The 72,089-nt window shown below is 35.9% G+C and overlaps 1 long non-coding RNA gene and 1 pseudogene across 1 annotated transcript; one reads left to right on the top strand and one right to left on the bottom strand.

The window, feature by feature from the left end:
- The first annotated feature begins 31,516 nt into the window (after window positions 1–31,516).
- Window positions 31,517–58,219, top strand: LOC105378959 (uncharacterized). The gene is made up of 3 exons (XR_948315.2): window positions 31,517–31,581; window positions 32,835–32,909; window positions 58,139–58,219. It is a non-coding gene; the product is annotated as an uncharacterized LOC105378959 (long non-coding RNA).
- A 5,456-nt stretch (window positions 58,220–63,675) lies between these two features.
- On the bottom strand, window positions 63,676–65,217 carry KATNBL1P4 (katanin regulatory subunit B1 like 1 pseudogene 4; annotated as a pseudogene).

Raw genomic sequence — 72,089 nt, 5'->3', positions numbered from 1 at the left:
TCACTCTCAGATTCTACCACAAAATTAACCTTTCTAGAATGTAAATATAATCCCGTTATTCCCCAGCTCTACAGCGTTCACTGGCCCCTCATTGCCTGTGGAACGAAATCTGAAGTTCATATTATCTTCAGCATCTTCCTTCATCTTCTTCCTCTCCAGTAGTTCCTCGGTACTGGGATGCTTGGATCTAATGTCACCAAATTTTTCAACATGACTCAGAATACTCCCTAATTTTGGTTTCCTCATGGCTGCAAACACTGCTATGTTGCCTTTTAAATGTTTTTTTTGTTTGTTTTTTTTTTTTTTTAATTTCTGGCATGGTGAGCTCCTATTTTTTTTTTTTTTTTTTTTTTTTTGAAACGGAGTCTCGCTCTGTCGCCCAGGCTGGAGTGCAGTGGCGCGATCTCCGCTCACTGCAAACTCCGCCTCCCAGATTCACACCATTCTCCTGCCTCAGCCTCCTGAGTAGCTGGGACTACAGCCGCCCGCCACGAAGCCCGACTAATTTTTTGTATTCTTTAGTAGAGACGGGGTTTCACCGTGTTAGCCAGGATGTTCTTGATCTCCTGACCTTATGATCCATCCGCCTCGGCGTCCCAAAGTGCTTTGATTACAGGCGTGAGCCACTGCGCCCGGCCTCCTATTAATTTTTAAATCCCATCTCGAATAGACCCTTTTCAGTGACAATTTCTCTGATTTTTACTTCACCAACTTTGTCTTACTCACAGCTTTGTGCTTATAATATTGTATTTGCAATTGTTTACAAGGACAGATAAGCTCTCAGAGACCCTGAACAGCGGAGATTATATTGTTTCCATCACTGTACTCTTGATGCTTGGCTAACTGCACAAGGTAAAGAAGAATATCTGAAAGTGTTTGATGAATCAATGGATAAATTATATCAGTGTCTCCTTTCTAAAGTTTTCTTTCTTTGTTAATATTGCCACCCTGTTATTAATCAGCCTAGCAGAGAATCATGCAGTTGTTTTGTGGACGAACATTTTCTTCATGGCCCACATCTTTGCTGTCTCTCTTTATCATCTTAAATATTCTTTCTGACATCCAAGGCTGTCCACACTTCTGAATCAGCCACATTTAATGATTTCCTCAAACTTCCACTTAAATTCAACTTTCCTCTCCATTTTTACTGCCCCTGAGTTGATAAAAGGGCACTATTGCCTCTTGCTGGAATCACTCAATGTTCTGCCATATCAAATCATCTGCTGCAGATGCTGGAATTTCACTGGTACTTAGGCAGGGTCCTCACCATTCGTGTTCATCCAATAACACACTGAGTTCTTTCCTTGACGTGTTAGATGTTTTTAAACTTATTTTTTTCTATAACATTTTTCTCCTAAAATATAGTCATTGCCTTCTTCTGCCTGTCATGGAATCTACTTACCAAAAATACTTTCTGTTTCTATTTGCCTATCTATATTTTAATACAAACTTAGCTTTCTTGGGCAAACATTCTCAGGAAAGGCTCCATTCCTTGTCCTTTTTCTTTTCTGAAGTATATGTGCAAAAAATTTATAACTTAATTGTCCATTGTTCTATATGCAAATTCTTATAAATGATAATATATTCAGGACCATCAAAATTCTGCAATATGTCGTGGACAACCTTGGATATCAGAGGACAATTTGCTGTGCCAGCTGGCCATTGATCCCAGCAAGAGACAATGGTGCCCTATGATCAGTTATCTTTGGTTGTGCTCTGTCTATATCCTCTAAAGTCTTCCACAGATAAAATGAACTTACTTCCTTTCATCATTAAGGGGAAATTGCCCACCCAGCACATGAATTGAAATAGTCCTGTCCATGGATGCTTTCCACTTACTCTCAGATTTTTTTTTTTTTTTTGAGACAGAGTCTTGCTCTATCGCCCAGGCTGGAGTGCAGTGGCATGATCTCAGCTCACTGTAACCTCCGTCTGTGTTCAAGTGATTCTCCTGCCTCAGCTGCCTGAGTAGCTGGGACTACAGACGTGCGCCACCACACCTGGCCAATTTTTGTATTTTTAGTAGAGATGGGGTTTCACCATGCTGGCCAGGATGGTCTTGATCTCCTGACCTCGTGATCCACCTGCCTCGGCCTCCCAAAGTGCTGGGATTACAGGCATGAGCCACCGTGCCCAGCCTACTCTAAGATTTATTGTAGCCTCTAGTTCCTTAGTTCCTTTAAAAATTTAACAAAATTCCTAACTCTTAGTAAGACTAAACTTCCTCACGGTTCATTAGTTTGTTTTTCTGTTAAAAAAAAATTTAAAGGCTTTGTTAAAATTATTAGCAAAACCTCAAGAAGAATCGTAATCGACATCTAATAACATTTCTGGAGTAAAGGATAAAATTCCTCTTTTTATACTTTTAAAAAGATATAGACTTCGTTTTATTTGGTATCCATGATAGAGACCAGGAGACATTTTCTTCTGGTCAGAGGGAAGTTCTTGGCTCAGGGAAGCTGTTTCTCTGAGTCATTTCTGACTCCTTAGCCCACTCCCTTGACCCTCTCCCCACATTACCTCACCCACGAGGTGTGACACTTTATCTTTCAGAGCAACTGATATTTATTGTGAATAGATGATTTGCTCCTTCCAGCTTTTTCTCCTTGCAACTTAGATTAAAATAGCCCTACTACCAAATTAATTTGACTGCTTAATATCAACAAATAAATGCCAAACTCTTTAGCCTGTCCTGTGGAAGCACTCCCTGATCTTTCCTTTATTTGACATTTTAGCATTACCATTTTATCTCTATCTGTCTGTCTATCTATCTGCATATCCATCCAAGACTACAATCAACAAGATTACTTACCCTGTTCCAAATATATCTTAGTTCTCTTCACAGTTTCCCACCTTTGTTTATACTATCCACTCACTTTACCCGTGTGCCCTCTTGTATCCTATTTTTTAAATTGCTATATAATTCACACACCATAAAATTAAACCTTTTAAATGTACACGTGGTTATTAGCATATTCGTAAAGTTGTGCAACCATCACCACTATCTAATTCCACAATATATTTATCACCTCAAAAAGAAACCCTGTAACCATTACAGTCACGCCCCACTTTTCCTTCCTCCTAGTCTCTGGAAACTACACATCTACTTTCTGTCTCTTTTTTTTTTTTTTTTTTTTCTCATTTCTTGAGACAGGGTCTCACTGTCTCCCAGGCTGGAGTACAATGGTATGATCTGGGCTCACTGAAAACCCCGCCTCCCAGGTTCAAGTGATCCTCCCACCTCAGCCTCCCATGTAGCTGGGACCACAGGTGCACACCACACCTTGCTAATTTTTGTATTTTTTGGTGAGACAGATTCTCCCTGTTGCCTAGACTGGTCTTGAACTCCTGGGCTCAAGTGATCTGCCCACCTTGGCCTCCCAAAGCACTGGGATTACAGGTGCAAGCCACCACACCCGGCCCTTTCTGTTTCTATGGATTTCTCAACTCTAGACCATTCAAATAAATGAGATCTTACAACATAGGGCCTTTGTGTCTGGCTTCTTTCATTTAGCATAACGTTTTTAAGGATCTTGCTTGTTATAGCACGTATCAGTACTTCATTTCTATTTATGGCTGAATAATATTTCACTGTGTGGATATTGCACATTTTGTTTATCCATTCATCACTTCATGGACATTGGAGTTATTTCTACTTTGGGGATATTTTAAATAATGCTAATATAAACATTTATGTGCAAGTTTTTGTGTGGGCAAATGTTTTCAATTCTCTTGCGCATATGCTTAGGAGTGAAATGCTGGGTCCTATGTTACTCTATTTTTAACTTCTCGAGGAATTGAAAAGCTGTTTTCCAAAGTGGCTACACCATTTGGTATTCCAGAAGCAATTTCCTCATATCCACACCAATGCTTTTCATTGTCTGCATTTTTTATTTTAGCCATCCGGGTAGGTGTGATGTGGTACCTCATTGTGGTTTTGATTTGCATTTACCAAATTACTAAGATGATAAGCATCTTTGTATGTGTTTGCTGGTCATTTGTATATATTCTTTTAGAGATACCAAGCCTTATTAGAGAGAGATTTTGTAAATATTTTTCCCTATTCTTTGGGTTGTCTTTTTATATTCCTTATAGAGTCCTTTGAAGAACAAAACCTCCCAAATACCATATCAATTAAAATTCTGCTTATCCTTCAAGACTATTTCTAAACACCACATATTTCTTGATAGACTTTTTAGTTCTCACCAATTAATGCTATCTCTATATTTTTGAGTGGGCAGAATACTTGATTAGTACCTGCTATTATATTTATAAAATATTAACTTCTAGATGTGTTCATTTTCTTTATATTTGGATGCTCAAGATCAGTGACTATATTTTATAGACTTTGCATTCTTCATGGTATCTTTGCTTATAACAAGAGCCTCACAACAAATTTTGTTTATTTATTAGAGAAGCAAGAGCCAGTAGAGCTAAGACAGGTAGTCTACATATGGTGATATAAAGTTCATATAGGTCTGGGGAGCATGTTTAAACAGATGTCTCCACATGAATGAACTTTTATGAAAACTGCTTCTAGGGTGGGGACGTTAAGGGGAGAAAATTACATTTACATACTCTAAACGAAAATACCACCAGGAATTCTATTAACTGACATTATTTAGTTTATTTCTCAGCTGGACTTTTTTTTTTAAGTAAACACAGTTAAGAATGTTCTATTTATCAGCACACAACACAAACTGCTCTTGGCATGTTTCTAATCACATGTTCCTATAATTGAATTTTCTTTTACTGTTCACAACTAGAAATTTGCCTTCTTTAAACGTGTGTTTTTAAAACCACAAGTTCTTGATTGCTCACTTCTCAGGGCTAAATTAGCATTGGTCTTCTTTCCCTTATGACTAGGTATTACTGTACTAATGAAAAACAGGGCCTCTTTATTTGTAATGGCCTTGGGGTCAATTATCAATTTATCATCATGTCCTGCAGATTTAAAATAAAATATGCTGTGCAGTACAACCATTGTACAAAATTGACATTAAGTAGATTCTCTGGGTTTGGACTTAATAAAAAATACAAAGAGTGCTGCCTAAAAGGTTTCTCCAACTATAAATTCTATTAGGTAGCTTTTAATACAAGACAGTAGGAAACTGAACAACTAAATTAGAGGGATTTTTTTCACTGCTGTTTTGTGTCTCATGCATTTGAACAATCATAGGATAGTTGGCTAATTCACAGAAACAATATTTCATATCTCCATAACAGTAATTCAAAAGCTGCCTACATTTTTACTTATGTCAATTCTGTATGTCTTAAAATATTTATATCCAGTGTCAACTTATTTGCAGAAGACATTTGGTTAACCATAAGGAATATGTGCATGAAATATGAGGAACATTTTTTTGTGTGTCAAAAATAACCTAATTCCTGTACATTTACGAGTTAATCCATGAACACTAGCCTCAGACCACTTTGAGACTAGCCACCTGGAAGGTGGTAAGATAACATAAAAGTTTCTATTTTAACTCCTGTTGCAGATAACACTAATTTCCACATGGCTATGTTACTACCCATGCTGAGACAAAGGTCTTTTTTATGGGTCATGAAGATCAGTGTATCCTCTCCGTGCATGTGTCACTGTCCACACAACTTAAAGCCACAGACTCAATGAGAATGTAAAGAAAGGCAGACACAGACTTTAAGGTTAATTGTACATTTGAGAGTCTAAGACATTTTTCCAATTTCAAGGAAAGAATCAACCTGCTAAGTCCTACCTAGTGAAGACTGAGGGTATTCTAGGTACCCTGTGTCCATCCCTCAGTAGCATTCATCCATTTCAAGTGCTCAGTAGGCACATATGGGTGTATTGGTTCCAGCATTAGACAGCAGAGTTATATAACACTTTCATCTTCACAGAAAGTTCTACTGGACAGTGCTGATCTGGAAAGCAAGGGATCAATTCCTTATAACTTAGGATCCATGATATCTTTAGTGGTCTTACTTAGAAGAGTGACTTAGTCTGGAAGTGGAATTGTTCATTCTACCAATTTTACATCCCTGCTTGTGCCTTGCAGTTAATACTCTTTGGGGGTAAGAGAAGAAGTGGAATGTAAAAAAGAAGCAGAAGGAAAATGAAGGGCAAGATATATTCAATATGTTAGCGATGCTGATGGACTTTGAACCTTGGTAATTTTTTGTTTTTTTATGAAAAAAAATAAACTCACTGAGCCCCAAAAGATCCAACTTAGAAGTAAAAAAAAATACATTGAGTTATTGTGTTTGTTAGTTTTAAACGTCTGACAAGGCAGACATATATTCTCCCAATAACTGGTTTCTTGTTAATTCTTCTTAATTTTCACATTAATTTAAATGATAAAATATAAAGCATAAGTAGATACCTGTGTATATAGCCCTGCCATAGGAATATAAATAAAATATCAGGTTTCCACACTCATATCTTATTTAATTGGAAACACTGAAAATATGTTAACATAATTTGGTTTTTAGATTCTTTCTAGAATTCAATTTCTAATAAGCCAAAGTTTTTAAGTATAGTAACATTGGAGTAAAACCAAGTCCTCTCCAGACCAAAAAAAAAAAAAAAAACGATTTCAAAGAACCACTTCCAAAAATCGATACATCATAATGAACATCTAGAATTTGTGAGGAATTGTCTAGAAAATGGGTTTAAATGTTAACTACACAGTTAAAGCTCTACCCCTCACTTTTCCAAAAGCAGCCTAGTTAGGAACTAGCTTTGGTTATAAATGTCTATTGCTTTTGAATATCTTATTTCACCATGACTTTCAAAGTAAGTCTTTTAAAAATTATCATAATAATGTCTAACCTCTCCTGAAAGAAAGGCTTTATAGATTAATGGGGGTAGGAATTGGGAGGAGTCGTTCCTTGAAGGAAATACCCATTAATCAGTTTCAGTTGCCTTCTGGGTTCAAACTTTGGGTGTCGTTTTGCAAAGAGCACCAACAGGTTGTCCAGACAAGGAAGGTTTTCTAGTAGCACCTTCTGCTGGGCCCGTCCACAGCAAGGCACGCCCCAGCTCCTGTCCAAACGACTGATGAATGTACTTCAGGCAAGGCTAGGACACAGCTCAGTACAGTTCTCTAAACGGTGATAAATGACCACCTTTGTGTGAAATGGGTTAGGTGGGAGGGCCACCCTTTGACAAGGCAGAAGATGAAATGATTACTATTGGATTCTATTGACCTGTCTGGTTAGAACAGTTGTGCCTCTTCGTAGAGGTTAATTGGACTTGAACTCAAGAAATTAAGAGGTCAGCTGGGGTCACAGTGACAGCAGGCCCACTTTTAACTTGCTGCTAATAACATTTGGCAGAAGGAGGATGAATCTGGGAATTTTAGCCTAGATACAGTTCAATCTCTTTAAGAGTAATGGTTTATACAAATTATTAAGTAAACCTTAACTTTGTATCACATGTAAAAATCCAATGTGTTTTCAATTCCTATCAAGACCTCTTAAATAACTATGAATCTTCTTGAAATATAAACATTAGAATACATGTTGTCTTGGTTTAGTTAAATATGCACACACATTTAGACTAGAAGTAGTGAAGACTCCATCAAAAAATTAAGAAATTTGGATTTAGAAAAGATACAGAAAGGCTTGAAAATAACATTCTAAATTACAAATGTAAGAAAACAGAGAGAATTAATATTTTGTAATATATACAGTAAGGCATATCCAAATACTGTGTAAACTCTCTGATTTCAGAAGTATATTTGCAAGCTTCACACATTTTGAGAATTTAGTAAAACAATTGAATTGTTACTGCTTCCTGAGAAGATATCTAAATTTAGTGACACAAGACTTAACTTCAGCTTCGCTGTTCTTATCTTGGTTACTTGACACTTCAGAGTCTTTTCTGGACTAGGACCTTGGCACTTTCCCTTGTGCCACCTGCTTAACCACTGAACCCCACAATGAGCTCCAGTGTAGGCAGGATCACAGAGCACTTTGCAGGGGTTGAGAGCATGGTACACAATGCCAGGAAGGAGAGTCACAAGGGAGACTTGGGCTGGGACTGGGCCGTGACATCCAGATGGTGGGGAACAAGGGACATCACCTAATTAGTGGTGCTGTTCCAGCAGCTGTGTAACTAGGGCAACAGCAGGAAGGGAAGGAGGAACACTTGGAAATCCACAGCCTTGAAACTACTCTCCAGTCCTCCAGCTTTTTGGAGATCAGCTGATGCCCATCAGCTACCTGTAGCTTGTACCTAAGAAAGTTGGGCACAACAGAGAAATGGTTTTGCTTCGTTGTGCTGGGATCAACCTCAAAGAATAACACAGCATTTAAGATCATGTACACAGCCCCTTTTTCTAGTAAAATCATTTATTTTCTCTTTTATCTTAGGGTTGCCAAATAAGAGGAGTACCATAAATAAAGCTCTAGGAATACTATCATATCAGAGGAGCATGGTATGCTAACCAGACTCTTTTAACCACCTTGACACTAAATCTCATTACTAGTTAACTTAATAAATTACAAAATCTCTAAAACAATCATAGAAAATATGCCAGGTTTTGATTTATTTAGTAGAGAAGAAAGTGCTCTGGGCTAGGAATCAGTAAGCTCCTGTTCCAGCACCACCTCTGCCACTTACTAAAAATGATCCTAGACAAATCATTATTACACTATGCTGGTCTTCATCCCCAGCTGTAAAATGTGGGCATTGGTTTAGCTGATTACTAAAAGCCCTGACAGATTTGAAAATCTGAGGGACTATAGCAGTGGGGCTCAACCTTGCCTGCACATTAGAATCACCTGGGGAGCTTTAAATTGAATTAATATCCGGGAGTAGACCTGGGCATTGGCATGTCTTAAAAGTTCCCTCGGTGATTCTAATGTGCAGGCAGCATTGTGACCCACAGCTGTATGATATCACCAAATCCAGGCCCCATGCCTATTATACTACTCACATTTATAGAGCACTTAGCGCAGGCACTGTGCTTATCATCAATTATCTAAATTATGTAGGCATTGCAACCTGCTATGGATTGGGTATTATTGGCCCTGTTTTACCCCATTTTACAAATAAAAAAACTGAGGCTTCTATAGATGAAATAAACTATCAAGAATGTCCAGCTAGAGTCTGGGAGATCTTGTCTGAATCCAAGCCTGGTTCAGACACCAGAGCCTGCTCTCTTAACCACTGCACTTTTACAGCCTAGGAATATTTCTAATCTGTTTCTCTACTACTTGGTACTGGAGAATCTGCAACTGAAGTACAAATGTCTGTGACTGGTGTCCTACATTTCTCCATGCTGATATCTCCAGAGGCAACCTCCATCCTTTACTTAAGCCACCAAACTTCACAGCGCCCCATTTGAGCAAGAGGATTTTAGAAGCTGCACAAATGAACTATGAGATTAAGGGGCTTTCCTCTGCAAAGGGATGTCCTCCTGCTAAAATCCTTAGGATCCCTGGTTACAGGGCTGGAGATACCTAGTGATGCTATATTCCTGATTCCAACTGCCCACCAATGACAGACTATTAAGCATCTAATTAACTTTTTAATTTACTATTTAAAGCAGAAATGCATCAGATATAGTCAGGATGTATCTTAACTAATTGTAAAAACTCCACATTTTCATCATGCCTATTCAGATATAGCTTCTGAAAATTAGATTAAAACATGTACAAATATAGGCACATTTTGCATTTAGAGGCCCAGTAGTCCAGTGAATATAGCAATTAAATTCACATCACTGAAATATATTACTTGAAAAAAAATTTCCAACATTTTCTGAAAAACATATAATTAAATCACCCAGTCTCTCTTTAGAAATAATGTTTTGATGTCCCAGAAGCAGTGTGAGACTTTTAAAAAAATGTCTTTCAAGTTTTTTGCTTAAACAGAAAAGTGAAATTATATCAAGAGTAAACAAACCTGAACTCAATATTTGCTAGCTTGTTCTCCAGGTATCACATGGAAGGAATGCTTGGAAATTTTCTTGCTGGCTGTTAAATAACATCAATCCTCAGCTGTGTTGTTGTTCTTTGTGCCAGAGGGTAACCCAACTGCTTTACTAAATCCTGACTCACTTTAGAGAGAACTGTGGGCTTGCCATCTACTCAGCTGGATGCAATTCAGAAAGAAAAGCACCAACTAATATTTGAAGTTAGGCCCAGGTGGGGACAAAGAGCTGTTGACACCCTTGCAAGGTGCAGATCTTCCACAAAGGAAAGTGCAGGTAGATTCCTTTCCTTTGAACCATAATTCCTCTAATTTATACTGTGGCCTGTCAACAAAGCATTAACATGTATTTTACCAGAAGGCCTGTTTGAAGGTAAGACAGCAGGCTACAGCCACCATATATACATACACACACACATACAATATATATACATATATATGTATAGTATGTATATATGTATACACACACATATACATACACATACATACATACACATACACATACATACACATACATACACATACACATATACATACATATACATACACATACACATACATACATACACATACACATACACAGTCAAAAGCCACATAATGATGTCTCGGTCAATGATACATGATGGTAGTTCCATGAGAACATAATGGAGCTGAAAAATTCCTAACAATATGATGTTGTAGACATTGTAAGATCTTTTTGTGACATGTTTGTGATAATGCTGGTGTAAACAAACCTACTTTGCCTCTAGCCGTATAGCACATGCAAGTATATACAGTACATAATATTTGATAAAAAATGGCTTTTATGGTTTACATATTTACTATTCTGAACTTTTTATTATTATTTTGGAGTATACTCCTTCATATTAAAAAAAAAAAGTTAGCTGTAAAACAACTTTAGGCAGGTCCTTCAGGAGATGTTCCTGAAGAAAGCACTGTTATCACAGGAGATGACAGCTCCACGCATGTTATTGCCCCCACACACCTTCCAGTGGGATGAGATGTGGAGGTAGAAGACAGTGATGTTGATGATCCTGACCCTGTATTGGCTAGGATAATGTATGTATGTGTCTTAGTTCTTAACAAAAGTGTTTAAAAACTAAAAGATAAATTTAAAATTTAAAAAATAGTAAAAAGCTTATAGACTAAGGATACAAAGAAAATACTTTTGTACATCTGTACAATGTGTTTGTTTTAAGCTGTTATAACAAGAGTCAAAAAGTTAAAAAAATTTAAAAGTTTATAAAGTAAAAAAATTACAGTAAGCTAAGGTTAATTTATTAATAAACATTTAAAAGATAAATTTAGTGTAGCCTAAGTATACAGTGTTTAATGGATCTACAGGAGTGTACAGTAATGTCCGAGGTCTTCACATTCATTTGCTCCTCACTCACTGACTTGCCCAGAGTAACTTTGTTTTGCAAGCTCCATTCATGATAAGTACCGTATTAAGGTGTAGCATTTTAAATCTTTTTACCATATTTTCATGGTACCTTTTCTGTGTTTAGATACACAAATACCATTGTATTACAATTGCCTATAGTGCTCTGTACAGGAATATGTTGTACAGGTATGTACCTAGGAGCAACATAGGCTCAACCAGCTAGGTTTATGTAAGTACACTGTATCATGTTCCCACAAAGATGAAATTGCCTAACAATGCATTTTTCAGATCATATGTAATGTATAACTATATATAAACCTTAATTTTTTAAAACATACAATTTACCACAATATAATGAATGCATACCTTCAGGGATTAGAATCACGCTTTAAGTGAGAAAATGAATTCATTCCACAATTGTTGTTTTAGTACCTACTATGTGCCTATTCCTCTGCTAGGCACTGGGATAATTGCAAAATTAAAATGAAATCCAATGAAAAAATTCAGTCTGGTTCACTTAAATGTGCATTCATAATATTTGGCCACCGTACCAGTGATGTCTAGACTGCTATGCTTTGCATATTTATAGTACTGCTCTGAGAATTCACAATGCTTATACTCTTCTCTCATGGTGCCATCAAACCTTAGAAAATGAGAGTGTTCTGGCAATAATACTTGTGTGCTTCAATTGGGAAATTTAATTATAATGCTGTTTTATACTTTAAAGAGTTGATGCAACAGAAACAAATACTACTTACTGTATATTGATTTATACTCTACAAAGAAAGTGGTAACTAACAATGGAAGGCTATCTATCTTTCCTTCTGTTTCCCTCCTTTCCATTTCTTACCCACCAGTTGAGAACTTGGAATGCAAGTTCAGAATTATAAGCTGGAGAATGTTGGGAAGAAAATATTGGGGTGTCAAAGTGCAGTGTGAGAGTGAGAGTTACAGCAAGAAAGGAAAAAGAAGGAAATGGAGAGAGGAATTAGAATAACGAAGAGTTACAGACTGAATTGTGCCCCCCCTCCCTAATTTATATGTTGAAGTCCTAACCTTTTATGTGACTATATTTGGAAATAGGGCCTTTAAGGAGGTAAATAAGGTTAAATGAGCTCATAAAGGTGGAACCTTAACCCAACAGGAGATCAAACCAATTGGAAAAAAGAAGAGACAACAGAGTTCTGTCTCTGCATATGTACAGAGGAAAGGCCTTTTGATGACACAGTGAAAAGGCACCTGTCTGGAAAGGCCTTTTGATGACACAGTGAAAAGGCACCTGTCTGCTAGTCAGGAAGAAAAGATTCACCAGAAAAAAACCATGCTGGCACTTCATTTTTGGCTTCTAATTTGAATAATTATGAGAAAATAAATTTCTGTTGTTTAAGCCACTAGTCTGTAGTATCTTTTATGGCAGCCTGTACTGACTAATACACAGAAGGAAGGCTAGGTGTAGATGGATGAAGGAAAAAATCAGTGCTGTAGGGTGATGTGAGGTTCAACATGACTATTCCGAAAGGTGACTTTTTGTGTAATGCACTATGGGATTCTTCCTTTCCACTCCCGCATCTTCAGTAGAACCTGCTATGCTTATGTGTGTTCATCTTTTACTCTTAATTTTGTTCCTGGCAATAAAATTTACCATTTTATTTTATTTGATACAGCACAGACAAAGAGGAGCTTGTGGCCAGCTGATGCCCATGAGAATACAAGACTGGGGGTAAAAGGCCAGCTTTTGCAGAAACTTGAGGAATAGATTTAGACTTCTAGAGAGCATAAAATCTAAATTTTTAGGTAAAGTTATCTAGCCCGAGAGATATCTCTGCTAAAATAGAGGTTGAATGCTATTAGGAACCTCTGAAGTCACTATCCTTCAATTTAAAAATGAAGGAATTGGGGCTGTTTGAGGTGAGGACTAAGGTATTCTTGCACTATATTCTTGTCCAGATGGCAAGGGGAACAGGTGTTAGAACACAAAACTTGTGCTCTTTAAATTCCTTTGTTAACTATAATAATATTTTTCACTTGCTTTGGACCATATAATAATTTTTTAAACCCCTAGCCCTGTTCCATCTCTTTTTGAGATAGAATCTTGCTCTGTTGCTCAGGCTGGAGTGCAATGGTCTGATCATGGCTCACTGCAGCCTCGACCTCCTGTCCTCAAGCAATCCTCCCATTTCTCAGCCTCTTGAGTAGCTGGCACTACACGTATATGCCAACACGCCTGGCAAATTTGTGTATTTTTTGTAGAGATGGAGTTTTGCCATATTGCCCAGGCTAGTCTTGAACTCCTGGGCTCAAGCAATCCACCCACCCGGCCTCTCAGAGTACTAGTATTACAGGTATGAGTTGTAACACCCAGCCTGTTCCTTCTCTTTAAGCTACCCTGTCTTACTGGTCATAATTTGCTTTGGGAATTCATATAATAATTATACCCAGCTTTGTTTTGAGAAACAAATAACTGATGAGAAAGCGCCTTGCACACTGTAAAGTTCTACAAAATATAGAGTGTTATTATGACCTATTACTTGACTGTGTAACAATATAGCTTTTTTCATCTGATGAGAAAAATTAGATTTTATTTTAAATTTAGACACTGCTCAGACTACTCCTAACTAGTACACACATTATTGCCGATTATTGTCAGAACACACATATGCATTCCTACTGAAATAGCCAACTGCTGAGGCAGGAAACTGAAAGATACTGATTTTGTAGTTAAACAGGCCAAAGTTAAAATTCTGGTTACTCCATTAAGTAGTTGCTTATCCTGGAAGAAATTTCTAAATGTCTCCATGCCTTAGCTTCCCCCCATGAAACTGGACTCATGCCTTTTTCATGGGGTTGCTGTGGCGGAAAAGGAGATAAAACACGTAGTGTGGTTTCACAGATAACATTTATAAAAATGCATATTTGTTCAATGCTTGTAAACATGATTCGTGAATGAAACACGAATGGCAGACTATCGACATCACAGAACTGATGAAAAGAAAGGAGAGGACTCATACAGCAAACGTCAATGCCTTTCTGTCTTCTTTAAATCCAACCTTAGGTAGACTTTAATTCTGTGAAGTGAAAGCTCTTTTTTTTTTTTACATTCACAATTAAATTAAGACTTGAGTTCCTTTATGTTATTTAAAAAATAACAGATATGAGAGATAAATGAGGTAGGGTAATATATACAAATATATATTACTATATATATATATATACACAAAATATATATTTATTTTGTCAAATGGGCTTCCAGTCAGCCCCTAAAGCTGTTTACTTCAGGAAAGAACTGGCTTACAATTGATCTGATTTTCTGTCAGGGGGATCGTGTTAATGTTAACACAGCTCCACGGGGTCTGGCACATGAAAGTGTGGCCTCGAAGGGTAAAGGCAGTTACTGAAAGGGAAAGAATAGAAGGGCTTTTAAACTCTCCAGTTTCTAGTACATGTGAGATCATATTGGATGTGGTACAGACATTGCTTTGCCCTGAACAGTGGGGCAATTCAAAGACTCATATTTTTGCATCACAAGTACCAAAGAAAATATTTGCATTTTAATCTATTGCATTTTTAAGCTTTTTAGTGGACATTTAGAATATGGCAATTATGTCTCAACTTGAGTTAATATAAAGACAAAAAATGTTAAAGGTAAACATTTATTTCAATAAATGTTTTTATTTCATCAGAGATTTAAACAAGAATATCCACAAGTGAGTGGAAAGGTAAACCAACTTTAAAACTGAAATAGTAAGAAAATAGAATTACAACAAAAGTATTTTGTTTCATATATTAATAGATGCTTAGAGTAATTTACTGCTTGACAAGCTTTTAGATACGTGGAAATTCCGCTCCCTGTACACTATTCAGCATTTGATAAGGATTCTGACACTTTGGACATAGTTTTTAATTGAGTGTGATAAAGAGATTTTAAAGTACCCTAAATGTTTTGTCTGAAAATAAATATTAAATTTTTCAGTATACACATAAGATTGGAATGACTTTAAGACACAAAAGATCTGTAGAAATCTAACTAAAATTATGTAATTTTTTTTAACTTTTATTTTAGGTTCAGGGGTACACATACAGATATGTTACATAGGTAAACTAGTGTCACAGGAGTTTAATGTACAGATTATTTCATTATTTCCTTTTATCAGCATGACAATGAAAATGCTACTTTACTCACTAAAGTACCAGTTTGGAAAATAATATTGCTATATTTATTCCAAAGGGATTTTGAATTAAAGGCCAAAGCAAGAAAACTCAAATGTGTTATTTACCTACTTAATATTAGAAAAACACATCTTGTATCTCCAATATAACTCTAGTTATTAGCCAGTAAATTAATTAAAAACACTTTAGGAAAGTGTTAAATATGCTACTGTTCAGGGTACCCCCAAATTTTTTTAAAATCAAAGACCAATAAAGTAAAATGAGGAATCTCTTGAGGCCAAATATATTCTAAGAAATAGCAAAGCCACAGTTAGGACTCATAATAATAAATGGTTATCAATTTTATCCAGCCCCCAAATCCCCTGATATCTCCCTTGTACTCCAATGCACACAATATTCCAATAATTCACTAACTAACTAACTAAATAAATAAATCCATCCATCAATCAATCAAACATACGGTTACAATGGGCTAGGTAACCGTATGTAGAAATAGACATAATTGTAATATCGCCCCTGAAGGGGATGTTAATTCCTTCTATTGAAGTTATTACAAGGTTGGCTAAGTCTAGGCTGTCAGGATAGAAGGGAATTCTTCATTCCATAAATATAAACTATGAAGGGTACAATGTGCTGTTCAATTGAAGCTTTTTATCCTGGAAAAAATAAATGGAATCTTATTATTGAAAGTGTTATTTAATCAAAAAGCAATATGTTGGTAGAGGTTCAGGAAAGAAGCTCTCCATTAGACCATCTGACCTGAAATTTTAATTGGTCTTTGACTAGTAAAGGGTCACCATGGTGGCTATGTATTGCTTTTAATTTACCTAGGACCATTGAATGACTCAAACACAATCAAATGGATTCTCTCTCAAGGGCTGAGAAATACAGAGACCAGAGAGGGGAAAAATGGCTGTCATTTGTTTCTTCATTTCAGCTATAGATGAATCCCTATTTCTGAGTCTTCAGGAGCTACCTGGTGCCTCAGTATCCCTTTGATATTCTGAGTGACCCCATATTCTTACAGCAATTTTCCTTTTGGCCAAGAGTAGATTTTTTTTTTTTTTTTTTGCTAGAAACTACAGAGCCATAAATACCAAGAGTCAACAATGTCATTCACCTAATTCTTCTCAATCCTTTATCCTCCCAGGCCAGCCATATATATAGGTAAGTTAAGGCACAGGGCAAGAGCTAAATTTGGCACAGAAGTAATCAAATATCATCCAGTTTTTATTACATATGGGATCATATGGCATACGATACAGACATTGTTTTGTCCTATTATATATTGAGTGTTTATCATGTGTCAGGCACTATGATGAGGACTGGACATGAATTATCTAATTTAGTTCTTATAACAAATGCATAGGGTGGTTTCTATTACAGTGACCATTTTACATATGTAGAAATTAATCAATTTCTAGTCTCACAGGTATCAAATGGCAGATCTAGATGATATAAGCACCCCAAAGAGGCACTAAAAAATGATCAATGTGGCAAGACATATGGATAAAGTTCCCTCCAGAGTTTTCTCCCCTACTGTTAGTAGCAGAAATGTTTATCCCCCATTCCTGCCATTTATTTCCATGAAGATGGATCCCTCTCTGCCCCTCAATTTGTTACCTGGCTGGTTGATGACAACCCTTGGTCTAGATTTCTCAACTGAGTGTTTCTAATTCATCAAACATCTGCCTCGAGTGATTTAGTCTTTTACTCCTTCGTTTTTTCTTGAGTAAGCATCTATTCTAAAGAACAGATTTACCAGGAAAAAAAAAGTAGTAAATTCCTTTTGGTGTTTATTCTCAGTATATAGTTCATTCCACATTTTATGAACACTCAAGACATTTTTGGATGATCTGATCTACAGATACACCAGTATTATTTTTTAGTTCCAAATATAGGTGAGAGAGAAGTACAATTTGGTGCGTCACTTCAAGATCGTACATTTTACCATCTTCTAGTATCCCACTCTTTACATAAGTTAGAAGATTTTACTATTTAATAATAACCGTGATGAGAAGAATAAGATTTTACTATTTAATATTAATTGTGATGAGAAGAATGGCAGGTAAAAAAGCAATTCTCGCATTCCTCAACTTTACAGAGAAGATACCATTGGATCCACTGCCATTCTCAGCATTTAGGTTTCCAAAATGATAAATGATCGACTTGCCAATTTTTTACATAGGAGAAAAACAAAAAGAGCAAAAATCATATAGGAAGATTATGTGTTTAAATATCCCTAAAAAGAGCAGAAATCATATAGGAGGATTACGTGTTTAAATATCCCTGAAGTTGGCAGAAATGAGAGTGACTATCTTTTTTTTCCTTGACAGCCCATGCATATGTTAAATAATTCTGATATCTAAGTCTCATATGAACATGCAATATTAAATACATGAGAAAAAGTAAGCCCATATCACGATAACTTAGGAGCTCATTGGGTAATAGTCCAAGGAAAAAATCTTAGTCATTGAAGGGTACATTGAAAGATTCTTCCAAATCATTAGAAAAGAAAAAAAAAAGGAAGAAATTTTCAACCTGTAAAATTTATTATTAGGCACTTCTCCTGTAGCCTATAAACTGTACTCAACTGCTCCAAGGTAGACTGTGCTTAGTTAGTTTCTAGAAACAGAGAAATCTATAGATTTCTGAGCCAGGCCAATTGCATGCACTAGAAAATGGCTTGTAGTTTAATTTTCTCAAAGACTACTACTATGAGGAGTGGTTTCAAATATTGAATGGAGCACTCTCAGTTTTACAGTTAGAAAGTTGTTGGTAGTGTTCTTCTCTTCCTTTTTGAAAACAGTAAAGGGATCACCAAATATTAGTATCAGCTGAATGATATTACCTGAGGTGCTAGATAGGATCCAGGTCACCTTCTGGAGTTGAAATGACTTTTCCTTTCTCCTATGTTCTGATGAACTACGTGAGTCTAGATCACTAAATAAAGAATATAAATTATTAAGGGGTGCCAGGACAATATCAGGACAAGTTGACATCTTTTTTTTTTTCAAAAAAAAAAAAAGCATTGTTCAAAACAGCTTTCATTCTAGCCAACTAATTCCTAACTGTATAATATGTCAAGGGACCCACATAAGCTACTCATTGAGAAAATCGTCTTTTGACTTTTCTGTACAATTGTAGACTAACTTGGGAATTAGTAAATTAAAATCAGACTCCTACAAATGTAATGGTGTGAGTCAGTGTCCTGGGGAAATACCTGTGGTCATGTCAATGTATCAGAAAGATTAGTATTACCTAATGCATCACCATGTTAGGGGCAGTATATGGAGACTTTTTCCATAAGTATAACTTCTTAGACACTCTCTTTTGACTATTTGAATTTTATTGGTACAATCTGTCCAAAATCTAGTGATACTAATAACAGAATGGTTCATTATATAGGATACAGTGTTCAACATACTTTCCTTAGAATTCTTACCTTGACTTGCTAATTAAGGAATATATTGTTTTAATTTTTTCATTGGTAAAATGGGAAGGCAATACTTATTAAATACATTGAATGAAAGCATTTGTATCCAATACTCAATAAATTATAACAAGAATTATATCGCTATTTTCAATATCAGAAAGATGAGTTTTAGGAAGCTTATATAAGGATTATGAGTTTTCAGTAGAACTGCAGAGATTTTATCCTTATGGAAGATTAAGGTATGTGTCTCCTGTGTGTCCTAAGAACAAGATTAAATAAATTGTATTTCTTCATCACAGATCCATTAAAACTAATGCTTTAGAAGTACATTTGTTACCTTGGAAATATATTTCTAATTTGCTGTTAAATGAAAACGTAGGTAATATAAAATATATTTTATTAATAAAAATTAACTTCTTTCTCCTCTTTCCTCTTATCATACGAATTTTGCAGTTCCAGCATTTAAAGTATACTTTGAATGACATGAATTTTATCATATCATTTATAATTGATCTTTTTAAATAATCTTGTTTTATATTTTATTATTGCTCCTTAAAATCCTTATTCTAAATAAAAAGGAATGATAAAGTCACACAAATTCATACAAAAATATCTAATATAGAAAGTGACCCATCATCCAATGTTAGCTACTGTCAAAAAGAAAAACTTCGCATTTTATCACAGAAATAAAATATGTCAAAGTAAATTAAAACTGAATAGAAAATAGAAACAGAATTCACTCCTTTTTCTTACCAAATATAGATCTCAACCATAAATCTTTGCTGTGTTCAATGAATTAATATTCCATGTGTTTCTTCTAGATCTTATAAATTCCAGAGGAAAAACCCTGTGTTTCCCATAATGGCACAATAATGATATTATAATATAATTACATTCATCTCAATATAAAAAAACTATTAAATACTTTATACTTTCTGGTAGCATAAAATCTTATTGCAGTTTCTCTTGATTGATCAGTAGGAAGTTGGTCTCACGGAAAAGCAGCTAAAACACATTAAAGATGTTTTTGTTGTTTAAAATAAATTTTATCTCTCTTTTTTTTAACAACAGGAGTGTATGCTCTGGAGACCATAATACAATCATGATTTAGAAATAATATGAGGATTTTAGAAAACCACATTAAAACGGGATATTTTCTATTAATTGAATAGTTTCATGATGCTGATAAATATTTATAAATGGAAGGCTAAATTAAAAATACAGCAATAAAAGGCTAAACTTGGTAATTAGCTATTTTCTATATATTTGTGGGTGATAAAAAGCTTATCTATTTACCTTTATTAAATGGACTCTAAGCCTTAGTCTCAAATTGCCGTAAGTTTGTGCCAGCATAGTCACTCATGCCTGTAATCCCAGCACTTTGGGAAGCTGAGGTGAGAAGATTGCTTGAGGCCAGTTGGTGGAGAGCAGCCTGGACAACAAAGCAAGACTCTGTCACTGAAAATAAAATAAAACACAGAAAAAAAAAAGAATGATCACACAGGTAAATAATATTTAATAATATATAAAATAATAAAATAAAATAGTTGTAGCCTTAGCTGTCTAAAGTTGCTGGCTTCTACAACATGGATAAAAATGATATTTTTAAACGTTTTTGTCATTCAATAGCAGAAAACACACGATTTGTTATTTTAATAGTTAATATTTTGGGTGAGATATTTGTATTTGCAGGAGAACAAGTCTCCAGATAGCCTTGGACAGCCCAGCTCTTCCCCTTCTTGCTTGAATTTTTTAGGCAGAATATACCGAGACTGCAACATCCTAAAATAATGAAGAAATGTCGGAAACAATCTAGGCTATGTCCTTATTCCTCCTAGAATGTAGATATTCTGCAATGCCTGAGCTTAGTGAGCCAGGTGGAGCTCAAGAGATAAACCCAGGGCAGATCGCTTTCAAGGTCTCTCAGCTGCGGTACAACATGGGCACATGCACACGAGACTCTGTCCGCCCTGGGCAATCTCCAGAGCCTTGGGAGACCAGCTTGCCACAGATGCCTGGCTTCAATTTATCCTTGCTGCCTATCTGTAAGTAATAAAGTAATACATCTGCTTTGCTTGACTTGTTATGCAAGAGTTCTATCTCACCAGACTCACTCAATTGCTATAGCGCTTTTGCAATATTCATTCAAATAATATTCTTACTGAATGCAGAAGTACAATATCGAAGATTCAGAAACATTAACATGGCAGCAAGAGAAGGAAAAATAGATTTTTATGGTTATTATTACCAGCATTAAAATTTTCTCATAATAGGCATTTACTTCTTTAAACATGTATCTCACGCTTTTTCACCTGATTCTTTTTTTGTGTGGTTCTACTACCACAGTATTCAATGAGTAGAAAACCAGAATTTAACATAACGAATGCTCTGGAAATGTCTCTACAAAATCTGAAAAGAAATCGTGAGTAGAATAAATGTGATTCTTGTACCTATTATCTCACTGAAATATTCACATCTCAAAATAGTTGCTGTAAAATGCCTACATTGGTATGAAAAGAAAATGTGCCCCCTATTCCCTGAGAATATTTGCAAAATAAGCTAATACTGAAATTGTAGGAAACTGCTGTTTCAGGGAGCAGATTCTGATACCTCACATTCTTTTGTGAGTAGGTTGTGTTAAGGGAGGTTTTTTGCTATCATTCTCTTCTATTTTTAAGAGTTGGAGAAAAACTTGTTACTGCTTAAGGTGACCAACGAAGTCTGTTTGAGTCATGTAAGAAATGTGATTCTGTGGTTCTAAGAACAACAGTACAGGGAGAGAATGCCCTTTGGAAACAAGACCCATTGTTTTGACAATGGAGATTAAACTAACTTGGTGTAAAGGTAAGAATTGTTCTTTTTTTTTAAAAAAAAAAAAAAAGAAAGAAAAGCAAAGGAATAAAACCTCTCCTTAAATACATACATGGGCTATTCAGAGAGTTTTTCCTCTAAGAAATCATTCAATTTTTCATTCAACCCACTTATTAGATGTTAAGCTCTGTGCTATATACTGAAAGTGTAAATATAACTAAAATGTGGTCACCATCTTTGAGAATCTCACAAAGGCAGGAGAGGCAGACAGCTAAGTGAATGTTGTGTACTACATTTTGATAAGTGACAGAAAAAAAAGGCAAGGAAAATGTACAAAAGAGAAGCAATGGACTGAGATATATCTTTTTTTCAGGTGAAGATTCAAATCTATTCAAAAAAGCAACAGAACTTATTTTGCAGGATAAATTGGATTTTGCCTAGCACACATGTATGGAAATATTATAATAAACCAAGTAAAGAAGAACATGCACAGAAACAACATATGAAGCACCAGAGAACTTTTGGTACTCCAGTATGGATGGAACATAACAACAGTGTGGTGGACTGACGTTAAGTTCTCCCCTCCCATGATCTCTACCTGCTGGTCTTCATACCACCATGTAATCCTCTCTCCTTGAGTGTTGGCAGGACCTGTGATTTGCTTTTAACCAATAGAATATGACAAAGGTATTCTCCCCTGAACTCTGATCCCAGACATTCAACCGACTAGCTGGCAATTCCACATGGGAAATCAAGCCTGATTCCTACACTTAATAGTTCTACAGCGTATTACTTAGTTTAACAGCCTGCTGGGTAATTCATTATCCTAGTTGAGTCTCATGTTCTTCATCTCTTTAAGGGAGTAACAATAATACCCAGCTCATAGGAGTGTTTTAAGGATTAAGTGAGATGATGCATGTGAAGCATTGGTAGTCGCATCTCACAAATTAAGTCTCAATTAATGCAAAAATGGTATGGAAATATGATGATGTTGTCCCAAAAACACTTCTAACAAAATATGGCCAAACCTAAACTGTGTTCCTCCATATCTTCACTCATTCTGTGGCCGCCTCCTAAAATACCCTTCTTTTTTGCCCTGTCCACTCCAGATGGAATATCATCTCTCAATATTCAATGAATTAACCTCCCAACACCCATGGATTACTTGATTCTGAACCACTAGAGTTACTAATACAAATGTGCGTTTCTGAACCCCACAAGCTTTGATAACCTGTGCTCTAGAATAGGGATTCAATGCACAATTTAGTATGAAGGCATTTCAGACCTGCAGAGAGAGGCACCCCTCAACATAAACCTTGTAGAGACATGCTTTTTGATCAACACAAACATTGAGGACAACATAAACCTTGCAGAGACACACTTTTTGATGAAAAGATGACCCACCCTAATTTTTTTTAAAATTTGCATCAAAAAGTACTATCACCAGAGTAAGAAGGCCACACACAGAATGGGAGGAAATATTTGCAAATCATGTATCTGATAAAGAACTAAATTTCAGAATATATAGAAAATAGCTAAAATTCAACAACAAAAACAAAACAATCCGATTCAAAAATGGGCAAAGGAGTTGAAAAGACATTTCTCCAAAGATGATATATAAATGACCAATAAGCACATGAAAAGATACACCATGTCACCAACCACTAGGGAAATGCAAATCAAAACTACAACGAGATAGCACCCCACTATGATTAAAAGATACAGAAAATAAGTGTTAATAAGCATATGAAGAAATAAGAACTCTTGTTTACTGTGAGTGGGAATATAAAATGGTACAAACATTGTGGAAAAATAATGTCAGTTCTTCAATAAATGAAAAGAAATAATATTACCATATGATCCAGCAAGTCCACTTCTGGATATACCATATACCCCCCAAAATTAAAAGCGGATTCTCAAAAAGATATTTGTACACCTATGTTCATAGCAGCATTATTCATAATAGCAAAAACATGGGAGTAACACGAACATCCATTGCATCAGCAGTTGAATGGATAAGCAAAATGTTCCATATACATATAACAGAATATTATTAAGCCTTAAAAAGGAAGAAAATTCTGGCATATGCTACAACATAGATGGAACTTGATGACATTATGCTAAGCAAAGTAAGTCAGTCACAAAAAGAAAATACTATGATTCCACAAATATGAATTATTTAGAGTAGCCAAAATCTTAGAGACAGAAAATAGAGTGGTTATTTCCAGGGGCTGGATGAAGCAAGTAATGGAGAGTTATTGTTTAATGGTTATAGAGTTTCAGTTTTACCAGATGAAAAGAGTTTTGGAGATGGTTGATGGTGATAGTTGTACAACATTATAAATGTATTTAAAACTACTGGAGGAAAAAAAGAAATATGGCCAAGGTGATGGATTGTTGCTATTTTGAATCCATTCTATTACATAAGATTACATTTTGCTAGCAGACATGCTAGGAGACTTTTTCTGCTGACTTAAGTAAGAAGCCATTTTACAAAAGCCCACATTTGCAAAGCATCATGGGAAGCATCTAAAAGTTGCAGAATTTCTCCAGCCAACACTAGAGAGAAGCTAGAATCCTTCAGTCCTGCAAATAAATTATGCCAACAACTTGAGTGACCTTGAAAGTGGATCCCTTCCCTGTGCAGTTTTGAAATGAGAACCTATCTCTGGCCAATACCTTGCTTGCAGCTTTATGAGATCCTGAGGAGAGGATGTAACTACTCCAGGCCAGACTCCTAACTCACAGTAACTGAAATTTAGAATTTCTCTTATTTTTCAGCTGCTACATTTGTGGCAATTTGTTATGCCACAATAGATAACTAATAAATGGTTAGGAGGAAGTAGAGAGAAAGACAAGGATATAAAGCATAGAGAGCCTTGCATGCCATGCTAATGATGGATTGGACAATGTATTAGTAGAATCAGTAATACAAGGTAAGGTCCTATTGCAACAGCCTAGTGAAGAAAGGCTAATGCCTGAAGAGACAAACCTTTCAGAATATGATTGGGGAAGAAAAGGGAAGACTTTAAATATATTGCCCCCACACATACAGAATACCTATCTATACTAAAAACATAGAATAATTAAACAATCATTCATTTAACCTATGATATGGTTTGGCTGTGTCCCCATCCAAACCTCATCTTGAATTGTACTCCCATAATTCCCATACGTTGTGAGAGGGACGCTGTGGGAGATAATTTGAATCATGGGGGCGGTTTCCCCCATACTGTTCTTATGGTAGTGAACAAGTATCACGAGATCTAATGGCCTTATCGGGGTTTCCGCTTTTGCATCTTCCTCATTTCCTCTTGCTGCCAACATGTAAGAAGTGCCGGTGGGGTGTGGTGGCTCACACCTGTAATCCCAGCACTTTGGGAGGCCAAGATGGGCAGATCACTAGGTAAGGAGATGGAGACCATCCTGGCCAACATTCTCTACTAAAAATACAAAAATTGGCTGGGTGTGGTGGGGGTCACCTGTAATCCCAGCTACTTGGGAGGCTGAGGCAGGAGAATCTCTTGAACCCAGGAGAGGGAGGTTGCAGCAGAGATCGTGCCACTGCACTCCAGCCTGGCGACAGAGCAAGACTCCATCTCAAAGAAAAATAAAAAAAGAAGTGCCTTTTGCCTCCCACCATGATTCTAAGGCCTCCCCAGCCATGTAGAACTGTAAGTCCAATTAAACCTCTTTTTCTTCCCAGTCTCAGGTATGTCTTTATCAGCAGCATGAAAACGGACTAATACAACCTATATTTGTTAAATGTTTACTACATTATAAATACTATATTTTTAACTACCTGGAAGTGGTAAGGAAAATGATTAATACCTTATTTAAAAACACATTTATACAAGTCTGGATTTAATGAAAAATTTAGAAATGTCACCATGTGGTTGATCAAGTCTATTGTCTCTGGCACTGGCTCCAAGGGGCACCATGTGTGAATGTTTCTGGAATCCACTAGTTTTAATTAATAAATTACTATATTAATTATATGAAAAGGACTCAATAAAAGAGATCCAGGAAATATTTTCACCCAGGAAGAGGGTAGATTCATTATGCTAAACCCAGTGAAGAGTTGCTATCTAGAAAATATAAGGGAAGCAACATTAATTAAAGAAGCTAAAAGGATATCAAGAGTGAAGAGAAAATTACAGCTTTAATTTTCTCCAGGGACGCTGTTTCCTCCTTTTAATTCTAGATTCCAGATTAATTGATATGTGCTTAGACAACTCATTTCCTTTCTTTTTTATGATAATTAAGCTGTTTGATTACATTTAGAAGATATTTATATATCTATCTTTAGTTTGTAGATTATCACCTCTTAGATAGAGCTTCCTGATTTTATTCCCCACTGGTCAAGCCAAAGTAGTTACCAGATTTCAATAATAATTCCAACCATTCTAGTGGTCAGTTTCTTCAAATTTAGCAGATAGAAGCAAGTGGTAAAGAAATTTAAGAAAATAATTGTCCCAATATATAGTCAATATAAAATGGGTTATCTTTTTCTTTGGTTTTACACAATTTTGGAGGCCAGGCTCATTTAATCATAAAGATTGACACATTATCTAATATTAGAACAGGCTGCTTTGTTTTTGACAACCTAACTTGACAATATCAACTCTGTTTAATAAAGATATAAATGTATTTTTCATCTCCTTCCTGCACACTGATAATACAGATATTTACCAATATTTTTTTTGAAGTTTCAGATTCATGGTACATGTGTTACTATTACCCCTCTATTATATGAGCTCCTTAGAACTATAAAACAAGATTTTGTGATAGCTAATCTTCAAAGATCCTCCCAATACTCCATGCCTTCCGGTGTTTGTGCCTTGAGTAGGCCCCTCTCCTTGGATCTGGCTGATGCAGTTGAAACCATCTCTATAAACTTTATAAAATTAATCAGAGAAGAAGACGGGAAGCAATGAAAATAAACCAAGCTTGCAGCACATTCAGCGTTCATCACTGGGTCAGCTTGGCCTGTAACCTGCTTCCTCATAGTTGTTTGCTGCCTATTGTCCTAGAGTTTCACAGACCCTAAATTATAGCTTCCCTTTACTGTTCTATGAATAACAACTTGAACATAAGGGAATATAATTTTCCCTTTGGGATTTTCCTTCAGTTCCTGCATGCTGATGACTACTGACTCAGCTGTTCTGAAAGACCCCACCGATGCCAGCAGGTCTAAAGGACCCCATGAGGAGCTGATTTGCCAAAGAATGCTGATTTGCCAAAGAATGCAGTATCTGCATTCTAATGATTTCATCTCCCTTATCCTGAACCAATCAACAGCCTCAGTTTTTCAGCCCCTCACCCTCCATGGTTCCCTTAGAAACCCCAGACCAGAACTCCTTGGGGAAATGGATTTGAGGGTTTCCTCCCACCTCCTACTTTGGCACAATGATTAAAATCTTTCTCTGTGGCAAACCCTGCCTTCTCAATGTACTTGGTCTGGTACTGTGACAAGTTTACAGCCAATTCAATTTAACAGAAATTAATTTTGTGTGATGATCAAGGCTACAATAGAAGAAACCTTGCAATTTGGGCCTTGGTGCCATGGCCAGTTACCATGTAAGATGTTGTAACACCGTGAGACCACCAGATCATAAGGAAATATAAGTTGTTGATGTAAAGAGGCCATGTGGAAAGACAGATCCCCAGCCAACTCTGAACTCTTCCAGCCAAACCAGCCCAACTGCCAGACTTGGGAGTGAAGAAGACACATTAGTCATCTAGCAAGGTCCATCTAGCCACCCAAGTGCGCCAACATTTTATCTCAATCTCCTGAAAGGCTCCAAAAACTGACCAGCTGAGAGAGAGAGGATAAATTGATATTTTAAGCCACTAAGTTTTGGGATACTTTATCATGCCGCAATAGATAAATAAAATATTTACTCACTGAAAAAATTAGTTTGTTACCTATGCCGGTATATTTGCCATGTGTAACTTCATGAGAAGGTTAAGAACAGAAACCTGAATTTTGCATAAATCACATTTTTAAGAGTAAAATTTTTATGAAACTGTATAAGCAAGAACTTTTCTGCCTTTCTGACTTTCAAATAGTTTTATTTCTCATTTGATAAGAAATTTTAGCACTGGCAGATGCTCACAAAAATATTTCAAAAATTTCATTCTCTTATTTCTGAAAAAAATCACAATGTGGAGTCATTCAAATAATAGATGCAGGCCTCTGTCAAAATTGATTATCCACTCAAAATTTATCCAGACCTTCAATTTTTACCAAGAAACATATCTTTCTTGGAACACTCAGTTTCTCTTACTTTCCATACCTGCAGTAGTGGTTGGCTTACATATCACCACCATTTACGTCATTTGATTTATTGAATAAAAGAATTCAGCAAGTATATTTGTGTGGTAACGATATACCTAGCACTGCAGTAGGTGCTGGGAACGGAACGGTAAACAAAGTTGACTTGGCCCTTAACCATTTAAAGCTTACAGATTAGTGGATGTGACCATCACTAGAGGATTCCAAATTTTCTTTTGACAGACCTCGTAGCTTCTAAATCATTTTTTTCGTGATGCCCATAGACAAAATAAATACCTAACATTCCGTTTAGTAAGTGAAATCCACACATCTTAATAAATATTTTTGTTCTAACTACTAGTAATTGCATAAAAAATACATAAATTTAAGGAAGAATGCTGCTAGTTTGTTCTTGAATAACCACAATAAGTAATTAGATTTATGCAGCCACTGGGCACTGCACAAGTTCTCAGATGCTGGAATCAGACTGGATACCACTACCCTCATCTCCTATTCTACATTGATTTATATGTGGTACTTTCTTTTTATTATAAGAACCACTGAAAACTCAGCTTTTCAAGGATATAATGACATCAAAGGGAATGCAGCACCATCTAATAATACAGAAATGGTGAACTATTTTGTTCTTGCTGTTCATGTAGCTCCTACTGGTGGGTTATCATTGTTTTCCTTTCAAAAATTTAAAATATCCTGGAGCACCCCTGTGAGTTTACTGCAGTGTGCCAGTGCTTCTGCATGGGCACTTTGGGAATCAAGGAAAAGATGAAGAGTACATAATCACCAGCCTGGTTGGAATGGAGGAGCTGGATGATTGCATGGATTTCTCTCATAGGGTCAGCACACGTCTGCTACCAGATTAAAGTGTGACGCAAATTTGCTTCATCAAAATAACAACATAGCAAGGTTCATCAACTTTCTGAATTTTTTGTGAGTAGGCAAAATCTTATATAATAAATTCATAAAATCTAATGGTCAATTACGTCAAAGTAAAGTTTGTAATTAAATGATTAATTATTCATGCCAGAGGCTATAAATGCAGAAGAAAAAGTTACCTAAAATACAGCAAGTATACATTTCTCCTCTGGATACAACATTTTATCTTTTAATATAAAAAAAACTTCAGATTTCTGAGACTCAATAGGATTGGGGATATAAAAGTCCTGACTAACTAGATGTTTGTACATGGAGAAAGCAAGCGCCAACTCAGGGCTTTTGTAACCCATTTAACACACAATATAGTATGCAATTTATGAAATATCTTATACCTGCTTGAAACAAATTGGCCTTTATTTTTCAAAAGTTAGTCAGGTTTAATATACAAAATAAAGTATCAGGCTTTTGTTATTATAGTGAAAAACAATTAGATGTACAAAAATTTCATGACAAGATACTTTAGGTAATTTTATATTGCATCACTTAATAAAAAAGGAAAGAACTTGAAAAAGAAGAAATTACTTCAGCTGTTTGTGAAATATCAATTACATTAGCATATATTTTAAGAGTGCTTGTTATATGTGAGGCTATTAACATGTATTCACAGCTAACAATAAAATATTTGCTATTATAGCCAATTAACTTTTCTAGTGTAGAAATTGCACGCTGCCAACCCATGGGCTACCTTTACTTAGTAGTGATGTTTTGGGGTTTACACCATTTATACATTTTTGAAGGTAAAATTAGCATTTCAAATTGGGTTATTTCACAAGGAATTCTGGATTACCAGCTTTCCTAATATACTTTGGAAGATCTTGGAGACTTGGCCTTGAATGACTGAGTTGGGGTGTGTGAGACTGTGCCTTTAAGTGGAAAGTTCACTATGTAGTTTATCACATTCCCCATCACACCGTATTTTCTTACACCTGACTTATTTAACTTGTTCATAATTTATGCCTATCCCTGTAGCTATTTAAGTTTGTGAGTCCTGCTGCAAAATAGATTATTTATCTAGATGATGTCTAAATCCTCAGAATGATTGCCGGATGGTGGTAACATTTTTAATATATAGTAAGTCATATATATTCTTAGATTAACAAAACATACCCATAAGTCAATATTTTTCCCACCTTTTTTGGGAAAAGTACAAAAGGGAATGACAATACTTCATTTAGCTCTTCAATCACAAGGAAGTTTTATAAACTCCATTTGCCATGAAAACTTCTTGGGTGGAAGATTTCTAGGAAAATGATTAATAAGAAGTAGTGATCGTAGAGAAAACTTAATATAATACCTGTATTCATTGTGTATATCCTAAGACAGCTAAAGGCAAATATTATTTTCCCAGGAAAACTGTTTTTAAATTACAGATTATATAAAATATATGAGGACAGAGAACCACAAATGAGTGAAAGAAAATAAAAATACTTCACCTCCTCCCTGTACAAACCTTACCATTCATTTTAGCCATACAACATAATTTAATCCTTATATTTATTGTTTTTTGCATTGTTATTCTAATTTAAAAAACAATTTGTAGTTGCAAAATAAAGTACAATGTGGAATAAGGTCATTAAAATGCAGAAAAACATAAACACAAGGGCACAGGCATCTTAGTTGATTCAATTGTATTTGTGCACTGAATTTAGAACTGTATTTTGTTGCATCTACAACAAAAAATGTGTATATATGTGTAGAGACTTGATAACCAATTCAAGAATGTATGCAAATGTATCTAAACAAACATTTCTTCATAAAACTCAAAGGTGGGTATACCATGTGATACGTTATTGATAGTGAGTTTTGACAATATGTCAAAAATGATAACAAAAATGAAATAATGAAAGCTGAAACAAGTGTAACAGGCAGAATTCTAAGATGGCCCCTATGATTCCCTCTCCCAGATGTATATTCTCTGTATAATCCTCTCCACTTGACTGTGAGTATAATGGATTTTAATCTCATGATTAAGTTATTCTATAGGGCAAAGGTGAAAGGATTTTGCAGACGTCATTAAAAAAACAAGACTATTGACTTTGAGTTAATCAAAAGGTTATTCCAAGTGGGCCTGATCTAATCAGGTGAACCCTTAAAAGGGACTGGGCCCTTCCTAAAGGAAGAGCGTTGAGGCACCACCTCAGAGAATCTCCTGCTAGATTTGAGGAAGTAAAGTACCATGTTGTGAGAGGCCCTGCAGAGAGGACTATGCAGTAAAGAGTCTGCAAGACTTAAAGCATCAGCTCTGGCTGATGACTAGCAAGAAAATGTGGACTTCAGTCCTATAACCATGATTAACTGAATTCTGCCAACAACCAGAGGGCTTGAAAGAAGACTCAGAGCATCATATGAGCTTGCAGCCCAACCAACACCTTGTTTTCAGCCTGGTGTGACTCTGAGCTGAGAGCATAGCTAACCCATTTCTGGAATCTTGACCTATGGAACCTGTGACGTAATAAAGAGGTGTTGTTGTTTAAGGCTGTAAATGTGTGGTAAATTGTTATGCAGGAATAGAAGACAAATACAATAACATAGAGTTTATTTCTCTTTCATGTGAAAGTAGCCTAGAGATGCGTAATCCAGGACTAATCTGTTGTCTGAGTCATCAGGATCCTTATCTTGCTGCTTCGCCATTCTTAGTATGTCACCTCATGGTACAAAATGGTGCCTCAAAATTGAGCCATCACATCTACTAGTAGACAGTAGGAAAAATGAGGGTAAAAAGTAGGCATATCCATTTTCCTCTGAGAATTCTGGGAATCACAAAACACTTGTGATGTTATCTCCTTGGCCATTATTTAGCTACATGGCATGTGCAGTTGTGTAAAGGAATGATTTTGACAGTCTGAAGAAACAGAAAATTAGCATGTAACTGGCAGATCTATCTCTTTTAAATGAAAGCTATCTTTAGAGAATAGATTCTAACAAATCTGTGGTTATTCTATTATTTTGAAAGAGGAATTCCTATGCTTTACAAATTATATTATATGCGAAGCTCAGACTTCATATTAAATCACAGTTTCACAACTTAATATATGGCTTGAGAGTCAAGTAAGTTTGTTTTTGTAACCTGTAAAATTGAGGCAATTATTCCAATGTATAGGCACTCTTAGATTAAGTGAAAATACATAGAGGTATAGGAGGTGAAGGTGCCAATTATGCAATGTTACAATACAGTATGGTTGCTGCATTCACTTACTAAGGAGTATGGGTCATCAGGTTGCCCTACTGAGTGAAGAATACTATTTTTCAGCATTTGGACAAATATATAATTAAACTCACAGATTACTGCAATATGTAACATGAATAGGAAAAAAAACTAAAGAGAAGGTGTTTTTAATCCATCACTTTGTCCATTATTTTCCTAATACTGTAGGAAAATGAAATGGAATTCCAGTAGACTTGAGTATCAAAAGTATCACTACATAAATTAACAAAATAATCTATTCAATAAGGCCACTTAAGACAGCTAATTTAAATATTAAAGAATATCTCTTAAGAGTAATGAATTATGGTAAATGGATACTCTGTTGATTCTCATTCTCAATTTCCATATGGATTGCTTAACCAACTATTTCAACTGCGACTTAAGGTTGCTTGCTCTTGTCTGTATGTAGTTCTGTTAACACTGAGAAGGCCTAAATTTCCTATTTGCTAGTGCTGGTAGGTATTTGCCTAATTCCTTATTAGATGGTACATATTTTGTTCACTGAGGTTAAAATGAAATTAGGGGGAGATCATTAAGACAGAGCTCCATTTTCTTTATGTGAAATATTTACATCAACTGTTTCATTCCTCAACAATCGTTTCTCTGATTTTAGCTGTAGTATCAGGAAATAGTCTTTAAAAATGTATTAATGAACTGAAAATTATATCAGGCTTTGCGATTCAGATTTCAGATACTTCCTGTAAGTTGAATCAAATCTGACAAGAGGTTTATGAATGCTACAAATACATATGCCACCATGTAAGTATTCATTATTCTCAATTAATTGCTGTATAAGATGAAATAATGTACAGCTAACAATCAGAATTAGAGCCACGTTACACCAAACTTGGTTCTTTCTCACACAAAATATGAAATTAAATGATCTAATATGGTGATTGATTTTAGAAGAAAGGTAATATGTTTTGAGGGGATTTACAGAGGACTAATTGATCATATATATTTTGAATTAATATGTGTGTAAATTGATAGTATTTCTGTTGAATAATATATATACACATATATAGTTGTGCATATATATCTATATATGTATATGTATTTATATATGTGTATATGCATATACACATATATCTTATAGACATCTATATATGTACTTGTGTACTACATGTGTTCTCATTTCAAGAACAATAGCAATAGCAAATTCTTTTGTAACAAAAGCAAAGAGAAATTTTAGGAAATGTACACCTATTCTTGTTTCATTCAATTCTTTTTCTCAATTTATGCTTGTGTATAAGACATCTGGAAATTAAAGACCTATAGATAAAAGAAAGTAAACATTAAAACTAATGCAAATTCAGGCCAGGCATAGTGGCTCATGTCTGCAATTTTGGCACTTTGGGAGGCCAAAGTGGGTGGCTGGCTTGAGCCTAGGAGTTTGAAACCAACCTGGACAACATGATGAAATCCCATCTCTACAAAAGATATAAAAATTAGCCAGGCATGGTGGTGCACACCTGTAGTCCCAGCTACTAGGGAGGCTGAGGTGGGACAATCACCAGAACCTGGGTAGTTGAGTTTGCAGTGAACTGAAATCACACCACTGCACTCCAGCCCGGACAACACAGTGAGACTGTCTAAAAAAATAATCATCATCATCATGCAAATTCAATAACAAAAGAACTGTTCACTTTGTAATATAAAATGAGTTTCTGTAAGTATGTAGAGGAATATCTTGCTTAAGATTGATAAATCTATGAAGATCATATTTTAAACCCACAGATTTTGACTAAAAATATCAAGTAATTATGAAAAAATTAGAATAAAACATCAAGTTCATTTTTACCATGTTTTTAATTATGACTTGTCTTTGTTACATTGGACATAACACAAACTATGATCACTGAAAATTCATACATTTCCTGATTGTATTTTGTTAATAATCTGTTTCCTAATGATAATAATTTTGAGAGTTTCAAATACCGGTTTTATAGAAAATCCCTTTTTGAAAGGGAAAAAAAATCGGAATTATAAATAATTGAGCCCATTATTGTCTGCACGTGGGCCGGCGAGTAGGAGAAAGTGGAGTAGTTAGCCTTAATTATCTGGATAATTTATTTCTGTCAACCCAGCCTTGGTGCCCTTTCCTTTCAAAACTGAAAAGTTATATTAGAAATTATAGTTCGTCTTAAAGGAACTATAACATTAGAGATGACATTTCAGCACATTTGTGGATAAGTTATTTTCACTATGTCACCTTTTCCTGTGATAGTTGTGCAGTGTTCCTATCCTAGGCTAGAGATTGAAAGAGTAGATGACAGGAGGGTCAGGGGACTCTTCTCTCTCCCTTGGAGGCTCCTACCATTGCCGTCTGCAATCAGATTGTTAGCATGTCAGCTCAGTCTGTCAGAATCCCCTTAGTGCTGCTCAGCCAGCTGAGAGAAAATACCTTGTGTATTGGCTGTGGATGTCCCTTAAGAACACCCAGTCACTCAGTCATGCAGCCTAAATAGGGCAGCAGACAGCACCTTCACACCAGTGTACGATAACTGAGCTTTCCATCGATGTGTCTTGACCTTATAAGAAGCGCTGTAAAGGGCCAGGGTGAAGAGCCCAGAAAGGCTTGATTGCTACTAACCTTCTCTTGTCTGTTAAAAATGGCAGCTTCTTTTACTCAAGTCACTCAGAAACAAATGTAATAAAACAATCTTTACTCAGAAAACCAATAAGGCATTTCTTTTATGCAGTGATGAAACACAACCACTAGATGACACCAAGAGATAGTTTGTATGTCTGATTAATATCCTGTACTCAGTTGTCTGTTCAAAGGTGACATTCTTGCTAAGATTTTCACTGAGATCACAGATGCAGGCCAATTAAGTGATCTAAGTTTTTAAAGTTGTCTTGCTTTGATATTATCAATTACCATCTAATCAAGAAGACAAAGTCAAACGAAACAAAATAAAACACAAAGCAAAAAGCAGATGTGGGGTCATTTGGACACTCAGACTTAAACATTTCCACTTCTGTTTCTTGTTGTCTGTACCATTAATAAGATACTCCAAGTGAGTCATTACTGTAATTTAGAAAAGTTCTGCCAAAAACCTCTATCATAAATCCTTCTTAGGCGCTTGAAATTCAATTGTAATATTCTCTCCACACTACATTTATAAGCCAAGCCCCAGCAATATACTAATACATTTTACATAGTTGTAAACAATTGGCATGCTTATGCATCTCTGTCAGAAAGAGAAAAACTATAAAGACTAATAAGATTCAACTTTCAAACGATTATCTGTATTTCCTTCAAAAAATAACCAGTGTTTCATCTCAGATTTTGTATGCTGATAGTTCTTTGCAAATTAACATAATTTGTATTTGGAGATCAGTCTTAAACTTTAAAACATTAGCTTTTGTATATAGTAGAATACTTTTATAATAGCAGGATATCTATACAATAAGAGTTGCATGCAAATTTCAAAATCTACTGCCTGACCAGTAAAATTCTTCAGAAGTCCAAGAGATGGCATAAAGAAATAGTTAATATTAAATACGTAATTCTAATAACTGCTGCTTGCAACTTCTTGGTAAAGTTTCTATGTGCAGCTTTGAAAATATAATGGATTTCATTATTTTAACAATTTCCATATGGTAAATACAATTGCATTTTTTCAAAAAATATATTTACTATTAGAAAAATTGTATATTGATTAAATAATGGGAAAACTCAATGCTCTTGGTCATAAAAGCAACATTTGAGGCATATGATTATCTGTAAAAGTAAAATGTGTGGAAATTAACAGAACACAAGATCATACTCATGTATTAAATATTAAGTTAGTAAATCACATGTACATCCATTAATTACAAATGTCAAATGACAAGAAAAAACAAATACAACTTCAATCTGAAATAACTATTTTTTTGAAAACCACAACATTCTGCTCTGATTATTTAGGACATCCCTTCTGTTTCCTTTGTGGTTTGTGGAACATTACATATGTGATTTTCCTGAGTTTTATGGGATTTTCTGAAATTATGGCAAGATTTTCTAATGTAAATAACACTTGTATCTTGGAGTCAATATACAAAGGCATATTTCACATTAATTCGTTAAAAAGTCTTAGTTAATTGGCATAAGAAATATGCATATCTATACAGACCGCATCTTTTTTTTTTTCTTGTTTTGTCAAGTGAAAAACTTAGGATGGATCCACTAAAAAAACGTGGTTTGTTTCCAATGGTAAAATGTAACTTTATTATAAATTATGTGTGCCTATTTTTCATAAGAATTCCTCTGAAATTCCATAAGACTGTAGAAAATTAGCCATTCAGAAATATTTTACTTTTAGGATAAATTTATGATTTTAAAAAATTAGCCATTTTGTTTTATTGAAATATATAGGTGGGAGGAAGGTCTTACAGTTTTATACCAATCACTTATTCTCCCTGAGGTTCCATTGAGTTACTTCTTCTCTGTTGAATTAACTGTATTAACTTTGCACTTCAGAGAAAAATATGGATTTCAAGTCTATAAAATGAAACACACACACACACACACACACACAAACACATGCCTTATTCTGAAATACCATGCAGAGCACTACAGTTTTGTAATGCCATGATGTGTTAACTCTTCCTTTGTGTTGAAGTCCTGGATCAGTAGGTGTTATCTTTGAAATTCCATTAATAGAAGTTATATAGAGACATGGCAATGGAAAGAAAAGTAGCCCTGAAATATTGTAATGCACAGTTGAAATGAGTGTATTAAAGATAAAATATCAAGTTTAATTAGATATTTTTGGCTTGTTTTGCATCTTTTGTTTTTTTATGTCCTAAACTTTGCAGTCATTTAAGCAGAGATATTTTGTCATTTGATTATATTTATGGAGAAGCTTCGATTACTAACCATCTGAGTTTTAGACAGAGACCTCACAAAGCGGCTTAAAATAATTTGGCTGTCTAATTTATTTTTCTTCCTTTTTTTGATAGAGATATTTTCTTTATTTTTCCCTCCATTTACAGGTGCAGAATTAAAGAACATGTTCACTCACTATATTATTGATGCACTTAAGTGGAGTGTTCCAAAGCATGTAATTACCATGTAGGCTTATGGCCCTGAAGTAGCCCAGGATAGTGGTGCTGCATATCCATGATTTGAAGGACATACAGTGATGATTATAGAGGCAGTACTCTACATCCATTCTGGCCCTTTTGTGTTTAGCTGGTTGTCATGGCAAATAATTGGATAGAATTTAAGCCACTTTCTTCCAAGTGGGAAATTCATAATTTTACCCTTCACCTAATTTTGTAGATACTTTTAAAGAATCTTAAAGTTTCTACATGAATGACGTAGAGCAGTGTGGGAAAAATTTTCACTTTCAGCAGGCACATCAGAAATTAAACTTCCGCTTAGGGGGTAAATAAATCAATTTCCATTTTCATTAAATGGCTTCATTTTCCTATAACTAAGCCACAGACTTTGTGTTTCTTCACTAAAACAAGGCCAATGTGGTTTACTTTGACAGCTTCCGAGAGAAATGGAAAAACAGAGTAAAATATTGAAATCTTATTAAATTTTAGCGAAAATGACATTTTGCCTAGAGTCCTGTCGGCAAAAGCTTAAAACCTTTTCAAAACACAGCTGAGGGAGGAAACTGTAACTAGAAATGGTTTATGCTAACAGCATAATAGGGTTTGTCATAGGGAGGATATTAATTGACCCAAAGGATATGTAAGTCATGTAATAATGATACATTTCATAATTAATTTCTGTTTTAGTTGTATAATATTGAAAGATAAATCTTTTATAATATATCCTCCTTTTATTTGTAAAATACAGTTATAAAACCTTCAAAAATTTAGAATTGATGGATTTTAGTCATTATTCAGCCCAGTTATTCTCTGAGAGGTATCATTCAGCCAAATTTTATTTTATTTTATTTTATTTTATTTTATTTTATTTTATTTATTATGCTTTAAGTTTTAGGGTACCTGTGCACAACGTGCAGGTTTGTTACATATGTATACATGTGCCATGTTGGTGTGCTGCACCCATTAACTCATCATTTAGCATTAGGTATATCTCCTAATGCTATCCCTCCCCCCTTCCCCCACCCCACAACAGACCCCAGTGTGTGATGTTCCCCTTCCTGTGTCCATGTGTTCTCATTGTTCAATTCCCATCTATGAGTGAGAACATGCGGTGTTTGGAATACTTTCCATGGTGTATATGTGCCACATTTTCTTAATCCAGTCTATCATTGGTGGACATTTGGGTTGGTTCCAAGTCTTTGCTATTGTGAATAGTGCTGCAATAAACATACGTGTGCATGTGTCTTTATAGCAGCATGATCTATAATCCTTTGGGTATATACCCAGTAATGGGATGGCTGGGTCAAATGGTATTTCTAGTTCTAGATCCCTGAGGAATTGCCACACTGACTTCCACAATGGTTGAACTAGTTGACAGTCCCACCAACAGTGTAAAATTTTTCCTATTTCTCCACATCCTCTCCAGCACCTCTTGTTTCCTGACTTTTTAATGATCACCATTCTAACTGGTGTGAGATGGTATCTCATTGTGGTTTTGATTTGCATTTTTCTGATGGCCAGTGATGATGAGCATTTTTTCATGTGTTTTTTGGCTGCATAAATGTCTCTTTTGAGAAGTGTCTGTTCATATCCTTCACCCACTTTTTGATGGGTTTGTTTGTATTTTTCTTGTAAATTTGTTTGAGTTCATTGTGGATTCTGGATATTAGCCCTTTGTCAGATGAGTAGGTTGCAAAACTTTTCTCCCATTCTGTAGGTTGCCTGTTCACTCTGATGGTGGTTTCTTTTGCTGTGCAGAAGCTGTTTAGTTTAATTAGATCCCATTTGTCAATTTTGGCTTTTGTTGCCATTGCTTTTGGTGTTTTAGACATGAAGTCATTGCCCATGCCTATGTCCTGAATGGTATTGCCTAGGTTTTCTTCCAGGGTTTTTATGGTTTTAGGTCTAACATGTAAGTCTTTAATCCATGTTGAATTAATTTTTGTATAAGGTGTAAGGAAGGGATCCAGTTGCAGCTTTCTACCTATGGCTAGCCAGTTTTCCCAGCACCATTTATTAAATAGGGAATCCTTTCCCCATTTCTTGTTTTTGTCAGGTTTGTCAAAGATCAGATAGTTGTAGATATGCAGCGTTATTTCTGAGGGCTCTGTTCTGTTCCATTGGTCTATATCTCTGTTTTGGTACCAGTACCATGCTGTTTTGGTTACTGTAGCCTTGTAGTATAGTTTGAAGTCAGGTAGCATGATGCCTCCAGCTTTGTTCTTTTGGCTTAGGATTGACTTGGCGATGCGGGCTCTTTTTTGGTTCCATATGAACTTTAAAGTAGTTTTTTCCAGTTCTGTGAAGAAAGTCATTGGTAGCTTGATGGGGATGGCATTGAATCTATAAATTACCTTGGGCGGTATGGCCATTTTCACAATATTGATTCTTCCTACCCATGAGCATGCAATGTTCTTACATTTGTTTATATCCTCTTTAATTTCATTGAGCAGTGGTTTGTAGTTCTCCTTGAACAGGTGCTTCACATCTCTTGTAAGTTGGATTCCTAGGTATTTTATTCTCTTTGAAGCAATTGTGAATGGGAGTTCACTCATGATTTGGCTCTGTCTGTTATTGGGGTATAGAATGCTTGTGATTTTTGTACATTGATTTTGTATCCTGAGACTTTGCTGCAGTTGCCTGTCAGCTTAAGGAGATTTTGGTCTGAGACGGTGGGTTTTTCTAGATATACAATCATGTCATCTGCAAACAGGGACAATTTGACTTCCTCTTTATCCAATTGAATGCCCTTTATTTCCTTCTCCTGCCTGATTACCCTGGCCAGAACTTCCAACACTATGTTGAATAGGAGTGATGAGAGAGGGCATCCCTGTCTTGTGCCAGTTTTCAAAGGGAATGCTTCCAGGTTTGTCCATTCAGTATGGTATTGGCTGTGGGTTTGTCATAGATAGCTCTTATTATTTTGAGATACGTCCCATGAATACGTAATTTATTGAGAGTTTTTAGCATGAAGGGTTGTGAATTTTGTCAAAGGCCTTTTCTGCATCTATTGAGATAATCATGTGGTTTTTGTCTTTGGTTCTGTTTATATGCTGGATTATGTTTATTGATTTGCATATGTTGAACCAGCCTTGCATCCCAGGGATGAAGCCCACTTGATCATGGTGGATAAGCTTTTTGATGTGCTGCTGGATTCGGTTTGCCAGTATTTTATTGAGAATTTTTGCATCGATGTTCATCAAGGATATTGGTCTATAATTCTCTTTTTTTGTTGTGTCTCTGCCAGGCTTTGGTATCAGGATGATGCTGGCCTCATAAAATGAGTAAGGGAGGATTCCCTCTTTTTCTATTGATTGGAGTAGTTTCAGAAGGCGTGGTACCAGCTCCTCCTTGTACCTCTGGTAGAATTCGGCTGTGAATCCATCTGGTCCTGGACTTTTTTTGGTTGGTAAGCTATTAATTATTGCCTCAATTTCAGAGCTTGTTATTGGTCTATTGAGATATTCAAATTCTTCCTGGTTTAGTCTTGGGTGAGTGTATGTGTCGAGGAATTTATCCATTTCTTCTAGATTTTCTAGTTTATTTGCGTAGAGGTGTTTATAGTATTCTCTGATGGTAGTTTGTATTTCTGTGGGATTGGTGGTAATATCCCCTTTGTCATTTCTTATTGTGTCTATTTGATTCTTCTCTCTTTTCTTCTTTATTATTAGTCTTGCCAGTGGTCTATCAATTTTGTTGATAGACCTGGCTCCTTGATTCATTGATTTTTTCAAGGGTTTTTTCAACCCTTCAAAAAAAAAAACCAGCTCTTGGATTCATTGATTTTTTGAAGCATTTTTTTGTGTCTCTATTGCCTTCAGTTCTGCTCTGATCTTAGTTATTTCTTGCCTTCTGCTAGCTTTTGAATGTGTTCACTCTTGCTTCTCTAGTTCTTTTAATTGTGATGTTAGAGTGTCCATTTTAGATCTTTCCTGCTTTCTCTTGTGGGCATTTAGTGTTATCAATTTCCCTCTACACACTACTTTAAATGTGTCCCAGAGATTCTGGTATGTTGTGTCTTTGTTCTTGTTGGTTTCAAAGAACATCTTTATTTCTGCCTTCATTTCATTATTTACCCAGTAGTCATTCAGGAGCAGGTTGTTCAGTTTCCATGTAGTTGAGTGGTTTTGAGTGAGTTTCTTAATCCTGAGTTCTTGTTTGATTGCACTGTGGTCTGAGAGACAGTTTGTTATAATTTCTATTCTTTTACATTTGCTGAGGAGTGCTTTACTTCCAACTATGTGGTCAATTTTGGAACAGGTGTGGTGTGGTGCTGAAAAGAATGTATATCCTGTTGATTTGGGGTGGAGAGTTCTGTAGATGTCTTTTAGGTCTGCTTGGTGCAAAGCTGAGTTCAATTCCTAGATATCCTTGTTAACTTTCTGTCTCGTTGATCTGTCTAATGTTGAGAGTGGGGTGTTAAAGTCTCCCATTATTATTGTGTGGGAGTATAAGTCACTTTTTAGGTCACTAAGTACTTGCTTTATGAATCTGGGTGCTCCTGTATTGGGTGCATATATATTTAGGATAGTTAGCTCTTCTTGTTGAATTGATCCTTTTACTGTTATGTAATGGCCTTCTTTATCTCTTTTGATCTTTGTTGGTTTAAAATCTGTTTTATCAGAGACTAGGATTGAAACCCCTGCCTTTTTTTGTTTTCCATTTGCTTGGTTGATCTTCCTCCATCCCTTCATTTTTAGCCTATGTGTGTCTCTGCACGTGAGATGGTTTTCCTGAATACAGCACACTGATGGGTCTTGACTCTTTATCCAGTTTGCCAGTCTGTGTCTTTTAATTAGAGCATTTAGCCCATTTACATTTAAGGTTAGTATTGTTATGTGTGAATTTGATCCTGTCATTATGATGTTAGCTGGTTATTTTGCTCGTTAGTTGGTGCAGCTTCTTCCTAGCCTCGATGGTCTTTACAATTTGGCATGTTTTTGCAGTGGCTGATACTGGTTGTTCCTTTCCATGTTTAGTGCTTCCTTCAGGAGCTCTTGTAGGGCAGGCCTGGTGGTGACAAAATCTCTCGGCGTTTGCTTGTCTATAAAGTATTTCATTTCTCCTTCACTTTTGAAGCTTAGTTTGGATGGATATGAAATTCTGGCTTGAAAATTCTTTTCTTTAAGAATGTTGAATATTGGCCCCCACTCTCTTCTGGCTTGTAGAGTTTCTGCTGAGAGATCCGCTGTTAGTCTGATGGGTTTCCCTTTGCGGGTAACTCGACCTTTCTGTCTGGCTGCTCTTAACATTTTTTCCTTCATTTCAACTTCGGTGAATCTGCCAATTATGTGTCTTGGAGTTGCTCTTCTCGAGGAGTATCTTTGTGGTGTTCTCTGTATTTCCTGAATTTGAATGTTGGCCTGCCCTGCTAGACTGTGGAAGTTCTCCTGGATAATATCCTGCAGAGTGTTTTCCAACTTGGTTCCATTCTCCCCGTCACTTTGAGGTACACCAATTAGATGTAGATTTGGTCTTTTCACATAGTCCCATATTTCTTGGAGGCTTTGTTCATTTCTTTTTATTCTGTTTTCCCTAAACTTCTCTTCACACTTCATTTCATTCATTTTGTGTTCCATCGCTGATACCCTTTCTTCCAGTTGATTGCCTCAGTTACTGAGGCTTGTGCATTCATCATGTAGTTCTCATGCTGTGGTTTTCAGCTCCATCAGGTCCTTTAAGGACTTCTCTGCATTGATTATTCTAGTTATCCATTTGTCTAATTTTTTTTCAAGTTTTTTAACTTCTTTGCCATGGGTTCGAACTTCCTCCTTTAGCTCGGAGTAGTTTGATCTTCTGAAGTCTTCTTCTCTCAGTTCGTCAAAGTCATTCTCTGTCCAGCTTTGTTCCGTTGTTGGTGAGGAGGTGTGTTCCTTTGGAGGAGGAGAGGCACTCTGATTTTTAGAGTTTCCAGTTTTTCTGCTCTGTTTTTTCCCCATCTTTGTGGTTTTATCTACCTTTGGTCTTTGATGATGGTGACGTACAGATGGCTTTTTGGTGTGGATGCTCTTTCCATTTTTTAGTTTCCTTCTAACAGTCAGGACCCTCATCTGCAGGTCTGTTGGAGTTTACTGTAGGTCCACTCCCGACCCTGTTTGCCTGGATATCAGCAGCGGTGGCTGCAGAATAGCAGATATTGGTGAACTGCAAATGCTGCTGCCTGATCCTTCCTCTGGAAGTTTTGTCTCAGAGGATTACCTGGCCGTGTGAGGTGTCAGTCCGCCCCTACTGGGGGGTGCCTCCTAGTTAGGCTACTCGGTGGTCAGGGACCCACTTGAGGAGTCAGTCTGCCCATTCTCAGATCTCAAGCTGCATGCTGGGAGAACCACTACTCTCATCAAAGCTGTCAGACAGGGACATTTAGGTCTGCAGAGGTTATTGCTGTCTTCTGTTTGTTTGTGCCCTGCCCCCAGAGGTGGAGCCTACAGAGAGAGGCAGGCCTCCTTGAGCTGCGGTGGGCCCCACCCAGTTAAATCTTCCTGGCCGCTTTGTTTACCTACTCAAGCCTAAGCAATAGCGAGTGCCCCTCCCCCAGCCTCGCTGCTGCCTTGCAGTTTGATCTCAGACTGCTGTGCTAGCAATGAGTGAGGCTCCGTGGGCGTAGGACCCTCCAAGCCAGGTGCAGGATATAATCTCCTGGTGTGCCATTTGTTAAGCCCAATGGGAAAGTGCAGTATTAGGGTGGGAGTGACCCGATTATCCAGGTGCCATCTGTCATCCCTTTTCTTTGACTAGGAAAGAGAATTCCCTGACCCCTTGCACTTCCCGGGTAAGGCGATACCTCACCCTGCTTTGGCTCACACACGGTGTACTGCACCCACTGTCCTGCACCCACTGTCCCGCACTCCCCAGTGAGGTGAACCCGGTACCTCAGTTGGAAATGCAGAAATCACCCACCTTCTGCATTGCTCACACTGGGAGCTGTGGACTGGAGCTCTTCCTATGTGGCTATCTTGGCTCCACCCCCCACCCCAAATTTTATTTAATGAACACCCTTTGAATACCAGTTCTCTGTTAACAATTGAGAACAATGAGATAAACAATCTTTGAAATGAATAAACAAAATAGTCTTGCCTTCAAGAAGCTTGCATTCTAGAGATATCAAGATATGGAAGATTATGGCCAAGACAATTGTAGCCATTTAATACAGACCAGAATCCAAGTTCATATTTCCAAAATTGTCATTCTTTGAACAAAAGGCCCCTGTGTCAAGGTTCCCTGATGTTTAATTACAGTGTTGCATAATCCCTTTTACATTTATCAGGACCTGGATGCTAAATCACATAGTGGAGCGCACAAGGTAGAAATTGTATGGAATCCTCAGGGATGTGATATGCTCCTCTAAGATTAGAATTCTTGTTCATGCCCAGAATCACTTACTTCTGGGTAAAGGTAAGGAAAATTTTCATAAAGAATTGGGAAAACATATAAACAGTGGAGAGAAGGCATAAAAGTTAAAAAAGGGAGACAAAAATGGAAACAAAAAGCAGATGATCTTGACAGCAATACTTAGGATACCTACTGTTTGTATCTACAAATTTGAATTAAAGTTTTGACTTACTCCATGTCTGACAGCCCACAATATTGAAAGAAATTATAAAATCATTCATCAGGAAAATACTAATATGATGTAGTACAATTTGTGAATGTCTAAGCTCAATCATGCTGTGACATGTGGAAAAAGAAACAGAATAACACCATTCAAGATACAACTAAAATTAGATCCCAGAGGTCCTGTTACAGCCTAAGAGTAATACCAGGTCATTGCTACAAAAAGTTTTATTGTACAGTCACTGAAAGATATATTTACTCTGCAAATCCTAATAAGAACAGACATCATTGTATACCTAGTGTAGTGTGGCAAAGTAGAAAAAAAGTTCTTGCAAGCTAGGAAATCTCTTTTTCCACCAATATGCTAGTTATTTTTCACTCATTGGAAAACCAAGTGTTCTTTATTTTCTACTTAGCCTTTTGAGTTTCTATTTGCCCTGACTTAAGTATTGTGATGAAAACAAAGGTAGCATATCAGATATGGGCTCTTTGAGATCCGTTAAATAAAAGCAAAGTACAATCCACTATCACAGTGTTAAACTTAAATATTATAAGAAAGGACATAACTATGAAAAACTAACAAAGAAACACAGCAAAGAAAAAAATGTCTTTGGAAAGACACATAAAACTTATGTCCAACAAGGAGAAACAAAAAAACTATTCAAAATTTTAAGTCTTTTCTTTGCAAAGGTCTATAAATGACCACAAAGTGAGCTAAAATATTATTATTATTGCCCAACTGAACTTATGCAAGTATCATATTATTCTAGTTTGCTGGTATGGAAGACATTTTTCCTAGGACAATTGAAGGTTAAGTGTAAAAACTAAAATGTATAGGTTTTGATAGTAACTGAATCGCATGCCAAAGAAGCTACACTGTAGTTCATCAACGCAGAAAAAAAAATTGTTTAGCATGAATTTTAAAACACTGGCATCTTTTTACTATAACATGTATCTAACTTCATTATTCTTACTGATGGGTAATGTCTGTTTACATAACTTTTGGTCTCATTTGCCATTTGGGATCTTCAGTAATGGAATATGTTTCTCTTAGAGATTTACCCCAAATACATATTTTTAAATTATCATTATGTTATTGCTTTATAAGTATGTATTCAGGATTTTAAAGATCATCTTGCCAGAACATAAAGGAAATAAAAGCTGGATGGATCAGAAACCAGAAAAACGAACTACATTTGCTGCAAAACAGTGGCAGTAGGGCAAAGGTTTATGTTCATTTTTAAATAAAGAATTTTTATTTCATACATAATTTTTAGTTTATATAAGAAAATATTCAAAGCTTACTCATAATTTCTCACCCCCTAGCTGTGAAAAACCCTATGTAGGATTTGCTAAATCAGAGCTTTAGTAAACTTGAAGCTTCACTTCAAGTTGAAGTATTGAATTGGTGAAATATTGAAAAGTTGATGTTTTATAGTTTTAAATCTTACATTTGTATCTCATCCATTTTGAATTAACAATGTAACATGAGTTCAGACCTCCCTGAATCCCCTTCATTTAGATGCTCCATGTAAACTACTTTAAGTAAAATCAAGAAAATGAAAGAGTTTGACATAGGAGAGTAGGAAATATGAATAACGTTGTTTGGTGCATATAGACATCAACTTTTACATGGCATGCATGGTGGAAAAATAATTTATAGAAATATTTTAACAACAAAATATTTTTCCCTCAGGTACTACTATCATCATTATCATTACTATTATTATTTCATAAATGGAATTGGCAAATACAGACCATGAAGCAAATATAGCTCATGGACTGTTTTAAGTTTTTTTAAACTTAGGATATAATTTATGCACTATAAAATTCACACTTTAAAAGTACACCATTCAGTGATTTTTAGTATATTCACAATGTGGTGCAACTATCAAGATTATTCCAAAACATTTGTATTACTCCAAAAAGAAATGCCATATCTATTAGCTATTACTCCCCATTACCCTTTCACCTCATACCCAGATAACCACTGATCTACTTTCTGTTTATATGAATTTGCCTATTCTGCACATTTCATATAAATGCAGTCACACAATGTGGCCTTGGTGCCTGGTTTCTTACACTTACTATGCATGTATCAGTAATTCATTCCCTTTTATGGCTGGATAATATTCCACTGTATACCTACACCACATTTTAATTTTTATTCATCAGTTGATGGGCAGTTGGGTTGTTTTTACTTTTTGGTTATTATTAGTAATGCTGCTATGAACAAATGGCCTTATACACATTGTTGTGTGAATATTGTTGTCAGGTCTCCTGCGTATATCTCTAGGAGTGGAATTGCTGGGTATATTTAACTTTTTTAGAAATTATGCAGCCATAAAAAATGATGAGTTCATGTCCTTTGTAGGGACATGGATGAAATTGGAAATCATCATTCTCAGTAAACTATCACAAGAACAAAAAACCAAACACCGCATATTCTCATTCATAGGTGGGAATTGAACAATGAGAACACATGGACACAGGAAGGGGAACATCACACTCTGGGGACTGTTGTGGGGTGGGGGGAGTGGGGAGGGATAGCATTGGGAGATATACCTAATGCTAGATGACGAGTTAGTGGGTGCAGCACACCAGCATGCAACTAACCTGCACATTGTGCACATGTACCCTAAAACTTAAAGTATAATAATAAAAAAATAAAAAAAAGAAATTGTCAAAGTATTTTCCAAAGTATCTGTACCATTTTACATTCTCATTAGCAATCTATGAGAATTTCAATTTCCTCACATCCTCACCAATACTTTTATAGTTCATCTTTTTGATTATAGCAATCTTAGTGGGTATGAAGTTGTATCTCATCAGGGTTTTGATTTGCATTTTCCTGATCCATCTTCTTATATGCTTATTGGATATTTATATATCATCTGTGCAAAAAATCTACATAAATCTTTGTCCATTTTTAAACTGAGCCATTTTATTGTTGAGTTGTAAGAGCATTTTATGCATTATTGATAATAGTCTGTTATCAAATACATGATTTTAAATATTGTCTTCCATTCTTAGGATTATCTTTTCACTTTTTCAAGCTATCTTTTTCAAAAAGATAGCTTCTGAATCTTCAAGATATCTTTTGAAAAGATATCAAACAATATCTTTTCAAGGTATCGTTTGAAACAGAAATATTTAATTTTGATAAAGTTCAATTCATCTTTTCTTTTTTGCCTTGGTTACTTTTATTTTAGCTGTCATATTTTTAAAATCATTGTCTAAATCCAAGGTCATGATGATTAACACATTTGTTTTCTTCTTAGAGTTTTGTAGTTTTAGCTCTTACATTTAGATTTCATTCATTTTGAATTAACTTTGTGTATGGTATGAAGTAGCGGGGCCAGATTAATTCTCTTGCTTGTGAACATCCAGTTGTCTCAGCATCATTTGTTGAAAAAAGTATGCTTTCCATAGTAAATTGTTTTTGCACCATATTAAAAATTTATTGACAGTAAACATAAGGGTTTTTTTTTTCAGGAATCCCAATTCAATTCCACTAATCTACATGTCTATCTTAATGCTTTTGTATTATGTTTAGAAATGGAGAATTGTGAATTCTAACTTTACTTTTCTTTCTCAAAGTTATTTTGGCTATTCTGGGTCCCTTCCATTTCCATATAAATTTTAGGATCTGCTTGTAAATTTCTAAAGAAATACAGCTGGGATTTTGATAGGGAATACATTATGTATATAGATTAACTTGAGGAGTTTTACTCCTTAAGTAATAAAATCTATTAATCCTTGTGCTAGGGATGCAATTCCATTTACTCAGGTCTTCTTTAACTTCCTTCAACTATGCTTTGTCATTTTCAGTGTATAACTTATTCACTTCATTTGTTAAATTATTCCTAAGCACTTTTATTTTTAAAACTATTTTAAAACAAATTATTGTCTTTATTTCATTTTTAGATTGTTCATTTCTGATCTATAAATATACAATCAATTTTTGCATATGGACCTTGAATCCTGAAAATTTTATGAGCTTGTTTACTAGCACCTACAGTCTGCTGTTGATTTCTTAGGATTTTCTGTACACAAATAATATTGTCTACAAGTAGAGAGAGTTTTATATTTTTCACATTCCAATTCATATGCCTTTTTTCATCAAATGTCCTTTATAAAACCTCTAGCACAATGTGGAATAGAAGTAATAACAGTGGATATTCTTGTCTATTTCCTGATCTTAAGTAAAATACTTTGAGTCTTCCACCATTAAATATGATGTTAGCTCTGAATTTTTTTGTAGACATGTTTATCAGATTGAGGAAGTTCCCATGTATTCATGGTTTGTTGAATATTTTATCATGAAAGGGTGTTGGATTTGTCAAGTGATTATTCTGCATCTTTTGAGAAAATAGTGAAGGTTTTGACCTTTATTCTTTAACATGGTACGTGAGGTATTACACTGATTGATTTTTAGTATGTTGAACCAATCTTATATTGCTGTAATTAATTGTACTTGGTTATGTTGTATGGTACTTTTCCTATATTGCTGGATTGAGTTTACCAGTATATTGTTGAAGAAATTTGCATGTATATTCATAAGAGTAACTGGTCTATAGTTTTCTTTTATTGTGATATCTTTGTCAAGATTTGGTTGCAGGATAATAAAGCCTTTATATATTGAGTGAGGAAGTATTCATACCCTTCTATTTTTTGGAAGAGTTTATGAAGGGTTGGTTTTAGCACTTCTTTAAATATTTGGTAGAATTCACCAGAGAAGTCATATTGTTTTGGGATTTTTCTTTATGTGAAGTTTTTATACCAAAATCCCATCTCTTTATTTGCTATCGGCCTATTCAGATCTTCTGTTTCTTCTTAAGTCAATTTTGGTAGTGTACATCTTTGTATAATTTTTTTCTATTTCATCTGATTTATTTGACTAATTTTCTAGTAAGTAGTTTTTCATAGTATTTCTTTATAATCCTTTTTATTTGTGTAAGGTTAGTAGTACTATCTCTTCTTTCAGTTTGGCTTTTAATAATTTGAACCTTCTGATTTTTTTCTTGATTATTCTAGCAAAAGTTTTATCAATTTTGTTGATCATTTCAAGTAACCAACTTTGGGTTTTGTTGCTTTTCTTTATTGTTTTTCTCTTCTCTTATTTACTTGTTTCTGCTGTAATCATGATTAAGTACTTACTTGTGCTTATGCAAGTTTATATTAGTCCATTCTCACACTGCTCTGAAGAAATAGCCAAGAATGGGTAATTTAAAAAAAAAGTAGGTTTAATTGACTCACATTTCCACATAGCTGGGGAGGCCTCAGGAAATTTACAGTCATGGCAGAAGGCAAAGGAGAAGCAGGCATCTTCTTCAGAGATTGGTAGGATGGAGGGAATGCAAACAAGGGAAATGCCAGATGCTTACAAAACCATCATATTTTGTGAGACTCACTCACTATCATGAGACCAGCAGGGAGGAAGCCACTCCCATCATCCAGTTACCTCTACCTGGTCCTGCCCTTGACATGTGGGGATTACTGGGAATATTGGGATTACAATTCAAGATGAGATTTTTGGTGGGGACACAACTAAGCCATATCATTCTATGCCTGGCCCCTCCCAAATCTCATATCCTCACATTTTAAAACACAATTATGCACTTCCATCAGTCCCCCAGAGTCAACTCATTGCAGCATTTACCAAAAAGGCCAAGGCCAAATTCTCATCTGAGACTAGTCAAGTCCCTTCCACCTATGAGCCTGTAAAATCAAAAGCAGGTTAGTTACTTCCTAGATACAATGGGGGTCCAGGCATTGCATAAATACACCCATTCCAAATGGGAGAAATTGGCCAAAACAAAAAAAAATGGGAATACAGGCCCCGTGCAAGTCTAAAATCCAACAGGGCAGTCATTAAACCTTGAAGTTCCAAAATGATCTCCTTTGACTCCATGTCATCCAGGTCATGCTGATGCAAGATGTGAGTTCCCACAGCATGGGCAGCTCCACCCCTGTGGCTTTGCAGGGTACAGCCAACCTCCCACCTGCTTTCACAGGTTGGGATTGAGTGTCTGTGGTTTTCCCTGGTGCATGGTGCAAGCTGTCAGTGGATCTACCATTCTGAGATCTGGAGGACAGTGGCCTTCTTCTTACAGTTCCACTAAGCAGTGTCACAGTGTGGACTCTGTGTGGGGGCTAAAATTCCACATTTCACTTCTGAACTGCCCTAACAGAGGTTCGCCATGAGGGCTTTGCCTCTGTAGCAGCCTTCTGCCTGGACATCCAGGCATTTCCATACATCCTCTGATCTAGCCTGAGGTTCCCAAACCTAAATTCTTGGCTTCTGTGCACACACAGGATCAAGACCATGTGGAACCCACCAAGGCTTGGGACGTACATACTCTGAAGAAATGGCCTGAGTTGTACCTTGGCTCCTTTTAACCATGGCTGGAGATGAAGCAGCTGGGATACAGGACACCATGTCCCAAGGCTGCAGAGAGCAGGGGTGCCCTGGACCTAGCCCATGAAACCATTTTTTCCTCCTAGGCCTCCAGGCCTGTGATGGGAGAGGCTGCCTTGAAGATCTCTGACATGCCCTGGAGATATTTTCTCCATTGTCTTGGTGACTAACATTCGACTCCTCATTATACAAATTTCTGCAGTGGGCTTGAATTTCTCCCCAAAAAGTGGGTTTTTCTTTTTCTACCGCATCATCAGGTGCAAATTTTCCAAACTTTTGTGTGCCGATTACTCTCAAACGCTTTGCTGCTTAGAAATTTCTTCCACCAGATACCCTAAATCTTCTCTCTCAAGTTCAAAGTTCCACAGATCTCTAAGTCAGGGGCACAATGGCACCAGTCTCCTTGCAAAAGCATAGCAAGAGTGACCTTTACTCCAGTTCCCAACAAGTTCCACATCTCCATATGAGACCACCTCAGCCTAGACTTTATTGTCCATATCACTATCTGCATTTTGGTCAAAGCCATTCAACAAGTCTCTAGGAAGTTCCAAACTTTCCTACATTTTCCTGTCTTCTTCGGAGCCCTCCAAGCTGATTGAACCTCTACCTGTTACCAGTTCCAAAGTTGCTTCCACATTTTCAGGTTTCTTTATAATAGCACACCACTTGGTAACAACTTGTTGTATTAGTGTGTTCTCACACTGCTATGAAGAAATACCTGAGACAGGGTAATTTATAAAGAAAAGAGGTTGAACTGACTCACAATTCCACATGGCTAGAGAGGCCTCAGGAAACTTATAATCATGGCAGAAGGCAAAGGAGAAGCAGGCATCTTCTTCAGAGGGATGCAGGACAGAGTGAGTGTAAGCAGGGGAAATGCCAGATGCTTATAAGATCATCAGATCTTGTGAGACTCACCCACTATCACAAGAACAGCATGGGAGAAACTACTCCCATGATCTAATTACCTCCACCTGGTCCCACCCTTGACACATGGGAATTATTGGGATTATGGGGATTACAATTCAAGATGAGATGTTGGGTGGGGACACAGCCAAACCATATCAAGGCTTTAGTTTGCTCAATTGTTTTCTGATTTTTTAAGGTAAAATGCTAGTTCATTGATATGAGGTTTTTTCTTTTTTAATTATATATCATTATAGATATAAATTTCCCTCAAGGCAATTTTTTAGATTATATTCCATAAGATATGATATGATAGGTTTTTGTTTCACTTATCTCAATGTATTTTTAATTCATCTATGATTTTTTTCTTTGAATTGTTGGCTATTTAAGAGTTTTAATTTTTACATATTTGTGAATTTCCCAATTTTCATCTACTATTGATTACTAATTTAATCCCATTGTAATCAGAAAACATATTTTATATGATACTTACTCTTTTAAATTGCCAAGCTTATTTTTTTAACTAAACTTGGCCTATCTGTGTAAATGTTTCATGTGTACTTGGGAAGAATGCATATCCTGCTGTTTTTGGGTGGATTGTTCTATAAATGTCTGGGAGGTGTAGTTGGCTGGTAGTACTGTTTAAGTTTTCTGTGTAGTGTTAATCATCTGCCTTTTTCTATCCAATATTGGAAGTGGAGTACTGAAGTCTCCCATTGTTATTGTTAAATATTCTAAGTCTCCCTTGATTCTGAAAATTTTTTCTTTCATGTATTTTGGGGATCTGTTGTCAGATGCATATATGTTTATAATTTTTGTAAGTGTTTGATGGTTTAGCCCATTCATTATTACAAAATATCCTTATTTACTAATAACAATTTTCACTTTAAAGCCTATTTTCTATAGCCACTCTAGCTCTCTTTTTAGTTATTTTTGTTTACTATTTGCAGAATATATTTTTTCTCATCCTTTTACTTTAGGTTTACTTACGTCTTTGAATCTAAATTGTCTCTTTTAGACAGTATATAGTTAGTTTTTTTAAAAAAAAAACTTCGGCCAATTTCTAGCTTTCAATTGTAATAATGAATCCATTTTCATTTAATGTAATTGCTCATAAAATTGGATTTACCTGTTATTTCTGTTTTCTGTATGTCTTATTTTTTTTTGTTCCTTGATTCTATTGCTGCCTTTTTGTGTGTGTGTTAAATAATTTTTCTACTTTCTAAAGCTTTATTATAGTTTTCATTATATGTCTTAGTTGTTTCTTTGTGCTTGCCCTGGTAAATATAATTTGTATTTTAACTTAGAACAATCTAGTTCAGACTAATACCAGTTTAACTTCAATAAAGTATAAAAACATTATATACTGTTTTATAGTGTCAGCCCTCCTTTAGTCTAGTTGTCATACATTATATCTTTATATATTTTGTGCCAATAAACATAAACTTTTAATTATTGCTTTCTAAAGTTGTCTTTTAAATCAGAAGGGAATGTTACAAAAAATAAATATATTTATACTATCTTTTGTGTAACTGATGTAGTTAACTGATGTTCTTCAATTCTTCAAATAGGTTCAAGTTATTGTCTAATGTTCTTCCATTTCACCTGAAGGATAGGATTTTCTTTAATATGTCTATTTGATAACAGCATATTTTATGTGTTTTTAAAGCTAATTATGTTAAAAATTATTTAAATTTTTTTTGGAGGATAGTTTTGTCAATATAGAATTCTTTGCTGATAGCTTTTTAATTTTCTAGCACTTTGAATATGTCATCCTACTGCCTTCTGGCTATAATGTTTCTGATGATAAATCAATTGTTGATCTTACTGAGGATTTTTTATAAGTTATGAGTCCCTTCTGTCTTGCAACTTTCAAATTAGTCTTTTTGCTTGGCTTTTAACCATTTTATTATGACATATCTAGGTGTGGATCTCTTGGAATCTAGTGAGATTTTTTAGATGTGTAGATTAATGTCTTGTATCAAACTTAGAAAGATTTAAGCAATTATTTCTTCAAATATTTTCTGATCTTTCTCTTTCATGTTCTTTGAGTTTAACATTATGTTTATGTAGATATGTTTGATGGTATTTCCTAGTCCCTGAGACAATATTCATTTTCATTTTCTTTTGGAATCATAATACATAGAGTTCCCATGCCACAGAGTGCCAGAAATGTCTCTTTCCCACCCTCTAATCATTTTACTCACTCATATGATTTTATTTCAACTTTACCCCTTGGTAGGGGCCTGTAAGTTATGATTCAGACTGGTAAAGATATAAGCCAGGTGCAAAGTAAGCATTTACCTTAATATATTTTTGGTTTTATTTTTATTTTATTTATTGGTAGGAGAGTTGAGGCAAGAAGCTGTAATTTGAACCAGCCAGAATCCAAGCTTGGCCCAGTATCAGTATCCACTTCAATTTTTTCCCTTTCTTTAATTTTAGCTATTACAGATATCAATAACCAAGAAATTGTAGATTTAGTTTATTTCTTACTACTTTGCATGCCATTATGCATTCAAACTCTTCAAGAGTTTGATCCATTATTCCTTAACTCTATTGGTAACTTTTGCTTTCATTAATTGATCACAACACATCTGCAGCTCCATACTATTGGTAACCCCATGACCATCGAAAAATCATTTATCCTCTTACCACTTATTCATTCTTTTTTCAAACCACATGTTTCAGTGAGTCAGGGTCATTCTTGGAAACATCCACTCCACTCCTGGTACCAGCTACCTAGAGTTAGACAAACTTCAAAGTTTGAGGGCATTGCCAGGTCTATTCAAGATGTCTGACACAAACTGTAGGTTTGGGAAATTTCTAAAACCACCCTAAGTTTTGATGATTTGCTAGAAGCCTTCACAAAACCCATTAAAAGTTATTTTAGCCATGATTTTACTTTAGTATCAGGAAAAAATACAAATTAAAATCAACCAAAGAAAGAGTTGTTCAGGGCAAAGCCTGGAAGGGTTCTAAATATGAAGATTCTGTTGTACTCAAGACACATTGTCTTTCCAGAACTAATATATGACAATATACATGTAGTGCTGCCAACAAGAGAAGCTCACCAGAGATACAGTATTTGGAGATTTGGGGGGGGGGGATTAATTACATATGTATGATTGAGTGATTATCCACATGATTGAATTCAATATTGAAGTCAACAGATTATCATATGACCCAAAGACACCCCCCAACTTCTTAATCACATGGTTAGTGTTTCTGGCCTCGTCATTTCATGTCCTAAAACTTACGTGTTGCAAGCCTCAACCCATCCTAATATCTGGTATGGCCAACCCTTGGTCTAAACAAACCCTCCTTTGATGACAGAAGTGTATGATGTTGATTACTTCCCAGAATGTGAGGCAAAGGCCAGATCACTTTCTGACCAACAACAAATTCTTTATGACATGTTCTAAACAGATAAGTAAATTACAATTATCTGGAAATGAGGTTTGGATTATCATCAGAACAACCTGAGGCACAGTTCCCTTCACTAAAGCAATGATAATGATTAGAAAATTCAAGGATTTTTTCCCATATAGGCTTTGTTATGCAACAAACACCTGAAAACTTTGTGATTTAAAACACCAATTATTTTTTATCTCATGAATCTGTGAGCCTGCCTACCAGGTTCATGCCATTCTCCTGCCTCAGCCTTCCGAGTAGCTGGGACTGCAGGCACCTGCCACCATGCCCAGCTAATTTTTTGTATTTTTAGTAGAGAGAGGTTTTCACCGTGTTAGCCAGGATGGTCTCGATCTCCTGACCTCGTGATCCGCCTGCCTCGGCCTCCCAAAGTGCTGGGATTACAGGCATGAGTGCTGTGCCCGGCCAGTGGTCATTTGAGGAATACATTATTCTGGTCATACAGCATTAGCTGCTGCTTTTTCTCCAAAGTGAGAAATGATTGAGAGGACTTGAATGGAAATCCATTGTCCTGTGACATCTCATCAGCTCCAGAGAAAATTGGGCACTTTATGTAAAGCAAGTGTTTTAAATTCTTAACTGATACTCTGAAGTTTCACGGTTAGGGTCCAGGCATTTGGTATTTAGAAGCTCCATACAGGTTTTGATGAGCAACCAGGCTTGAATAACACTGTTCTAAGAAACACAAGTTAAAAGGAAAAACATATAAGACTTCTTGAGGGCAATGTCTTTTCACTCCATTTTATCTTTTCTATCACCATGTGAGAATGATGCTTATCTTCAGTTTAATGATGTGTGTCTTCAGTTTATAAAAGAGGAAACTGTACCTACAAAAGTTTAGAAAACATGCCCAAATACACACAGGGAGGACGTGGCCAGATAGGGATTCTACCTCATATCAATCATGCTCCAAACAGCTTATTTATTATACCATGCTGCCTCCTAAGAAAAAGGGACATTTTGGGAAATTCATTATTATGAACCATCAACCCTACAAATTTACTCATAAATTTTTGTGAGTAAATAAAAGAGACTGCAAATATAAGAGAATCTAATAATCATTTCTTATTTGGTGAAAGCGAGAAATGAATATTTGATTCTCTTTTATTTAGTCTGAATTCTATACTCTTCCTTCACAAGCACAAACAAAGTGATAAGATATTAGTCTTGTACCACACTGGCTGAACTCTCTCAAAATATCAAAACTGTACCAAGTGTTGAAAGGGGACAGTAGGTGGCAAACCCACTGCTTCAGTTTTAAAGGGTTGGCAATGAGCAATTTTCCTGTTTCTTATTGAAATTCATGAAGCAGAAGAAACATCATGGTAGTTAAGTACATGCACTCTGGAGCAGTCTGCCTGATTTGGATTCCTGGCTCTCCTACTTCCTGTCTAAGTGATGTGGAGCAAGCTTCTAAACTCTGTGGACCTTAGTTTAACCGTATATATGATGGGAATGGTGATAATAATAGCACCTATTTCAAGGCATTAAGTTCATGTTTGTAACGGATATTTAACAATATCTGGCTCATGGTCTGGAGGCCATTATTCTTAGCAAACTAACACAGGAACAGAAAACCAATTTCCACATGTTCTCACTTACAAGTGGGAGCTAAATGATGAGAACACATGGACACATAGAAGAAACTACACACACTGGGGCCTTTTAGAGGATGGAGGGTGAAAGTAGGGAGAGGATCAAGAAAAACAACTAATGGGTACCAGGCTTAATATCTGTGTGATGAAATAATCTATACAATGACACAAGTTTATCTATGTAACAAACCTGCACTTGCGCCCTTGAACATAAAAGTATTTTAAGTCTATTTTTTTTAAAGTAATGGCATGCCAAAATGAAGTTATAAAATTGTGGTATACATTTAGCAAAATTATGCTTTAAACATTTACAACACATTTATTTATTCACAAGACAAAGGATTTATTTAAAAAGTCATAGTGCTGGGGGGTCTAGTAATGGGATACAAATTTGAATGAACAGCGCCTTCATTTTTCAGTCATGTCATTGTATTTCTAACTATGTATGTATAATTAATTTGGAGATTATAGTCTAAATGAGAATCTTTCTGAGTGTGAAGCCTGTATTAGTTTCCCATTCCTACTATAACAAATTGCCACAAACTTAGTAGCCTAAAACAACTTGAGTATATTATCTTACAGTTCTGCATATCAGAAGTCTGAAAGCAGGATGGTAGAGCAATATTTTTTCTGGAAGCTTTAAGAGGCTTTTGCCTGTTTGACTTTTCCAGCTTCTAGACGTTGCCTGCATTTCCATTCCTTCCTGCACTCTGACCGCTGCTTCCATCCTCATACCTCATTCTCTAACTCTGACCTCTCTCTTACAAGGACCCTTGTGATTACATAGGACCCACCTAGGTAATTCAGGCTACTCTCCCCCATCTCAAAATCTTTAACTTAACCGCATCTGAAAGCCTCTTTAGCATTGTAAGGTAACATAGGTTTTAGGGATAAGAACATGAGCATCTTTAGAGAGCTATCATTCTGCCTACCACGGAAGCCCAAAACAAAAACCACTGCAAGAACGTTTCTGCTCTGCACTTTCTGCATCATAATTCAGTTGGGGTTTATCTTTTTTCTAAACTTTTCAGCTGATATCCTAGAATGGTTATTACCAGTGGGTCCCAGAGGATTTCATCCCAGAGGATTTCACTTTCCAGGGTATGTACTTTCATATGCTTGATGCAGAGATGATATTCTTATAATGTGGCTGCTATAACTTGGTATTAAGTAACAAAGAAGCTACTTCTGTACCCAAAGTATGCATAACATGGAACTAATTATTTATATTTATATGAAAAATACACAGAAAATAAATGTTGCTTCATATTGTATATAGGAATGAATACTATATTCTGACCTTTTTTTTTCACCACAAGTTGGTCTTCTGGACATTGTTAATATACTGTATGTAAGATCCAAGGATCTAACAATTCACGTAAGATCTAAATTGATATATTTGCTCTATAAAGAAAACTAAATAAGATAAGATTCTGGTTAAAAAAATCTGTCTCATGGTAAGTATTTGATAAATAGATTTATGATGATGATTATGATGATGATAGGTGCAAACTTAGATTCTCACAGAAAACATTCATACAATGCAGGTGGCATTTTATTACCTTTATCATCTTTCATAGTTCTACATCACAAATATATCACTCTCTTCTCAAAACTCTGGGAGAAGAGTTAGCAATGTTTTGCAAAATTTTGTTAGAAGACCACACAATTATTCTTCACAAAACAATTCTCATGCTGCTGCCCCTTATTGTTTTTGAATACACAATCTTTTATGGCATGAATAAGAGGAAGAAATAATTAAAATAAAAGCTACGTCAAATCTTATACTACAAAGCCTCATTAAAAATCAATTACCACCTTCTGCTTCTCTAATTTCTCCTTAAACCATTTTGTCAGTTTTATAACTGACTCATTTTTCTAATGAGAGACAATTTTTCACTCCCACCTGAATAAGGTTAATAGAGTCAAAAGAAACAAATTTTATTTTCTACCTAATAAAATGCTATATATATAGCATTTTTTTTAAGATGGAGTCTCACTCTGTCACCCAGGCTGGAGTGCGGTGGCACCATCTCGGCTCACTGCAACCTCCACCTCCCGGGTTCGAGCGATTCTCCTGCCTCAGCCTCCTGAATTGCTGGGACTACAGGTGCATGCCACCACGCCCAGCTAATTTTTTGTATTTTTAGTAAAGACGGGGTTTCACCATGTTAGCCAGGATTGTCTCAATCTCCTGAGCTTGTCATCTGCCCGCCTCGGCCTCCCAAAGTGCTGGGATTACAGGCGTGAGCCACCGTGCCCGGCCAAAATGCTATATTTTTATGTAAATCAATATGATTCATCATATTATTTGCTTTTAAAAATGTATGATTTTTTTCTTTTTTGAGACGGCGTCTCGACCTGTTGCCCAGACTGGAGTGCAGTGGCGCAATCTCGGCTCACTGCAAGCTCTGCCTCCCGGGTTCATGCCATTCTCCTGCCATAGCCTCCCGAGTAGCTGGGACTACCGGCACCCGCCACCACGCCTGGCTAATTTTTTGTATTTTTAGTGGAGACGGGGTTTCACAGTGTTAGCCAGGATGGTCTCGATCTCCTGACCTCGTGATCTGCCCATCTTGGCCTCCCAAAGTGCTGGGATTACAGGTGTGAGCCAACGCGCCTGGCCAAAAATGTATAATTTTTTGAATAAAATTTTGAGAAAAGTGATTCATTAACATGTCCATCTCTGTTCAGCTATTTGAATAAAGATTCTTTAGCTTGGGGACATTTTTTACTTCTCAGCATGCCAGTTTCCTCAGAAATGATCGACACACCTATCAGTAGGATCTTCAGATTCGCTGAACTTTTGTTAGTCTCCCTAATCAAGAAATAAGCCATATTTCACAAAGAAATAGTCATTTATAAATTTATAAAGGTAACATAAAGTCAGTTATTATGGACTCAAATTACTGCACAAACGTTCATATGCAAAAACAGGTGTGAATCTGATTTTAAATTAATAAGACCTGGCCAGGCGTGGTGGCTCACGCCTGTAATTCCAGCACTTTGGGAGGCTGAGGCAGGCAGATCACGAGGTCAGGAGATGGAGACCATCCTGGCTAACACGGGGAAACCCCGTTTCTACTAAAAATACAAAAAAATTAGCCAGGCATGGTGACAGGCGCCTGTAGTCCCAGCTACTCAGGAGGCTGAGGCAGGAGCGTGGCGTGAACCCGGGAGGCAGCCCTTGCAGTGAGCCGAGATCGCACCACTGCACTCCAGCCTGGGCGACAGAGCGAGACTCTGTCTCAAAAAAAAAAAAAAAAAAATTAAAAATAAATAAATAAATAAATAAATAAGACCTTCAGTGTGCTTGCATAATTGAATCTTATAATTTATGGAATAATGAACAGGTATTGGTCTTTGAGGTCTAAGATAAATTTAAATTATCAACTAAAATAATTGTGAGCCAAGATTTGGTATGTATGCTAAAAGATGTATCTCTGCTTACACGTCACATGTATTAAATTTGCTGTTTTGTGCTATGGAGAAAATCATTTCAAAATATGGTAGCAAGTAATAGAAATGGTTTAATTCTTTCTGAACTCTTACTTCCATCAAAGTAACAACAAAGTTTGAAAGTTTAGAAAATGAGACTGTTGGGAAAACAAACTCAGAATATAAGAAGTTCCTGGGATGCCAGTGATAATAAGGTTGTATAGTCATCAAAATTTTATTATTATTGATGTAAATTTCTTCAAGTAGTTATTACACTATCTTCCTGTGCCCAAAAGCTCCTGGTCCATTTTGTATCAGGCATCTCTCAAGTAGATGCTCATAGGCCACCCAATATTTTGTATGTAAATACTCCTTGAGCAAGTGTATGTGCCTCTTGCCGCAGAGCGGTATGGAAATATTTATAGCACAATTTTAATTTATTGTTGCTTTTCCCATTCTTCTGTATTTATCTGGGCCTGAAAATTATCACCCCTTACCATAATTGGAAACACACACACACAACACTCAAATTCTGTAGTTTCAGAGGAAAATAAAATGAAATTTCATGAGTTGGCATATGCCTGTTTTGGCCTATCACCTTCTTTGCTTGCCTCCAATAGCAGGGGTAATTATAAGTTCACTATATTTTATCACTTGACTTTATCTGTCAAAATGTTGTTTTAAAACGCATATGCCTGCTGTTTTTAAGTCCTTCTGCGTCCCAGCTGAGGCCTTTGTGCAGAAAATGTTACAGTTGTGCCTTTTTTTCCTTGCTATCTGGGACAGAAGGAGAGTGTAGGTAACCATTGGTGAGCTAACCAAGAACTTCAATAACTCCCACAGGAAGAGCCGGTAGGGAGTTTGTATTTTTGGCCATGAATCCAGGACTTTCATTTTAAGTTCCAGGGTGCGTCATGCAGTTGAGCACTGATTGAATGGGGGCACTGGAGGCTCTAGGGATCAAGCTGTGACATTTTTCTGATCCTGAAGGCTGCTCACAGTCATTACTGCACAGGCCTTGCTGACTGCTACTTCAGGGAAACACAGGGAGAAGGAGGTTGTGCTTCCGAGTGTGGGTGGTCGAATAAACTCTTTTAGCAGCAGCAGTTGGTCTATTTAGCCTGAAAAAGAGACCACCAGCAGCCCCCAAAGTGCTAAAAAAAATTACAATCAATTTTAAAAATATATATTATATTACATAAAAGACTATAAGAGCGAGTGCTGAGCATTGCTTTACAGTATTCCCAGCTGCTCAATGAGGCAGTCACATGCAGCCAAGAGGGATTTATCCTGTAACCCAGAGAATTTCCAGCTCTCCCATCATTTTATCCTTCTCTCAGGAGGAAGAGAGAAAAAAAAGTCTAAACAAAACAAAAAAATAGCAGCAGAAAGCAAAAAACACAAACTAGTTTAGTGAAAGTGTATTGACGGAAACTATTGAAATTTAGTATTCTTGAGGCGTACGCTTTGGTTGTGAGTGGTTTAAGGTTAGTTTTTATGTAAAGGGATTTTTAAGGCTCATATATTGGCCTTACATTTAGGTAGTGATTAGGGACCAGCTTATGTCTTCAAATTCATTTAGGATATTAATTGTTAGTATTTTTCTTTAATATTGGTGTTAACAAGGTTTTAAAGGATTGTCTCAAAGTTTTAAAAGACATAAACAAGGCCAGGCGCAGTGGCCCATTCCTATAATCCCAGCACTTTGGGAGGCCCAGCCGGGCAAATCACGAGGTCAGGAATTCGAGACCAGCCTGACCAACATGTTGAAACCTCGACTCTACTGAAAATACAAAAATTAGCCGAGTGTGGGGGCACAGGCCTGTAAACCCAGCTACTCAGGAGGCTGAGGCAGGAGAATTGCTTGAACCTGGGAGGTGGTGGTTGCAGTGAGCTGAGAATGTGCCACTGGACTCCAGCCTGGGCAACAGAGCGAGACTCCACCTCAAAAAAAAAAAAAAAAAGATATAAACAATGTCACTTTACTTAACATTAGTTTAAGAAATTCTTGGCTGCTAGATTTTTTCTAAATGCTAATTTATAATCATAGGTAATACATAAAATATATTGATACTTAAACCATCATATTAAAATAAAGATTTAAAAAAATCTATACTATCAGAAATTCAAATGTCAAGATTATTGCAAGCAACCTATACATAGATGGATTGACTAATGACATCTTAATTTCAAATGTACAGAATACCACCCCTTCCATACTTTGAGATTCTCATCAAACTCCAAACTTAAAGTGCAGTGTGTGAAAGAAATAACTTTTCTAAGACTGTCGTTATGAAAAACCCTCACATTTTGAAGAATTCAGAGATACACCTTGTCTCATAATTCTTCCAGCAATAGGAAACAGTCTCATAATTTTAAAGAACTTTACTTATTGGAACATGTATAGTTAAATTAAACTGAATTATGCACTAACCCCTCCAGGAATCATGTTGCTTTAAGAACCCATACCTGATGTACGAAGGTATTAATGAAATGGGAGAGTTCCCTGATCCCCAGCACAGGATGTACAACAGTGGTGTGGCTCGTCTGTTCAGCGGCCACACACTCAAACCGCTTATGGGAGGGAGAGCACATAGACATGATGATTCTGGCAAAAAGGTCAGATATTTTCAAGTTTTAAAAATGGTATGGAATACGTTTCAACAACACTCCACATGAATATAAACCCCTGATTTAATTTAATGATTTCGTCGTGGCAGAAGCATAGTTGGTTTTAATTTTTTAAAACAGATACTGGTATCATAGGCATTTCACATACACAGTATCTCAGTATGGACAAAAATACTTAAGATTGATTTTTGCCATTGTTTTAAACTTTCATTCTTTTAAATACAAAAAGATAGTCACACATATTTGTTTTTTCAATAAAACACAGTCTTCAAAAAGTTACTTCAAAAAGAGATGATTGCTCTTTAGGGTTCCTAGCCATACACCCTCTCTTAGTTTTTCACACAATAGAAAGTATATTTTTATGCAGGCTTGTGTTAAGATCCAGTAGTTCTTAAATAATGTTAGCAAATAACTATATAAACCCCAAATGCAGCAAGGCCAACATTTTCCATAGTGTACTTTCATCTCATTAAAGTTGAAGCTGCTTCTTTTGGGTATTTTTTCACTTCTATGTGAAGTAGATTGTTATGGTTTCATTAGTGGTTTTATTATGTGGCTTTTTAAAAGAAAAAATGGTTTTAATTTCTTCCACAGTTCAGAGCTCTCGGAAGAAATCTTTTTTTTTTCTTGTAAATTGTATAATCCAGGAATGTTTTGAATAAACAAATGCTCTTTAGTAGATTAAATCTCTCACTGGTAATAAATAAGCATCTACTTCCTTAGCTATATTACCAGTATATCCTGGAACCAAAGTAAGGTGGTTTTCCTGTTCTAACAATCCATTTAACTGTTGTTTTAAAATCTGAATGTTTCCATTATTTATAATTTCTGTTTTGGACAATAGTTCTGACCACCACCTTTTAATGACTGCTTGAAGCCAGTTTAAACCAACTGTTAGGTATTTTTCAAATTTGCTTTTACATAGTGAGTTTACTAGAGGCAACGAGCCTACCCAGCGTTCAAGTAAGATATATTGTTTTTCTCCCTGTAAACTACTGGTGAGCACAGGAAGGCAATCTACCTCAATGCCAAGATCTTCTATTCTCACCAAACAAGCTGCAAATTCACGTATACTTCTTTCTCCAGAAAGTTAAAGATACATTCAGTTTCAAATTCCTGCTGAGCAAAACTTGGGCCATTTGTTTCATGATCCTGAGAAACTTGCGAAAAATACTGACTGTATTGTGATGATGGGCTTTATATCTGTGAAAAATTGGAATCACTGGGGTTAAGCAAATATATTTGCCTACTCTGGCATAATTTTTCAGGCAGGTGGCCTGCACAAACCAGTTCATTTTCTTTATTTGCCACGTCACAGCCCCACTTCTAGGGGACTGTGTTTTTTTGTTTGTTTTGTTTTTCCTATAACAGAGGTTTGGAAAGGGATAATGAACTAACTTTCTATGAAAGATTACCTTACATAGTTTTTGTTTGTTTGTTTTTTGTTTTGAGATAGAGTCTCACTCTGTAGTCCAGACTGGAGTACAGTGGTGCGATCTCGGCTCGCTGCAGGCTCTGCCTCCTGGGTTCACGCCATTCTCCTGCCTCAGCTGGCTGACTACAGATGCCAGCCACCACACCTGGCTAATTTTTTGTATTTTTAGTAGAGATGGGGTTTCACTGTGTTAGCCAGGATGGTCTCGATCTCCTGACCTCATGATCCACCTGCCTTGGCCTCCCAAAGTGCTGGGATTACAGGCGTGAGCCACTGCACCTGGCCAGATTACCTTACCTAGTTTTATCTGGACTTTTGACAGTTCGTCCAACTGTTCTATTTATATAAGCAGCTAACTGTTGAGGTTTCTTAACTTCCTTCTTGTTCTTATTAATGAAATTAGAAATCCTTTTCCTAGGTCCATCAATTAAATGATCCTGAATATTATTTCAAAAGTTCTGCTTTTTAACATTGTGGGTTTCAGATGCCATCATCTCTTAAATACTGGTGTTTCTTGGTTTCTTAGCCCAGCCCTGGCACTGACCAACCATGCCAGGCAGCCTAGAGTTCCCCTTGGCTGTAGGCCAGGCCCTACTCAGGGCCATTTCTACCTTGAGTGTTTCTTAAATCACATCTCTACAAATTCAGTCTTATTCACTGCAATTCTAGATTGAAAAATAGAGATTTGAAAATCTTTTAGATCCATAATCCCTTATTCAATATATCGAGTGTATCTCCAGCAGCATCCAAAATTTGGAAAATGTGACATATATACCCTACAAAATTTCTATCAAGATTCATAAATATTTGTTAAGTGTCTATTGTGTTTATTTGAATACAATTAAATAAGACCTATTTTCTGCATTGAAAGACTTTATAAAACTATAAATTCCATGACAGAGGGACCATACCTGGCCAATTTTGCACTGTGACACTCAGCATCAGCACGGTGCCTGGCGCAATTCAAGTCCATGATGCCTTGGGAATTAATGAGTGGGTGTTGGAGAGGAAGCAGGAATATGAACAACTAATATGATGTGTTGTAACAAATGCCAATCCAATTTCTACCAAAGTTGGGTAAGGGTACAATTACCAAATCTATAACTTGCTGCTAGAACTTTTCCACTACATTCACTTTACTCTAATTGGACACTTCCAGCAAGTTACGTTTAATCCAGCTTTCCTACCAAGGGTATCAAGCACCCTGGTGAATTCAAGATACACTGTGTCCAAAATACTATTCTCAAAACAGACTCTTGATATCCAAGTATAGACTACCTATTAAAAATTAAAATTTTATATATTAAACATCACCTGAGGACCTCCTCTTATAGCTTAGCCAGTGAAGATTTTGTAGGACTGTTAAAAGAAAAACTTCAGATGAATTAAATTTAAAGGAATTTAATTGAACAATGGACAATTCGCGAAGCAGGCAGTCCCCAGAATCACAGCAGATTCAGAGAGACTCCAGGGGTGACTCATAGTCAGAACAAATTCATAGACAAAAAAAGCAAAGTGACATACAGAAATTGGAAGTGAGGTACAAAAACAGTTAGATTGGTTACAGGTTGATGTTTGCCTTATTTGAACACAGTTTGAACACTCAGCAGTGTATGAATGGTTGAAGTATGGCTGCTGGGACTGGCCAAGACTCAGCTGTTGTTACAGGCACATACTCCTAAGTTTGGTTTCTAATCTTGTCTACTTATTAAGTTAGGTTGTAGTTTGTCCACAAGGACTCAAATACAGAATTGTGGAGCCCTTCTCAGGCTATATTTAGTTCACTTTAACAATTCCCCCCTTTTGGTCATTTTCTCAATTTTGAGAGATTGACCAAAACTTTAGTCATTGATGTCACTATCACCATTGCAAATGTACTTATTTGGTCTTGAAACCTACTGAGAAACAGTAGAACAGTGAGTTTTTCAAAGGCAGGAACAAGGACTTGAGTAGAGGGTATCCCTCATACTGTAACATCTTGTTTACAGGAGCAAAACAAAACCTGGTCTCTTCTAGGATCTATGTGTTTCCTTAATGTCTTCGTTTGATTATGTCACATTTAGCATGAGTGACTCCATTTTGGTTTAGTTTGGTCTGTTGGGGCCTAGTGCATAAGCTCAGTCCAAAACAAGGGCCTCCCATAATTTTGTTTAAAAAATTTCACCCCTTTCAGCCAGGTTTTCATTTAGGTGACAGTGTGACCAAAACTTAGGGCCTTAGCACCACTCTCAGTTACCATCATTTTAGGTTTCCAGTCTCAGCATGTCATTCATAGGTTATGGTGTCCTCATTGTTGCACGTTTCTTTTAGCTCTGCATGGTATCTGAAGAGATACCATTTGACATCCTAGAGATGGCTGCATGCAAACATTTAAAACCTTTGAGAGAATACAGAACATCAGGGAGACTATTACGACTATTGGGATGATAATACCAAAAGTTTGGAGTATGTTCCTTACCCAGGGTCCCCATAAACCAAACCATCTAAAACTAAATAGATAAAAGAATGAGCTAAAGAGTCTACTTGCTTAACTAAGTGGTCTTTTCATTAATTTCCTGCCACTGAATCTCTGCAATACCTGATGTCTTCTCCATAGGCCATAAGTGTCAGCAGATACACAGATACTTCTCTGTTTAGCCAATTCTATTATTTAGCATAATTTTCCCAAGAGAATTTAAAGTCTGTTGTGTAAGTATAGTCTTTACAGCAGAATCTGCCATAGAGTCTATTGTGAGGTATACATTTCTATTCATTGCCTCTTTTATTCCAAACCATGGAAAAAGGACCTAACAAACGATGCCCTTCTAGAAGATCGAAGGCCCTCTTGGCAATGTTCTCTTTAACTGATGATGTGGGTTCAGAGGAGTGAACAAATGTTCTGTTTCTGACTGATTATGAGAAAACATATGTACCATTAAAGTTTCTCACATACACTGGGCCTTCACCTATCAAAGTATAAAGTTATCTATGTATAAGGGCAGCTGCAAAATCGGTCACAAATGAAAGTATACTCCATAAGTGCACACAACAGACCCCCTTTTCACTTCTATTGTTCATAAAGGCATAAGCAAGGAAAAAATATTCAAAAATAAGGGTCTCATGATAGTAGAAGTCCTGATCTGTGATCTTGTGAAAAGCTGTTCACATAAAGGATGCCATCTTCCCTGGTTAGCTTTACCTTAAGTGTTCCAGTGGGTATACAATTGCAAGAGTTTGGAGAGACTCTGTTCTCAGTTGTGGGATTATAAATCCAGTTTCAAAGTCCCAAAGTTTTTGCTGTAGTGTGCATAGCAAGGACAGTCTTTTTCTGATGTTCTCAGAGATCCAATCTTCAGATTCTAAATTGTGAAGGGGTTGATTATACCCAGTCAGTGAACCATGAATAGCTTTCTTTACCTGATGAAAATACACTGTAGCACAATAATTTAGTGATATAACATCAGCTCTTTTGCATGGGAAAGCTTTTATATGACCAGAAAAAATATGTATTGAAAATGACAGTTGAATGAAATCTCTCTATAAATGTTTAAATGGTCCATCAGGTAGCCAGATGTGCCTGAAGTTTTTATTGTCTTCCCAGGAATATGGGTTTGACAAACTAAACATTGGTTATAAACTATTTTAGCAATTTAGAAGTCACTACACCAATATATATTTAATTTGGATAATTTTATCCTTTCCATGATGAGTCATGGAATGCAGAACCTTTAATAACAAAAGCTTTAAGGACTCAGGAAGGAAAAGGCAGCCACCCTGGTTCTCCATGAATCCATGCTTAACACTGGACTTATGTCTTCTTAAATATCAGTTGTTTCTCCAATTTAGGTACATAGCACTGATAACTGATGGGTTATTAAAGGTAATTTGACTTAGACCATGGAGTTTATTCAGATATCAAACAAGAAAGTACTCATTCCCTAAGTGGGGAATTGAACTCTGAACCTGGGCTGCAATTGTGATGATGGAGACCAAAAGAAAGTGCTGCCACGTGGTTACAAGGTCAAGCTCCCAAGGACATAACAGACCAGTTTGCTGGGCCATCTTGAACAGTGGGCTTATAGGGTTCTAAGACCATGTTCTATCCTAAGGTACCCCTGTTTATGACAGAACAATACAGAAAGACACTCAAAGAATACCAGATTCACTAAGCTTAAGATTAGCCTAACAAATCTTTTTTCCCATTAATCAAAACATATTGATGACCTACACTAAAATATAACCTGAAGGAGGTTAAACATTATTTTTTATTTTGACAATGCTTCCCATGTAACTTAACATGTCAAATAGTCCTGTTTACCTCTTTTTTGGATGCTTCAGGGGCCCTCCATAGCACCCCAAAGTTAGAGGTCAGGAAAGACAATTCTGAAGCTTAAATTTGATTTGGGGAAGCCTATCAAATATGTTACAGGTTTAAAACACTTGATATTATGAAACAGAATTCCAGGTCACCATAAGTCAAATGATGACTCAAAAATTTTAAAAAGGCAAAAACCTTTACTCATTCATAAAGGGAAGACTTAGCTTTCCAAACAATCTGTCTTTTGTCTTTCCCTTCTCTTTTTGGTAGTCTATTAAAAAAGGCAAACAAAAATCTTTCATTATCTTGTAATATTACATGAAAATCTTGTTCAAGAGAGAACATCAAATTTCACCTTTGCTTTAGTCTACTATTAATGTCAACTGTAATTTTTAATAAAACCTTGTAAGACAAATTGATTCAATCTTAATCAGTTTGACCATAAGGTGAAATTCTTATAAGCCTTTGTATAACCCTTTATAATTTTTGTGAAAGAGCAAATCAGCACTTTAATAAAGTCTTCTTGTGCTTTTATTTTAATGTTCAATTTACAGTAAAACTGAGTAATATCACTTTAACTTTAGCCAGTGTTCACAGGATTTCTTTTACAATTAATTTTATAAAACTTTTACAACTTGTTCAAATGTTTAGATTTTTCCTATGTCACTTAAAACAATCATTTAACCCTCTAAACTTAGGCAAGAAAATTCACATTTCCATGCCTTTCTAAAGTATTTGAGGAAACTAAAAACACATTTTACTTTCCTTAAATACTTTGCAGGTAAAGCTGTTTTTTCAGTAGTCTAAATTACATGTTATAATGGTAACTCTTAGAAATTTTTAATTTTGGTGAAAAACCTTGGTAACTAAGAGATTTTAATTATGTAGTCAGTATGGAGCCTAGGACATCAGATAAGGTCTGACTTTTTCCAGCATAGCTCGGGGCTGGGCTTTCCACATGTCCCCAGGCTTTATCTAGAATCTAATGCTCCAAAATAGGTAAACTGAACAATTTTGAGAAGTCAAAGAAGCAGTTTATGGCCTTAAAGCATTTAGTAAACTTAATATCCAGCCTGCTGAATTTAGACCAAATGTCTTTATTTTTGCCAATAATCTTTAAAACTTTTTATTTCCCAGAGATTACCAAAGTCATGTGAACTAAAAGGCATTACAGTTTTTATATTTCTTTCAAAATATTCTATCTAAACACTTACTTTTCTTTAAGCCAATTAATTAGATCTCTTTTATGTAAGCATTACACACACAACACATATATAACTACACAGACAGACAGAAGAAGATCCAGTAGTTGTAAGACTTTTCATTTGCCAGTTTCTAAGTTTCTTTTTAAAGCATGCAGTTTTTATGGCCTAATGATCAGGCACAGCTAGGTGCCTGATATAAGTTAGGTTTTCAATCTTGCCTACCTATTAAGTTAGGCTGTAGTTCCTCCACAAGGACTCAAATAGAGAAGTATGGAGTCCTTCTTAGGCCACATTTAGTTCACTTTAACAGGCCCAAACTAGTGAAGAGATATTTTCTTTAATCATAACTGTAACACTGAACTCAAGAATGAAGACATAGAGAGACCAATTTCCCTAATGTGATTATTAAACATTGTATGCTTGTACCAGAACATCATGTGTACCCAATGATTATATGTACCTATTATGTGCCAATAATAATTAAAAATCTTTTTTAAAAACAGTAAATACAGAGCCATGTTGAGTAGAAAGCCAAAGTAATACATTAGATTTAGGAAGAGGTCAGAACTTGGTTTAAATATCTGACATCCCTACAAGAGCTCTTCTTGCTTAAAAGTATATCAAGGCATGCTAGAAAAAGTATGTTCCACTCTATGGAAACTGTGCTGGCTTTCAAATAATCATGCATTTGATTTACATATACTTGGCATTTAAGAATATTATTAGGGATTAATTGCAAGTCATTCTTCATGAGTATACCCAATTAATCTACCTCATTTTTGGTAAAACAGGCCAATATTTACTATATATACTCTTTGGTTAGTAAGTCTATTCTACAGGATATTTTTTAGAGATGGTCTTTAGTAATTTTTATCTGTAATACACGTTTTCATACCTAGAGTAATATTTAAGTGAAGTATTTTATGAAAATCATAAATTTAAATAATTATATTATTTCAGGAGGAAATAACAATGATTTGTATTTCTGAAATTATATATGGTATGTAGTACATGCTGCCTAATTTTTAAAATGAACCTTTGAAGATATATTTTGTTTTCAAAGTTACCTTGTTGTGTCAAACAACCTTATAATATAAAAAACTTACTTAGCATATAACCATGTGAAATGCTGAGATAGTCTCAGTAATGGACTTATTTCTTCATTACGGTGGCTTTTTAGTCTGTTTTTTGGTGGTTGATCTCTTCAAGATTTTGAGATTTGGAAATCTTACAAATGATCCAATTTTAAACAAGAACAGCAATGATAATACAAATAATGAACATAATAAAGTTTCTGTGATTGAATCAGGATGGGATTTAAGACAGGAAATTCCCATCCATCCAAAGGTGTCAAGTTCACATTCTTTCTCTAGTTCTAAAACAGATTTAACAATGCTCCTGGAGAAGACTTGGGTTAAATACAAAACACTGGCCAAGGGAGAGTTGCTTCAATATTTACTGTCTCTGGGCTTGTTAACTATTCCTTGTGTCTTGTTGAACATGAGATTTCATAGGTAGCTCAGGTGAAAGTGACCTCTGCACAGATCAGTGCTAGAACACCTAGACAGCATTTTGGTAGTATTCTCCCAAACCACTTGATGATTCAATAACAGCCATTTTATTGTGTTGACCCCTCACCACACAGAGAATAGACTTATTCAGATGTCAAGTGCATGCTGACAAAGGCCAGCTTAGTGGTGAGTGGTTGTACTTTAAACCCCTTTAAACAGATTTATCCTCCATCAGATGTGAATGCTTAAGTATTTTTGAATGTGTATTATAAAAACAACTATTGTAACAATATTTCAATCTTGCAAAACTTGTTTTTTTTTAAGGGTTGATCTAACTAGCCAATATTTTTCATTAAATGTAAAGTGCAATAATGTTTTGAATTATCATTTCTCATTTTCAAGATGACTGTACAGTGATACAAGATAAAATTCATTGAGTACTAGCCATATCAGACAGGAGCAGTT

Source organism: Homo sapiens, chromosome 5 (assembly GCF_000001405.40).
Source record: "Homo sapiens chromosome 5, GRCh38.p14 Primary Assembly".
Lineage (NCBI taxonomy): Eukaryota > Metazoa > Chordata > Mammalia > Primates > Hominidae > Homo > Homo sapiens.
Note: the sequence above shows the minus strand (reverse complement) of the source record. Positions and strands in the feature narration are given on the sequence as shown.